Source organism: Scleropages formosus, chromosome 11, assembly GCF_900964775.1.
Source record: "Scleropages formosus chromosome 11, fSclFor1.1, whole genome shotgun sequence".
Taxonomy (NCBI): Eukaryota; Metazoa; Chordata; class Actinopteri; order Osteoglossiformes; family Osteoglossidae; genus Scleropages; species Scleropages formosus.
This window is the reverse complement of record NC_041816.1, coordinates 16,676,758-16,737,705: the sequence shown is the minus strand read 5'-3', so window position 1 is coordinate 16,737,705 and position 60,948 is coordinate 16,676,758. Positions and strand designations below refer to the sequence as shown.

General features: G+C 41.7%; 3 protein-coding genes across 3 annotated transcripts; 2 read left to right on the top strand and 1 right to left on the bottom strand.

Annotated features, from left to right (window-relative positions):
* The first annotated feature begins 1,929 nt into the window (after positions 1-1,929).
* LOC108941281 (uncharacterized) lies at positions 1,930-11,851 on the top strand. The gene is made up of 3 exons (XM_018764002.2): positions 1,930-2,409; positions 5,299-8,149; positions 10,723-11,851. The coding sequence occupies exons 2-3, from the start codon at positions 5,299-5,301 to the stop codon at positions 10,797-10,799; spliced, it is 2,928 nt and encodes a 975-aa protein (XP_018619518.1). The 5' UTR covers positions 1,930-2,409; the 3' UTR covers positions 10,800-11,851.
* Positions 11,852-15,638: 3,787 nt separating this feature from the next.
* arih1 (ariadne ubiquitin-conjugating enzyme E2 binding protein homolog 1 (Drosophila)) lies at positions 15,639-30,150 on the bottom strand. Its single transcript, XM_018763141.2, has 14 exons — positions 29,633-30,150; positions 25,663-25,730; positions 25,336-25,477; positions 23,093-23,185; positions 22,232-22,287; positions 20,950-21,016; positions 20,562-20,668; positions 19,040-19,082; positions 18,420-18,491; positions 18,191-18,321; positions 17,340-17,397; positions 16,894-17,154; positions 16,694-16,806; positions 15,639-16,421 (listed from the first exon to the last, which is right to left on the bottom strand). Exons 1-14 carry the CDS (start codon positions 29,915-29,917, stop codon positions 16,337-16,339), a joined length of 1,581 nt encoding a protein of 526 aa, XP_018618657.1. The 5' UTR covers positions 29,918-30,150; the 3' UTR covers positions 15,639-16,336.
* Positions 30,151-53,823: 23,673 nt separating this feature from the next.
* nr2e3 (nuclear receptor subfamily 2, group E, member 3) lies at positions 53,824-57,872 on the top strand. The gene is made up of 8 exons (XM_018763495.1): positions 53,824-53,914; positions 55,019-55,169; positions 55,356-55,459; positions 55,963-56,238; positions 56,343-56,524; positions 56,831-57,071; positions 57,206-57,311; positions 57,740-57,872. The coding sequence occupies exons 1-8, from the start codon at positions 53,824-53,826 to the stop codon at positions 57,870-57,872; spliced, it is 1,284 nt and encodes a 427-aa protein (XP_018619011.1).
* The last annotated feature ends 3,076 nt before the right edge of the window (positions 57,873-60,948 follow it).

Genomic DNA, 60,948 nt, shown 5'->3' with positions numbered 1-60,948 from the left:
ACACACCCGATTCGGTTACATCAAACGACACATCGTACCATTTTAAGAAATTTGATAATAAGGACACTACTGTGATAAGAAGGATTTTCTTTGTAACGAATTGTAAAAATAGCAATAAAATTATTGCCTTGTGATGAATGGTGTACTGTGACTGGTATTGCACCCTGTGCTTCCACGATAGGATCCCAGCCACTGAAGTTAACAGTGAATAATAAAGTTAGGGTAATCTTATTAATGGTCTTTTTTTTTGTAAAGTGAGCTTGTCTGGTTTGCGGAAAGAAAAATTTTTCCCATAAGTCATCCTGTAGTTTCTGTAACCAGACCCCCACCTTACAGAGGATTTTTCAGGAACAAATTTAGTTCTTATACTTTTATTCCTTTTACCCTGAAAGCTGTGGGTGTGAGTCTAACTCCGCACTACTGCATTAACTTTTCTTTAAGTGACTTCCTTATCATGGGTGACTAATGTCACATAATTAACTTTACAGGGATTGATCAATTTCTAATGCAGCATATTCTTAGTGGATCACACACACACACACACATACACACACACTTTCAGAACTGCTTGTCCCATATGGGGTCGCGGGGAACCGGAGCCTACCCGGCAACACAGGGCATAAGGCCGGAGGGGAGGGGACACACCCAGGACGGGACGCCAGTCCGTCGCAAGGCACCCCAAGCGGGACTCGAACCCCAGACCCACTGGAGAGCAGGACCTGGTCCAACCCACTGAGCGCCCGCACCCCCTCTTAGTGGTTCAATTCTTGGCAAATATCTTGCACAATGGTACTATAGCATGAGTGGTTTTCAAAGCTGGGACAGCCTTACACTTTACACTACTGGTATAGCTCATTTCAGGAGTTAGAAGTATTGTGCTGGTTTTGAGTTTGAATACACACTTGGTATATTTTCCACATGGGCCTAGAGTCTGCTGGAGGAAAGACCAGTGGCAGTGGTCTAGGCCCCACTCAGAATGAAGAAGACTACCGTTTCGAAGCGCTGACCGCCAAACAGATCCTCCAGTGTACGACGGAGCGTATCCGGGAGGTCAGCGAGGTCCTCCAGGCGAGCCGTTTCGAGGCGACTCGGCTCCGGGAAAGGCCGGGGATGCGGCACGGCCTCAAGGCCGCCGAACGCAGCAGGGATTGCGGCCCAAGCAGTTCTTTACTCTCGCCACAGCAACCGGGATAATCAATAACACAACAAATTTCTCCAAAATGTGGCCGAAGAGTAGCGGCCTTACGTAGCATGGAATAAATAAAGAAAGAGGAAGCTTCTTAACCGCTTTAGCAGGATAAGCAACATCTTTCCTGCGCCATGTTACCACACTGCAGACAGCTGCTGGAGCCCTTCTTCGAAAACAACAAATTAAATGCATAATAAGTTCAGTTCCCATCATATAATCCTCTACAATGCCTCCGTTTAGTCAGAAAAGCTTCTAGGCTAGGGGCATTATTGCATGAGCTTATTAATGCAGCGACGAAGGACAGTCATAGATAACACCGTCACATCCGATGGCCAGGCTCCCTAACACAATGATGTGCCTCTGCACTCGGTCTAAGGCAACCACAGGAACTTTCAGTAATCTTTTTGCGGTCATACACAGGCGGGACGCAACCTTTAAGTTAAACCACATTCAAGTCAGAACTCTCCCTAAAATAGCGGCCTGTCTCAATTAACGGGACACATTTCTTACACTAACCTAAGCAAGTCAAAGGTAACAACAACAACGGCTCTCTCCCGAACATCCCCTGCTCTCGTTCCGCCTCAGCAATCAGAGGACGAGAGCGGGGGGGAGAATGGAGGGAAAAGAGCCGCGCGCTGACAAACTCCGCAACCGCTGCGCGCGGGCAGCTGACGTTAGTGGGCGTTTATATGCCATGCGCTTGATTGACAGGTGGGCGTGGCCAACGGGGGGCTGGCTCTACTTTTTACAAACTCCAGCATATATATAAGAATAGATCGCTGAACTAAAAGGTATAATAGTACCTATAAAAAAAAAAGAGAGGGGGGCGGCTGAGAACGGCGATTAGAGGACCTCTGCGAGTGAAATACGGTACATTCAAGAAAAGAGACTAAGTAGTAGCCGCCGCCGCCGCCACGGAGGAGCGAGACCTTCCTTCAGTTCTCCGCAGCCGCTCTTCCTCAAACTGTCACACTTCGGTCCCACGTGTGGATGCGGTTGGACAGTGACGGCGCTCGCTCTGCCGGACGTCACCGCAGTCAGTGTTGTACGCGCTGGCGTGCTTTTACTGTAGTGCTGTCTGCAAGTCACCACGCTGCCCTGGTGTAGTACCGCGTTTCGAGCGACTCTTCCACCCCACGCGGAGTCTGGGGAGTCGCGCCGAACTCTTCCTCCTGGATTTCTATCTATTTCATGGGCACATTTTCGGAACTAACGCAAAGGTATGTTTAATACACCTTCTTACCCAGTGAGAGTTGCTTTGAGCCCGGGATTATCAATGCGATTTTTAAAAAAAAAAAAAAAAATGTGACCGTTTTGTGGTGCGCGGCTGTACAATGAGCTGCAAACTATGGGATCAGGAGTATAGATCATTAATTATACCTGCATAGCGTTTACCTAAAACCACTTTCCACACTTGTGTAGTATTAGTAGTAGTAATTATCATCATCGTCTGCGATGGCGCGTTCTGGCAGTTTTAACTCCTTTTGTTGCGCAACTCGCATGGTGACACGTGAAGATGTAAACGTGCGCTGTGGGGGGGCTGCTTCTGCCGCTTTTGCGGGTAAGATTTCGTTCTTACTCAATGCGAGGCCGAAATGAACTCGAAACAGTCCGATTATATCGGTTTAGTATGAAAACGTGTACATGTTCATTTGCCTGTCTTCATTTGCCTGCCACCCTTAACAGAGCGTTTGTGCAAATGTTGTCATGTGGTCCAGAGTGCTGGAGAACCACTATGGTTCTGAGCTGCAGGTCTGCTTGGTTCTTGCATTCGCTAACAATCTTTGCGTTTCTTCAGAGTGCTGTGAGAACTTGCCTTGTTTGTGTCCCGCTCCTGATCTGCTGAAGTGCATGAAAGAGGCTCTAGTAGACAGTTCTTCATATCAAAAATTAGGGAAAACCTATAATCTGGTCTACGCACTTCAGGAGGATAACTCTTTTAATGAATTCCATCACTTTTTCTGGTGCTTTAACATATTCTTTGAGCGCTTAAGTTAAAAATCATACATTTCCATTTATTCATTTAGCAGATGCTTTTCTCCAAAGCAACACATACAGCTCATAGAAAAAAAAACTGTGCTTTACATTAGCAGGAAGAGCCTCGGATGCATGATTCTAAAGTACAGTTAGTTACTTTCTGCCGCGTGAACCAATGTACATCACACGAGTAGCGGCATAAGACTTTATCCGAGTGTTGACTATTCCTAATCATCCTCCGAATACACAGTGTATATATATCATATTCACACTTTTGGAGTGAATCACACTGGGGTTCTTAACCTGGGGGGGGGTCCATGGACACTATGGGGTTTGTGGATGGGCTTCCAGGGGTCTGTGAAGTGCAGGCTCTCTTTAAAATTAATTTTTTTTCGAAAAGTTAAAAAAAAAATCACTGTTCTATTATCTATTGTATTGCCGCACGTTCTTCGGGAGGTGGTATTGAAATGTAACTTCTCAGTTAATAGTTATGAGATGCTAAATAAACTCTTCTTTTGAAATTTCAAGACCAGTGCTTGATTTTATTGTGCAGACCAACAGGCTATCATAAAGAAAGCGGCAATAAGCAGGGGAATTGTACATGTTAGCTCTTTGCTGATGAAATTAAGAGAACAGCTGGAATGCATTTTTGAAAATGATGAATTATGCAAAATATGACGGTCACGGGAATTTTTGTCCACCCTTTTACATTTTAGTTTCCTCTTTGCTTATATCTTGCAGAAATATGGGCGGTTTTTATTTATATACATGGGTAAAAAGTTTTTTACACAGCGGGGGGTCGTGGTGTGTTTCTCTATTTTCCATTAGTCAGACAAAAGCTCATTTAAAACCTGTGTTCCAATTTTAATTGCAGTGGGTTAAACCGCAACACTAACTATAAACCTGACATAAGTTTAGGCAGGAGAAAGGTGGCCATGCTGCAGCTGCAATAGTGTATTACCACAGCACAGCCTACTGTCTGTGTGCTGTGTAGAACCAGTAAGAACCTGCACTACTTTGCAATGAAAGTGTATGTATATTTTGAAAGTTTCATAGCTGTGCATGTAAATTAATTATGAACTTCAAGGTAAATCAGCTTTTGGGCCTTCTAAACTAAAATGTGAAAAACGCATTGATGGCTATTACATTTATTAAGCTGGCGGACGCTTTTCTGCGAAGCGACATACATCTCAGAGAAAAATACAATGTGTCCATGACATCATCATGTCTGCTTCTTTTTAAATGCCTTTTGAGCTGTGCACTGAAAAGATGTTTATTTGGACAGTAGAGCGGTCTCCCGGGCTACAAGATTTCTAAGAAAATACTACTTATCTTAGGGTCACACTGTATGCACAAGTGATCCCTGATTTACGATGGTTCAACTGATTTTTTTTTTTTTTTGGACTTTATGATGGTGAGCTGGCGACAGACATTCAGTAGAAACCGTACTTCGAATTTTGTTTTCTTTCTTTTTTTTTTTCTTTTTTAAAAAAATCCCCCCCGGGGCAAGTGATATGCGGTGCGATACACTCTCACGATGCTGGGCAGCAGCAGCGATCCGCATCTCCCATTCTGTTACGCAAAGGTGTGTATTAAATGCATTTTCGACTTACGATATTTTCAACTTCCGATGAGTTTTGCGGAACGTAACCCCCATCGTAAATCGGGGACCACCTGTACTTATACCATTATTTCTATAAAACATCTAAGAGAGTAGTTTATCCACAGTTTGTTTCTGACAAGTCGTCACTATACCAAGGAACCAAGAGGTAGTTTTTAAATCGAATGTCGACAATAGCTGGGATGCTGTCTAAAGTTCTTTTCAAATACAAGGGAGCCTTACAAAAGAATGCATGGAAAAAAAATTTGTCGAATCATGTTTTTACGAAATTTTGTGTAATTTCGGAATTATATTGTTCTCTTGTGTTACTTATTTTCTCAATTTAACATGGATCTTTGAAAATTTGTAGCATTGATTTTGAATACCGTGTATGTCTGTTATAACAAAATGGTTTTTGTTTACTTGCACAATTATTGTCTTTGGTCACAGTACTGGTGTTTTCCTTTGAGTTACACTATCAGTGTTTTTTTTTTTTTTTGTCACTAATGTTAACCTGTTTATTTTTGTCAAGATGCAGCTTGGCTTGAGTGAACCACCACAGACAGAGATGCTGAGCAGCAGAAAACGATCATGCTCCGCCGAGCCAGTGTTTCCCAAAAAACTGCCCAGGATGGAAAGACTTGTAGGAGGTCCTGGACCTCTGGGACTCAGCAAAGCAATAAGCCTGTCTCGTACGTTCCAAAAGGAACCTATAAAGTACACTGAAGCCCTGTTTTCATACCACCTCAATGGAAAAGGGACTGCCCTTCCACCCCTCCGGAGATCCCCAAAGAACAGTGTGAGTCAAATAATTCATCCCTTTAATGCGGAGAGACAATTATCACATGATATTTTGTACAGAACAGAGAATATGGCTTTCCCAGTGGAGGGTTCTCGGATCTCTGTGCCACAAGAACACTCAACCGAATCTCTTTTCAAACCTTATAAAAGAAACGTGCAGAATTGTTCACCCAGTGCTCTAGGAATCCATACTCCTACAGCTCTGAGAAAATTAACCCCACACTCCAGAAGCCCTCCTGGTCTAGTTATCCCCAAACCAATTTATGGTCATAGGCCATGCTGTATGAAGTCTGGATACACATCAGGACCATGCTATAGCATTGACCATGCCTTACCAAGGATAAATCGAAGCATCTCCAACGAAGAATGGCTGAGACAGTATGGTCCCATAGCTCTGCTGCAAAGAAAAGCTCATGAAGGATTAATAGAAGAACGTATTCGTCAGCTGGAACAGAAAGGTGCCAAATTTCCTATGAAAGAGGCAAATCCGGAATTTTACTGTCCCACAGGATCTGCAGAAAACTTGAGAATTCCCACTTTAGCGGAGCCAAAGTTCATCGCTCCTTACCTTCACCCTTCTCCCTCTTTGTTAAACTACTCCTCCACACAAATTTCCAATTTACAGCCTCTGCCTAATGTGAACCATGGCAAACCTCCATCTCTGTCAGGTTCCATTAATGAGGTGCAGGAGGTAGCCCTGTCAAACCAGGGCGTCTTCATCAGAATTAACCAAGATGATCATGGTCACCCTGTGCTGAGCTTCCCTCAGGAAAACATGCATGCTGACACTATTGCAAGTGATGTTGGAGGGAAATGCACAGAGGGAGTTTCATCTAATGTGAAAAAAGGCATCTTTAGAAAGCCTATGTGGCAGCGTGAAGACCCTCGATTCCTTTTTATGGATGTTCCAGTTCCCAGTTCACCAGCCCATCGTCCATTTCTTCGACCCTTTGAGCAGTCACCTCATCATGTGTGTAAAATCTACTCGCGTAGAGGGCAGCAGGACAGCAGTTTGTTTTCGGAGGAACCTGTCAGCCGTCTTCACGGACAGCGAGGAGACTGGCCTGCATGTGTACAAAAGGCACAGATTAGATCTTCTCCAGAACATCTATGTCAGTCTCACGGCTCGGGCGCAGTTGAACGTTTGCAGCCGTACTCTGATAATGAGTATATGTGTAATTTGGCACGGGAAAAGTGCAACGTCCTTGTAAAGAACAGATCTGACGATGACTGCAGTTCAAAAGAAGCCTTACATCACCCCACCACTGGGAAGCATCCCAAAAGGACAGACCGTAATGGGGAGAAACCTGAACATGCAGAACGTGCCTCTTCGCTTCCTTCAGAAGTATATGCTTGCAAAAAGCAAAGGTCAAGTGACTGTAACAAATCATTTGCTAATAAATTATCTTTGGAGGAACATTCAGAGGATGCAGATAGTATCCGTGCTGTTAAGACTCCCAAAACAGATGGAGAAAAAGTCCCTCAAGAAGAGGAACATGAACTGCAGGCATCTTCTTCACCTCCCATGCCTGTTATCAACAATGTCTTCAGCTTGGCGCCGTGTCAAAGTTACCTGGAAAAGCAAGAGAAAGTGCAGAAGGTTAAAGCAGAGGTAACTCTCGCGACCTGTTCATTGCAGAAGTGTGACGACAAAGGCGCGGAGGTGCATCGGCGCCTAAAGAAGACGGCCGTTAAGAAGAGTGACGCTGACGTGGTGACGGTTTCATCTTACGGTGCTGTTGACCTGTGCGTGAAAACTGAAAAACGTGGAGGTTTGCTGCGTAAAAGCCAGTTATGTACAGACGGCTTAGATCGCGTGGGAAATGTACAAAATCAGGTCCCGCAGCATAAATCCAGTGAACCCTCTTTTCTTACGCTGTCCTTCAATTCGGCACCACCGCCTCGGAGTCATGCGGAGACGACGTTTTCGTTTCAGCCCGTTCCCGGACAGTACCTCAAACTGTCGGCTTTCAAAAATGTCCTACCAGATATTTTCACAGCTGGTGGCAAAGAAGCTCACCTCTCGGCCCAACGGAGCACAAATGACTCCAAGCAGGCTCATCATCTCTTCATGAAAGTGCATCTGTCACTGTGTAGACACATCTCCAGCTCCGTCTCCTGCACCAAAGAGCAGGAGCTGAGAGCTTGGCTCGCTGAGGGGGAGATGGATCGGACGCCGAGCGTCTGCCCTCTGCTGGGGGCCTCCGTGAGGGAGATCTGGCTGAGGTGCCAGGACACTGCAGCAGCGCTCAGCCAGGTCATTTGCCAGCTGGAGAACTTTGTCTCCTGCCATCAGTGCCCGTTCCCTCATGTGATTCGCGCCGGAACCATTTTTATCCCCATGCTGGTAGTCAAGGAGGTCCTGTTCCCCGACATTCCGGGAGAACTCATTGACCAGGTTCTGCAGGAGCACCGCATTGAGCTGCGGCCCACTACGCTTTCTGAGGAGAGGCACCTGATGCAGCTGCAGAAACGAACCTGCTCGTCCAAGCAGAGGAGGCTTCTCTCACTCAGACAGCTGCCGGACATTTACCCCGACATCCTCAATCTGTTTTACCTCACCTGTGTCAAGGAACGCCTAGGTAAACTATCGCACAGTTACACGTAAAGGACACGTTCCCGCTGTTGCTACTGTGACGCTTTACCGAAACACACGGTACACTTGTCTCCCACTAACCAGTCCTCATTTGTTCCTCAAAATGGACTGAATGGCGAAAAAATGCAATGATGAAATTACTTATTTTTTTTATAGGGAAAATTCTAGTTTTTCCCAGGCTCATCTCAGGTTCACTCCAGAATCTCCCTAATGTCATAAGGAAAGATTTGTGTAATACATTAAAAGAGAATAAATTAGTTTAATTTTTTAAAAAATTTGATTGTGATCGCTGACTTTTTTAAATCATATGTGCTTGCTTATACATGCAAACATAGGGCTGTGTATAATAAGATTCCTCACCATTCTACATCTACGATTTTTTTAAAGTGTATGATTGGAATAGTTAGAATGTTTGTTTTTTATTTCATGTGGGGGGGGAGCAGTGCCGCAGCAGGTTTGACCAGGTCCTGCTCGCCGGTGGGTCTGGGGTTCGAGTCCCGCTTGGGTGTGTCCCTTCCCCCTCCAGCCTTACGCCCCGTGCTGCCGGGATGGGCTCCGGCTCCCCGCGACCCCACTGGGGACAAGTGATTTCAGACAATGTGTGTGTATATTTCATGTTTAGTTTCCTTTTTTTCTTCTAAATAAATAAATGCAGAAGTTAGATGTGTTTTATAATGTGAGACCATTTATAGGGTAACATGAAGCATTTGCAGAAATTTTATGAAGGGTCTGTATATAAGATGTATAAAAAAAAAAAAAATTGCATAAAGCCCTCTAATCCTGATCGTATTCCTCGACCGTCTTGAGGAAGACGAAGGCTGGGTGCAAGAGGTTGAATGTTCGTTCCTTCGAATGGAGGCGCTAGAGGGAGAGAGACAATATTTTAAAACAGGTTTATTATGAAAGCAACCACACACAAAGTTCTAAGAGGAAGACCCCCCCCCCCCCCCCCCCCCCCCCCGCCAAAAAAAAAAAACCATTAAGCAATCACAGCAATCTTTAAGTTTCAGCCACACAAGCTATCACAGTGTAAACTGCAGATTCTATAATTTTGTATTTTTTCGAAACAAGTTATGAACACGTTAATTATTGACAATTAATTCAATTGTCAAAACAACTTTTAAAACATGAACCTCTTGTTTTCCCCCCCCCCACACACAAAGATACTTTCACATTTCTGAAATCACAAAATATGTAACTAAGAACTCAGAGCAATAGTGCAGAAGATGACAAACTAAAGGCCACGCTTTTTGAAAACATGAAGTGTGATAATAGTTGAAAACATAAGCTTTCGGATAACCAGGCTGTTACAGCCACGTTGATATTAACTCGGTTGAGTTAAAACATGAATGTTCTTGTTGCGTTATTAATATTATCCAGCCTATTGGTTAAGTGTGCATTAAGCTGGCCACAAAAACCATTTGCCTTGACGTGAGGTATATGTGAGGCTTTAGCACCAGTCAAAAGTTTGAGTGCACTCGGGAAATGCTTGCTTGGGATGAACTGGATAGAAGAGTGAAAGTAAAGCAACCTGAAAGTGTCTTACATCTGAGAGGAGCTGCAGGACTGCTGGGAAGACACACACACACACACATTTTCAGAACCGCTCATCCTATACGGGGTCACGGGGAACCGGAGCCTACCCGGTAACACAGGGCGAAAGGCCGGAGGGGGAGGGGACACACCCAGGACGGGACGCCAGTCCATCGCAAGGCACCCCAAGCGGGACTCAAACCCCAGACCCACCAGAGAGCAGGACTGTGGTCCAACCCACTGCGCCACCACACCCCCTCGCTGGGAAGACATCAGTTCATAATCTGACTTGTTAACCAGACTCCTTGTGAAAGAAAAACTCGTTTCCAGCAACGTTGTCGAGTTCTTGACTGGTACTTGTGGTAGCTGCAAAATTAAAGGATCGCAACAGAGGGACAGAGTATCGCTCAACAAGCTTTATTTCTGCACGCTTGCCGGAGTCTAGAGAGAGAGCAACTTACAGCAGTTTCTTTCATCCTTATATACTTTGTTAGTCTCACACACACATACACACCATATGGAAAATGTTAACATCAGCATTATACGACTTAACAATCTATCGTGACCCATCGATAACCCTTTTCCCTTTAAAAGAGAACCCACCTCGTGAAAAAAGAAAGATATACTTGTCTAGGTATCGCTCGTTATTGACCCTCATTTCATCCTCTGTTAGACTTCTTATCCCAAAATAAATGGAGGTATCTGCTGCATGGGATATCCATGTCGTGCAGATGTTACAGGGTCGGCAGTTCCGTACGTTCCATAGGTTCCTGTTTATCAGACAGAAGGTCCTTTAAACAAAGCAGAGCATAAGTCATCTTCAGCCAGGGTTGATACCTTTCTTTCTCATCTCTCAGTTATAAATGTATATAAGCGTGCAAGTTTCCCACGTTACAAAACTGATTTTCTCTCACACGCTGTACATAATGCGTATATTTGTTTCCTACTATAATTTCTTGTAATTCATACTTTTCAAGGAATTGTTGCGGATGCCTTCGTTTATTTCTTTAAACATTTATTTTACAGGTTCCGCTTCACCCGATGGCAGCCAACCCAGTGCACGCGTTTCTGCCGGAGTATCAGTCGGTCCCCGAGGGTTGTAATTTTCAGCACTTCACGGCGAAACATTTAACCGAAAACTTAAAGTCAAATTTAAGCTTATTTTGAAACTTTTTTGTTATACACATGAATATACTAATTTTATACATACTATATAGGAATTACCTAAGTGAATTCATCTTGTTTTGCTTGGTTTTGAAATTGCAGTGAAGTAGAGCCACATTACATAATTATAAGAAGAACAATGTGCAGTGTGTTGTAGCAGGAAGCAGTCGGTTTTGTAACAAAAACGGCACGGGGCTTTTCCTCGGAACAATTACTGCAAATCCAGATTAACTATTCCAGGGAATCCTGCACTGTATTGACTTTGGCTGGTTTCCCTTTTGAGAGAAAAAGCAAGAACTATGTAGAACAGGTCAAAGAAAAGGTGGCCTATTTAATTCCATTGTTATTACATTCACAATGAGGTTATCTAGATGATGTGACCCTGCTGCAGTGATTTATTTCATTTGACTCTTATGTGCAGTCAAATGCTGTGAAGCAGATATCTTTTGAGTGATGACATGTTGTAAACATGACCTCTCCAATGGCAGATTGTAAAATTATTGAATGCCGTACGCGAGAACCCACCTTTGAATCCCCTGCCTAGCACACACTTGTGTTTCCAACTGAGGTGGTGTGTGTATGACCTAACAAAAGAGGGTTCAAACACACAAAAAAGTCTGAACACTTGTATAATCGCAAAAATTGGGCTGAAAGCAATTAATTGTCATATTTGTCATTTCATTATCTTTGTAATTTACAAGCTGTCACTGTAATAAAAACCCATTAATCCAAGTTATTGGGATTTCTTTCAATCTATTCAACTGGAGGGAGGTTCACAATAACCCAGATGCATGATGTCCACACAGCTTTTTATATTCTTCCAACCCACCCATATCCCACTGGGCTTACAGTACATAACCCCTGTGTCCTGTCCATATGCGACCCAGTAAAGCATAATATAGAGTAACAAAATGTTTTCATCCCAGACTTTAGGGTAGTGCTTTTCTAAATTTATGACATTTACGAGTATGACCACCTCTGCCGCCTTCTACAAATCGTACGCTGCAAATGTTAACGTAAGTGCATTACACCAACAAATGGAGGGATATAGATGCAAGTACATGATTCATACAATCAATTACTCCAGCATCACCCCTTTCTACCAGGATACATTTTTTTAAAACAGATAATCTAATGAAAGGAGAGAAGTGGATCCAAAAGACAGACTTCCTGAATGTTGAGAGGGAAGCAGAAGTTCTGAGTGAGAGCAGTAGCTCATTCCACTACACCGGAAACACAACAAATAGCCTTCAAGGTTTTGATTTTGGACCTCCTGTGTGTGGGACCCCTAAGCAGGGAGATACGTGGGAGCGCTTTGAGAGAGGAAGCTGGGAGGCCAGACCAGGAGTAGTTTCAATAGTCCAGGCACAGTATTACCATGGCCTGGACCACAAGCTGTGTATAGTTTGTGATACAATCCAAAGTGGACAAAGGTGCCTGCTGCTCCTTCAAGCCACTGCCTCCTCCACTTCCTTCTGAACAGCTATGCAAATAATTAGAATGCTGCCCCTTGACCTGCAGCACTGGCCAGCACACAAGGTGAAGTACGTTTAAACACAGGACCAGAAAATCTTCATCTGGCAGGCTAGAGGACCTGCTCTCTAGGTCAGGTGAGAGCTGAAGTATGGGTGATTTGTTGTACCCCTAGGAGATATCTAGATTAAACATAACGGCAAAACTTGCTTAGTATTACTATGCAAAAAAGGATCGATACGGAGGATAGTAAGCTCCAAGCAGAGATTAGTGCGTGTACACCTAGTGTATCTGTCCACAACATTTGCCTCTTGTTTAACATACATACTGTATTTTCCATTTAAATTAGTCTTCTAGTAAGCTGATACAATTGTAATATTGTGAATCTACCCAGTCCACTATGGAAGGTGACAGTAAAATTCCATATCTAAAATAAGATTTTCTCCAGGTTACATGTTGCAAGTCAAGGTAGTGTCACTTTAATGCTCATATTCTTCATATTATCACCATGGATGCTGTATCATGTTACAGATTGGCTATCTCTGACGGTTGAAAAGAAAATCTGTTTCTTTGCATACTAAAAGTTAAAGAATACAACCATACACAACACTTTTCAGAATGCTGTAATGCACAACAGAAAGTAACAAGGTTCTATGAACCACTTACAAGAATTAAGATTGCCTAATTTTGCAGCTACAGAAATGTCAAGGAAACTTCATGACATCTCAGTTCTTAGGGATGCCTGGAGAACCCTTGTTGCCGGCTTATGCCTCAGGAGGGATGGAAGGCATAAGAAGAATTTTGCAAGCAATTGTCCATTTTATATAGTACGGATTCTCACATCAGACAATAGGCACTGTAATGGTCTTGTAACCCCTGGAAATTCTGCAACAGCAAGGAAACATTATAAATAAGGGGGTGTACTGTAACATTTTGAATAAGGAAGGTGTTATTTACAACATGTGACCATTATAACAGTGATTTGATTTAAATCTGAATTTACTCTTTTGCTGATATAGAAAATGGAATGTAATCTCTATAATAAAATAAAATAAAAAATAAAACAAACACAGCCAGTATTGTTTTAAATGGAAAAAGTATGGTTGTAAAAGGCAACAGGTGGTTCTTAAAATGTTCAGCAAAGATGAGATCATCCAGCTTCAACCACTATCCTAACCCTTTTACATTGACTCTTGCTTACAAGACCTCTAGACAAAATTTTACACTGATATAAAGCAGCAGATGATATTTAAAGATCTCCAGCCAAGGATAGATACAGAAAAAGATTGAAAAGATATTCAAAAACATTCCTAGGTTTTTGGAATTTGGACTGCTCTAAGGGAACAGCTGAAATATCAAAAAAGGCAAAGTGGGTTTTTGAAAAAATTGCACTTTTAATTCTTTTTAAAGACCAGCTAATTTCTACAATTGCACACTACATAGATAAGAAAAAAATTATAGCTGAAAGAAAAAATATAAAGTACTGTATTAACTACTCAGGTTTTTTCCAAACAAATGCATTTAGCTGCTTATGTTACTATGCATTATACACTGAAATGTTCGTACATTAGACTGGAAAGAAGGGACCTTGTAACACCAAACTAGCCTCATGGTTAATCCCGTTAGCTGTCCTGCATGAAAAATACCAGTTAAGTTTACAATAATGTCAAATCCATTACTGTTTACATCACTTAAAGTACATATCACTTTCATTTAAACCATGACATACAGGTCATAAAAACAATGTGTTTTGGGTATATTTCCGTCCATGGTTTTGAATATGGCGATGAAGAGATATTGGTCAATATCAAAAGAATATTGATCTCTGTCCACAGTTATGATGGTCATTGTTTTGAAGAATCAATTTTTTCTTTACCTTCTCCATTAAGGGGAGGGAAGAAAGGGGAAGAAGAGAGAAAAAAAAAAAAAAAAAAACTGAACTTGTTCCTTTGTTGCTCTGACAGAAGCTTGCAAAATACAGAACAGGTACATTTTCGGATTCCTTATAGAAGTGAAAACGGTATGACAGCTAGCAATGAAACTGTACTTTGTAACCAGCCAGTCTATGCTAATGATTCACACAATACTCCCAGTAACAAAATTTGACATTTATTTAAACAGTAGTCTGCTTTCTTGTCTGTAGGAACGAATATAACATTAAAGCAACCGGGGCTGAAGTTAAATTTGTTAGAATGTCTCAAATGGAAATACAAATGTCTAAAGATATTCTCGCTTTGGTGAAAGGAGGCATCTACTTACTTCTTGTCACCAACACCAGGATTGTTTGTCCCCCACCCCCCATAGTGCTGTATTGCATTCAAAATGTATGCAGACCTGTTGCAAGATAAGCTGGACACACTGTCACGCAAGTCCTTTCCAAGGGTCTTGAGAAAAACACTGGTGGAAAGAAAACGGCCCTCCTGAACCTTCCTGTGTAAACACAGCTCATGTTAAATATAAAAGAATGTATATCACAATGTTTCTATGCACAATGTTCCTTAACTTTTCATTAGTCAATTCACAATGTTTTATTTTCAGGCTCTGAAGCACACTCAAGCCCAATTTGAGGACTTTATTCAAAGAATTGTTTAAATTTAAGGAAAAAGTACAAAAAAAAAAATCTCTGTAAAAGTTTGCACTTTAAGCCTGAATTATGTTCATTTCTAACTTTGTTCAATAGTGCTTCAGTACAAGCCAATAACCCCCTCAAATAATCCAAGGTGCATTCAAACAAGTTAAAAATATCTAACCAGGTCTATGACTGGTTTACCAATGAGTGAATGTCACTCATTCGGGTATTCAAGTGTCAGTGTCACTATTTTTTTTCCTTTTTAAACATCAAAAGCCTAAGGGCATTAGAACAGGGGGCCCACAGCTGGCAAGAAGTGTCATCGTGAGCAAAGCCTATACTACTTCACACCATTATCTGACTTAGGTCAATTCTTGCTGTAACACAAGATACCTGCCAGGAATTTGCCAGTCGGGATTAGATCATTCACTAAAATTCTACCTTTTATACTACACTGGTACAGATAACTGGAATCTTTCAAAATCTGTAAATGTTTTTCACCTAAATGCTGTGTTTTAAGGGTCCTGTTTGGGATATTTAAAACAAAGGGGAGGGAAGAAGAAAGGGGGGGGGGGGGGGGGAAAAAAAAAAAAAAAAAAAAAAAAAAAACCCCAGCTCATATTGTGGAGGACTGTTACCCTTGAATGGCAATGGAAGGAGAAAGGATGGGATTAAGACACTCTTGTCCATGATTGAATCAGTCATCTTTCCACCTTCCCCATATTTTTTATATTTAAAAAAAAAAAAAAAAAAAAAAAAGCAGGGAGAAATACTTAAACTGCACAGCAAATATACATCTTTTGAATATTTGTAAAGAATAAATATTTTTTTAAATTTAAAAATTATGCAAACACGTGCCACGCTTGCTGTTTAAACTTCCATGCATATGCGTTATTTACAAATTGAAAAATACAGATTTCCTTTTCATTTTACCAAAAAAAGAAAAAAAAAAAAAAAGTTTAGCCCCTTACAATCATCCAATCAACATTCAGCAACCCAAAAACAAGGATCTTGCCATGTACAGCAAACATGGTTCAGACACTTTTAAAGCCGTGTTGGAAGAGTTCATTTTACAACCAAGAATACATAAAATAAAGTCAAAATGGAACAAAAGCCAGCCACAAAAAAAGGAGAGTGGGTATTCAAGGAGGATGTTACAATACAAGCCAGGGAAGGTCTAGAAGTGGTTGGGGGGGGTGGGTCATCTTTTCACACTCCACTCTGCTGCTAGCAATACTGTTGTACAATTAATATTTTAATATTCTGCCTTTTATTCAATATAATTTAAGTTTCCAATAAACAAAACTTGAGGAGGGGGGATGCAATATTGGATAGATGACCAGAGGTGACTTTAGACAATGCTGCCCAGTTGAATTGCGTCAGCACTCTAGTCAGTAGAGTAACTTCTCAGAGTCTATGATGTAGAGTTCATCCTCAATCCTCTATGTACTCCCACAGGTCTTTCTCATAGCCTTCGTGGACATGTTGTAGCAGCACTCTTCGTCGGCTCTCACAGTATCTAGAAGAGATTACGTGTTCAGTAGAACTATAGCCACAATGTGACATTTGCTTTAACTTCATGAAGATATTCATTTTGTTAAAATTGTATAATCTGTAAATGCATCATACATATAATTTAAAACATTAAAGAAATCTCAGAAGATATAGGCTTTTTACTTTACATGTACAAACTAAATACATCTTAATAAAACATGGACCAGCAGCTAATTTATTTAAAAAAAAAAAAAAAAACCCCAATCAGAATTAAACTAAACTAAACTCTTTCCTGACCTGTATTTATCCTGTACTTTTTGTTTGATGTCCTGCAAGGAATCTTGGGAAATATCCCGCTCCAGGTATCCAGACAAAACTTCGGTGGCATTTTCCAGGTCTGCTTGATTATTCTGAAATACAAAAAGGTCTGCGCATGTAAAAACCAAGGACATTCATAGATGCTGAAAAAGGGATGTTCCAACCAAATCCAGTCTGACCTCAAAGATGATGGACTGATTGTTCTTTTTGAGGTAGAAAGCAAAAACGTAGGTGAACATCAGTGTGGAGCGGCACTGGCAGAGGACATCCACAGCCTTCTTCAGGAACTGCACCTCAATCCATGACATGTTGTGTTGTTGCATTTCCTCCATCTTCTGCTTAACCTGTGCATACAGCTTGTGCTCAAAGCGCAGGCTCTGCATGTGGTTCATATAACGGTTGCAGTAGAAGAGGTACCTTTGCAAAGCTGCCCTGGAGCGCTGTAAGGCATACACCAATCTTAGCTACAAGACAGACAGCATACTGCAGTCCTAAAGCACATTTAGGAAATGCTATGATTTTCCATTACACATAAAGGAATGACAAACACTATGTATATTTTACCACACATTATTCTGTGCACATAAAATAGTTCTATGTGTTGTCCTGGAGTTTGTCACATTACCTCTTGTGCATCCCTTGCAGCCTTTGCATCATCTTCATTGTAGCGGTTGCAGTTGTACCTATAAAATATTAATTTTAGTATGATTACTGTGTTTTACTAACTTTAGAGATCCATAACATTTAAGGTCAAGGTTTGTCATAAGTACTGTGTACAAGTACCATGAAATTCTTGTTTGAGTGCTTCCCCACAGACTATGGAGAGAGGAAAAAAAAACTGTTCTACAGAAAGGTTACCTTATAAAACAAGCCAATGCTAAAGCACTTCACAATCACCCCAACTCAAAATAAAAGGATCAAAATTTTAGAAAATTGTTAATATAAGCCACATAATTCTTCATTCCTCCAGAATGTCTTGATGCATCCCTGTGTTTCTAGAAGTGCAAACATACACAAGAACTAACATGAAAGGCAACTTATAAAAACATGTTCCACCCAGGGGAAGTGATACAATCAGTATTAACTGATGGCTGCATAATATTGCATCCAAACAGCAATCAATGGCTCCCTTGGCCAGACTACAAAATTGTCATAATTTAAGTATAAAAGTTGTGCCTGGAGGTAATAAAAACGCAATGAAATGCAATGCAAGAAACCAAGATGGACAGTGGTACAATGAAGTAGAATTGTCACCATTTAGTGGTTTGGATGGTCTGGTTCTCATTCAGAGAGCATTACGTAGCTGTAAAAATGTCCACACAGCCCAACAAAATCTCAAATACACTGCCATCACAGATAGGAATCAGCATTTCAAGCTTGGGTTAGAAGACTGATTTACACTTAAAAACAACAGTAAGAAGCATACTAAAAGTTATTTAAAGAATACAACAATAGTAAGAAGTATAAGAGACTCACCAAGCAGATCCATGGGGTTCCCAAGGGCCCAGACAAACCCAACAGAACTCTGCTTTACAGTTCTGGTTACGGCACACCATGTGGTTACAGCCACCATCCTTTTCAATGGTCACATGGCATTTGGGACATTCCTAATAATACAAAGAGGGTTATTCTCCAGACCCTGTCAGCGCCTTTAAAATATTTTTTAAAAAAAGAAAGAAAGATCGCAAGTCCTTGTGGCACTTACCTTTGTGTTTGCGGCAATCCAGTTAGAGGTCTCACTGTCATCATCACACTTTTTAATCCACTTCCTCAACCACTGCATAAAACAGGAGCAGAGAAGTGATATTATGCTATTCCCCATTTAAAAAAAAAAAAAAAAAAAAAAAAAAAAAAAAAAAAAAAAAAAAAAAAAAAAAAAAAAAAAAACCCCAATCTGGGCAAAAACATAAAATTGTCAAGCCTTACTTGTTCCAAGGATGGAATTTACACCTTAGTTTATTTCCTCTGTTAACTATAAAGCTGTTAATTCAGGTTGACAATTTTCTGAGAATGTGCCTTTAAATCAAGAGAATTCCAGTGTCTAGAGTATGACATTTTAGACCAAATAAATGGGTGAAATTACATAAAACAATTTTCCAGTGACAGATTTGAATCGTTTTCAATCATCGTTAAATATGCACAGTTTAAGTGTTATCCTTCACACGCATAAATGTGGTTACAGCGTGTGTTAAAAATCAAAAACAGTATGACCCAAATATATAATTTAGGCCTGAAATATTCAGCCTAGTTGAGTTCTGTAACTGACAAAATGACAGATTACAAAAATACAAGTACCCTCTGAAATACCACTAACATTTTACATACCTTGCACTTGACAGGATCATGCCAATTCTCTCCACAGTTGAAGCTGAAAGAGTTTTCACAGTTGAACATCCATGCAAAATAACGTACCAAGATCAATATTAAAAGTATGATCCTCATGACAGATTAAAGACATGCAAAGATGTTGGATATTATTTTGCAACATATTTGTCAATCTATAACTTTTACTGGACTGTCACCATGTTACATTGACATTTTTGTCTTGAGAAACTTGCAACACCACGTAGTAGCATCAGCCGACACCTTTTACACCCATGATGACTTATGCTACGTACAATGAGTCACTCATCTAGTATTTCATCTACCCACCAGTGAAACACATTCTCTCCCACACACAGGCATTTTAGAGTCATCAGTTCAGTTGAAACCATGACTGAACTGTGGGAGGAAACAGAAGTACTAGAGGAAACACACGCAAACAAGAAGGAGCTGAATTAAGCTATAAGAAGTTAAATTTGAGACCATACACGCTACACATGGAGTAAAGGTTCCGATATAAGCCTACTGCATGTGATGAAATCAGCCACATTTTTCCCCACATTTCTTACAAACCCATAAGGCTAATGTCTGTCAGTAACATGGGATGGATACTCTAGACAAACAGCAAGCAAAATGTAGCCTAAAGTTTTTTTTTTTTTTTTTTTTTTAAAAAAAACATCAATGCAGCAGTCAATGCAATGAAATGCATATCATCCATAAAGTCAACACTGCACATTAATGGTACCACAACTCTTAGGCTTCTTCATAGATTAAGGGATTGGTTCCTTTGTTGTGTTTTGTTTTACTGAAACTACAAAATATTGTTACATTAAACCCAGCATCTAACCTGCAAACCACAGTTTCAAAAATATTTAAGGCAACTCCAATGTGGTGGAAAGACCTCCCCTCTCATGCAGAACTGCTGAATTTCTGTCCACATTTTACAAAAAAGGGTCTTAACTCGCCTCTTCCCACTCACTTCTCTCATGACTGCTTAAGCTCATGTAATGGGTAACTGTTCATGCTCTATAACTCAGACCATAACTGCTGAACTGATAAACCTTCAGGCAGCTACTTGTGTAATGTAAATGTTTAAAAAAAATAGGAATGTGATTAGAAATTGTCAATATTCAGATATACTTTTATGCAGCTACTCATCTGACATACATTAGCTCATATGGTGGAAAGTAACTATTTTAGAATTACACATCTGCATCCAAGTCTCTTCCTGTTAAGGTAATGCACACATTATTTTCTATGAGATGCAAGTCGCTTTGGAGAAAGTGTCTGCTAAATAAACTCAGTGTGCACATACTCAGACAGGGAGCCCAGACAAAGTTATGAGTTCAACTATTTGGTAACACTTGCTGGTTTTAAATTGTTAAAGTTAAGTAGCCAGTAACAAAAAAAAGTGTTTATACTCATCCCTAATGGGAAGAGGGACACTATACTCAAGGTACTATGGCCATTTTATTGCTTTAGAGGCTACAGCGAAGTATTCAAACTTGTTTCGGCCAAGTCTTACCAGAACTGCCGTCCACATTTGCACCTCACAGGTTTGGCATCAGGGTACTGCACTTTGACAACATGGTGGCAGTCAGGTGCAGGACACCATTTTAACAGTCGATTGCACTGGGTGGAGAAGCGTTGAGAGGAGCAAGAGATGAAAATTAGACTGAATGCTGAAAGGATTTCTTAAACACTGGTCACAGTTAAAAATTGCTACTATAAACCAGTTAAAGCAACACAGGCAAATTTTCATCAACACAATTTACCGATGCATTTTTTAAAGTAGTACAACAGAAAATTATACCGTTACTGTCATTGGGCCCAAAAATTAAGCTCATGTAGATAATAAGTAAGTTACGTAGCCTTTGATTAAATTTCACTGCAAAACAAAAACAGAACCTTACCTCTACAAAACTATTGGTAATCAAATGTTGGTACTTCAACTTCACCTTGGAATCTGTTATCAGTCGCCTAAAAAGAAATTTTAAAAATGGACACATTTTGTTACATAATGCTACAGTAAATTTAACCAAGTGAAATAAAACTCCTGTTGTACCACTGAAAAACTTATGCATAAAAAATTGTAAAATTTGCCTTTGTTGAAATTAAATTTTCTACACTGAATGAAAAGTCTGCTTTAATATGAAAATCTGTTAGAACATAAAACTTTTCAGATGAATAGAAAGGAAGAAGAAGTTTGACCACTCTGTATAACATTTTTCCTTAAAGTGCTTCTCCTTCCTGTCCCTGTTAAATCACAAAAAGAAAACCCCAATTCCCATTTTTGGACTCCCACTTTCAATTATTGTTGCCAATTTTAACTATGGTGACGTCATCACCTAATATGACCCGCAAAACACCAAGACTATATTATAGCAACAATGTCATCTCAATTCTAAAGAGCCAAGTGTGGCCACATCATGGGAAACAGAGAAAAACTGTTACTGAATTCTAGTCTGAACAGTGGTTACATAATGTATGGTTAAAACTGTGGTTTATTTCCCCATTTCAAGATTATGGTTTCCCTGTGCGCACACTAATTCAATTACCCACAGTTTCATTTTTTGCCTCAGTAAGCATAATATGGAATCGTGCCATAGCACTTTGACAGCATAACCCATTTCTCAGCTAACCTCAGTAGAGCTAGACTTAAATGAGTATTCAGTTACTGACACTCCCCCCAATTTCTAACAAAATATAAGACCTTGAAATAAATAAATAAATAAATAAATAAATAAAATAAAAATAAATAGGGCTGGACAGGGAATGACACAGCTTTCTTTTCCTTATCAGTTCAGCTGAACTGAAGCCAAAACGGTAGTCTTCCCACATGGAGTCAAGACCAGAAACACAACCACTGGTATTAACAACACTAGCTCAATGGTAGAATGACTGGTGAGAAAGGATATTAAAGAGGCAGATAATAATCAAGAATAAAGGGAAAAACACTAACTAGTTTAAGTAGTAGAATCCATTAATGTTTTGTAATTTACACCATACCAAATGACAAAAATGCACAACATTAAAACCTAGGCCTTCCTTCATTAGAACAATTTTCAATGCCAAGGCTGTAAGTTTCATTTCCCAAAGTAATTTTGCCTGTGTTACAAAAAAGTTACTACTAGGTCACAAAACATTTTAAAATGGGGAAGTTTTGATTTTTTGCACAAATGTTTAAATACTTACATAACTGTGTTGTCATCCACCAATATATCACAGCTGTGAGCAGGACAGGAAATGGTCTTCAAAAAAGAAAAATTTAAATAAGAACCTGCTAAGTGAACCTAAAATGTGTTAAACAGCATTTTAAAAACAAATTTAAGCTTTAATCAAATTTTCCATTTTCCTAAAATTTAAACTTTCATGCAAAGTTTAAAAAAAACCCACTTGTGTCATATGAGCACATACAGGGAAATCATTTGTATCAAATGCCACATTTAAAGAATCCAAATAAATCTGACATGAGCATTATGTTAAATCATGATTTTGTGATAAGAGAATGCTTATCATTGTGAAATGCAATTTGGAGATGTACATACACGTACATGTTAGAATTAAATTTCCCTTGATCATCATAAATAAGTTTCTCAACATTGCAGCAATAAACGAACATTGTTTAAAACTAAATTATGTAGTTTTACACAATAGATCTGTTTCTACATATGAAATACAAAAGTGTGTATGTCTCAAGTTATGGCCAAGCCATGTCTACCTTTCTCCCTGCCATCTAGCTGGATGTGGTTACTGCTTGACAGTTTAGCTTCAATTAAAACTTCCTGCAACTTTTTGTGCCTGCTTTGCCACTGTGGTATGAAAGTGCCACACCACCCACTCACATAAATGGAGAATGTGTTTTTGCAACAATTATATCTTAACTTTGTATTTTGACTCATTTCCCCATCAAAAACCTTAGAAGGGGGCTGCCCTGAAGGTAAGAAAGTATCGAACCAGAAAACAAACCTTTTGTGTGTCTGATATATTGTATAACTACCATTTCAGTTACTATACTAAAATGCAAAACCATTGCATTTACAGGGCATTTCTCACCTGTCCCATTCCCTCCTCAATGATTTTGGTTGTTAAGTAGTCACCCCAGCACTGCATACAGAACTTGTGGCCACACTCTAAGCCAGTGAAGTACTATGGGGGAACAAAAAAAGAAAAACCAAACCAAAAACACTTTACAAATGGTTGTCTAACATATAGACTTTACAATGCAAATGAGCTATGAGCGCAAAAATGATTCCTGATTGCAATGAGACTAGAGGGAACAGAATAAGTTCCATTATCATGGACAACATCATTTGTGCACATTATAAAAAGTAGAGCACTGCCAAAGAACATTTCGGACTACCCGAAATACACATTAAAACCATCTAAGGAAAATTTAACTTTCAAGACGTAGTTAACTTGAACCCTAAAACTATTTAAATGCTTTAAATCATGCCGTAACATCTTCTTGGGGGCCATCTAATTTAGACTGAATTTGCTGATTTTGACTTTCATACTGAAAAGGAAACAAAACTACAGTATCACAAAACTTTGAAATATTCCAACTTGCCAGTGTTTTCATACCAGGAATGAAAATACAATGAATGCAATATATGAAAGTTTACCAGTACATCGGGTTAAGGGAATGAAGTTACCTTTTATATATGTTGCAGAAACATTGAGAAAGTTTACTCAAAATTCTTTGATAAATAAAAGGATTCAGCACAAATTAAAAATGTGAATTGACTTAACTGTTGTAACTCGTATGCAAGCAGGTGTGCCAAAATTATGATTTAACTGTCCAATAATCTCAACATAGGAAACAAGTATTTTCAAATAATATTTGGCACAGATAAAATTTGGGCTGAAAATTAATTTCTTGGGCATTAATCTGGGCCCATGAAAAAAGCAAATCGTTTTAAAATCCTAAACATATAACAAATGTCAGTTGAGTTAGGTAGGGCACTTTTCCCTAAAATCACTACTTTCTAATCTTATGATCATTTTAAAGCAACAGCACCACCTTTGGCCCAAATGACACTCAAAGACCAAGGTACATTAACCTCAATTAGTCATACTCTGAGACAAACCCATTTGAGTTATGAGAATATGACTTTACAAGGAGTGTCATTTAATACCCTGTACTTTGGTTACAAGGAATTTTGTTGCATTTACAAAGACAGAATCTGGATTTTGTGTACCTCCCGAGAGCAGAGCTGTACAAGATTTATTTAGCAGCTTTTCTTCAAAGTGACTCACAATGAATATGTAATATTTGGCTACCACCTTTATCCATGGTGGCTTATAGCATTGGATACATACACTTAAACCCCCTAAAATCATTCACATTTATACAACTAAGCAATGTAACAGAGCTACAAACAGATTATAGGCCCTTTAAAGTCACAAGTTCACCTGAAATACCTATGTCTCTGGACTGTGAAAGGAAAGATTTACATGTATTCATTTAGCAGATGCTTTTGTCAGAAGTGACATACATCTCAGAGGAAAAAAAAATGAGTGCATTACAACAACTCGTGCAAACACAGGGAGAACATGCAAACACCACACAAACTAAGCAGGGATCAAACCCTTGTTAAATAGCACAGCCCAGGCAGTATGAGATACCATGTCAACCTGTTTAGCAAAGTGCAAATTCATTTGCATTACTTCCATTTTTCATCTTTACTGTTTTTTTTTTGCATTCAAAGTTGAATTAACACAAAGACAAAAAATCAAATGCATGCATGTTTTGTTTGCAAGAGACTACAATATTTAATAACTACAAAAGATCTGAAGGAGAACAGGTAGACAGCTGTGTAGTATTATACAGTAATGAATGGAAAACTTAAGATAAATGACATAAAACTACTGAAGAAATTGTGTCCATTTTAACAGGATTTAATATTTTAGCACAAGTGGGAGTCAATTTACATGCATGAACACTACATTTGTAAATATAGCGTTTTGCTATATTTACAAATTTTACATGTTTTTCATGCTAAATATTATATTTTCACAGAATATAAGTACAAACATTGACTGAGACCCAAACTAATAATAAATGTAGTGCCTTCTGGTAGCACAGCCAGCTGACATTATCATATGGCAGATGGAACGGTTGTCATTAGATGTTATAGCTAAATGTCAGGACTCAAAAATAATAAGTTAATGGGGAAAGCTGCCGTAAATCACAAACATAACTGAAAGTTTACATCACAAATTAAAGTTCTTAAGCACAGTTTCTCACCTAATGACTGTTCCATTAAAATGTACTTATAACTGAGGGTTATACTCACTGAATTGGGGTAGTTCAAGTAGCAAATTTGACAGGGCATGTCTTGTGCTGAGGATCTTGTGTTCAAACGTGTTCGAGACTTCTTACTAGGGTTTATAACGTGACATTCTGAAAACAGCTTGTCCAGATTTCCATCAAAATATCTGTAGAGAAGAAATACAGGTTAATCTGCAGGAAGTTATCAATAAAAGAAATACAAAACTGCACCATGCATTTCTGCAGAAAACTAGATTGTGAGCAGAATAACTGAATAAATTAACATCTACAGTCCACAACAGTGCACTGAAGCACACTTGTATCATCATACGAACACAAAAGCTAAATTTACCTTTCCATCAGTTTCTCTTTATCCCAGTTGAAATGGCTAAGTAGTATTCTGGTTATAGTTGCTGGATTCTAGGAAACATGAAGAAAAATTTTGTGTGATGAGTTAAGCTTAGTGTTGAACAATAGATATTTACCAAAATTTTTGAGTGAACAACAGATATAAACCCTTTTATTACTAACACTTTCAGATTACAGCTATCAAAATATACAAGACAATGAAGTACACCTTTCAGAGAACCATGTTACAAAATTACAACAGGCAATAAAATGTGCACAAATGCCATAAGTTGTCTAAAGAATCACATCCTTTCATTTTTAAAATAAAGAACCCTGTAAAGTGTTTAAAACATGCACAAAATATACAGAGCAACAGGAAGACCAGTCTAGTCACTAAGGAAACAGACCATATAACATGAAAGCTAGAGGCTCAAACCCCAAAAGGGCTCCAAAGCTTATAACGTTATTTATATGAAGACATCAAGTTAATCATGATGAAACTATCACACAGAACACACTTAAATCTAGATGTTTAGAGTGAACTTAATGTAACCAGATAGGCCTGTAAACATCTTAAAAGAACACTGCATTTTCCAGGATGTCCTCCCATGTTTACTAGTAAGAGTGTAAGTATCTATGTATGCATGCAAGCAAGCAAGCAATAGAAAAGTAAATGTAAGAACTGCACAAGCATGAGGGATAAGGATTTAAAGGCACATTGATGTAAAGAAGCAATGTATCTGTCATGGTCTAATTCAGTCCCAATACATTAATGTCCCATTTATACACAGTTTACATTTATTCATTTAGCAGACACTTTTGTCCAAAGCGACATACAGCTCAGCAAAATGTACAAATTTATACATTACATTGAGATGAGGAGACATGAAAAGTCTGAAGCAAACCTAGTTTGCTCCCTACAACTTGCTGCACCGAGGTTTATTTTGAGCAGGTGCATAAGACACAGGATGGACAAAACTTAATTTTCACCAGTTTTCAAGAGAGAAAATAAAAATAAAGCATCTTCACACATGACTATGATACACTGTCAGTACTGGAACAGCTCTCCTACGCTGCCAGGATAGACTCAAGGCACCTTAAAATTTGTAGCAATCATTTCATACATTAAAAAAAAAAAAAAAAAAAAATTCTTTACAAGACTTTCTCCAATCTCAAAGCAGGACATAACACACAGTTGCCAAGCAACACAGAAATAACTGCAACAGAGCTGAACTAGCCAGTTAAGAGCAAGAGCATTCAAGTATGATCAAAAAGCTGATCCAGCTCAAGCCATTCTTTATTTTTAAATGGTTATTTCTTGGTATAATTAGGACATTTCCATGTTCCATGTGTAATGAGAACATTTAATAAAAATTATGACTCAATTATACAAAAGAAACAACATTTTATTGTTAAGACATCTTTGAAACATTTGCCCACCTTGGATGAAAAAAAATTTGGACCTGTGGGAGATGGTAGTCATTGCCTTTTATGTCCCAACAAGGGTAATCTAATCTGGAGGGGAGTTTTTCCTTATTATAAGGCATGACAGAACTTTATAAACCCGCATAAATTAAAAGCTTGTTGAAAAACTCAGGATACTGTTGTATAATTTTTCACAATTTGGAAGTCCACTTTGACTATTCCCCCTACATGTACCCTGTCAGAACCACTCAACAGCTGTATTGTCTCATGTGTTATGTAAAATTGTACTTTTGAAATTTAAGAGAAAGCATTGCATTGTTGCCTTGTGTATTGATAGTGTATTCCAACATTAACAGCCCCAAACTTTACACAGTTGATTTTAAATGTGCAACTTTTTCTTGATGCCAATTGCTGTCAGCCACATCCATGTATGTCACTTCATATTTACTGTTATTTCAGTGCTCTTTTCCTTACCTACATTAAAGTTAACATTCAAATTTTTTTTTGGGGGGGGCGACAAAAATTGGAAATTTGATTTTAAATTCATCCTACTCTCTCTCACTCAATACCAATACACTTCTCTTTGTATTGATAGGATATGAATTGAAACTGTCACAGCTTTTACACTGGTTAGATAAAGATTTAAATGGTTTCAGAACTTTCACCATTAAAATGGATACACAGGATAAAAAAAGCTACTGAAGTCTTTATTTGGCATGTTTATCTGAATGCTGAAGCCATGATCACATTGCCTATTACACAGGTCCAGTTTAAGTTATCCCCATGAAGCTGGGGGGGGGGGGCAGCTTTGTTATGTTGCATGACTTAATGATAAACTATTAAAGTCAGCAGTCATGTATGCCTCAGTGACATGTTCAATTGTATTCCTTGACTTGCACATGCTTACAGCCTCATGTGTTTATATCCCCCAGCAGAGAAATCAAAAGCCAAAGATCCAACTGAAAGATCCTTCTGAACAAAAGGATCGACTTGCCTTTGATTTTGTTTTTTTTGCGATGACAAATGCACATTATCCAAAATATCATGACATTCATTTTTGCAAGTACCAACAGTGATTAACTGGAGTTACATTTTTTTTTTTTTTTTTTTTAAAAACCACACAAAGCCTCAAGTACTGAGCCTCACAGCCACTCATATCTGTCGATGCTGAAATAGAGCGTTGAGCAGCATTTACTTTTACACCCCAGAGTAACTTGGTGCAACTGAGAAGGTGTTAGGGCCGGGGAATGGCGTGACGCGTGTGCCGGTCTCTTCTAGAACACAAAAGCCTGGACAGCGTGGGATTAGCCCCAACACAAGCAGGCCATAGACAGTAGAGAATGGAGAGGTGCTGCTAGCTACTTTAGCATGTTGCCGGCGATGGCTGGATGGTTCCACAACCACCCGGTCGGACCGGACGGCCGTTCAGAAAACAGGCCCACGTAGCACACAAGGCCACCAAGTTCGGAATGGGTGCTGGGGGGGGATTAACGTGTCTCACGTCAGTAAGTCTACACTTTGTGTTGAAACTTGATAGAAATACCACGGCAACGTGATGTAAAGAAGAAACGACCGGTTTTAAGCCAGATGACAGTGCGTCTTCGACACAAGTCGACCATTTTATGGGCTTAACCGCTCCCTGGCAAGAGTGTCGCCGCCGTAAACACGGTCATGACCGTCCGCGGCCCCGATTGCCTAAAAAGGTGCGAGGAGCGTAGCGCAGCACCTCGCTGCGAGCGGAGCGTTTTCGCAGCCAATTCCCATTTCGCTGACCACCACTATTGTCAACAACACCACGAACAACGTCCCCGAACGTGAGAAAAGTGCGTTTATGACATGTATACCGACAATTCCGTCCGTTACTGGATCAGCAACACCGAGAACACTTCCGCCATGTTGTTGTTCGGCCTGATCGTCAGTCCCCACATATAACATTACAGCTGATTAAATCGAGAGCCGCCATTCGCAGTGGCCCAAAAAGTGAGCGGTTATTGACATGAAACTAACTAAAACCACTCGTTCTCATACTAGTTAAACAGTTAAGTATTGCGCTGAGGGGAGAAAAAAAAAGAAAAAAAAAAACACCAATACACCGTGCTAAACTAGGTACTAATGCGGATTAGCGAGCAACCCGCAAAACGACGTTCGCCAGTTTACCAAAACTAACACTACGTCCGAACAAACCAACTAAACTAAAGCACCTTCGGACGCAGAGCTCAGACTAAAAATCCTTCGCTAACCGGCTAAGTGAGCTAGTTTACCTGAAGCACAAATACTCGTTCGCTAGTAGCCTGGGTAACTACAACAGAGGAAAACTAAACACTCCTCGGAAATGACAGTAGTTATCCAGCTAGCCGTGCTCCTCGTTAGTAACTTGGGACTAGTTGACAGTACCAGTGGTTACCGCAACGTCCCGCTTTTGTTGACATTTATTTGTGTCTCCAGCCCTTTGCTTTGGACGAGGCCACAATCCCTACTGCATTCGCGGCCTAGAGGCTGTCCCACATCCCCGGTCTTTCCTGGAGTCGGGTCGCCTCGAAACAGCTCACCTGGATGACCTCGTTGACCTCCCGGATACACTCCACCATATGCTGGAGGATCTGTTCGGCGGTGAGAACTTCAAAGCGATAGTCTTCTTCATCCTGACCGGGGCCTAAGCCACTGCCACCGGTCTCGCCGCACTCGTCCCGTTCACCTCCGGCCACGACCGGATCCACGAGTTCCACCTCGCCCAGCTCCAGAGTGTCATCTTCGGCCTCCTCTTCAACGCTGTCTTCGCTGCATTCCTCCTCCTCGTCGTCGAACTCATAGTTGTAACCCTCGTCTGAGTCCATCCTATAGTGTTTAGCGTACGGTTTCGGCGCAGACCGATTTACGGCGACGTGTCTAGACAAAGAAGAAAGCACACAGACGAACCCAAAACAAAAACAAAACACAAAAAAAAAAAAAAACAGGAACGGCAGTTGAAAATTGGAGCCGCAGAGAAATAACAAGAGAAGCGCCGCCACTGCTGAGCCAACAAAGGGACACGGCGTCACGAGCCGACGGCTGACGGCGGACGGCGACGTGCGTCACGCGGAAGGGTGAGCAGGAAACTCACTCATAGTGCCATTAAATAGTCCAGTAGCGCTGCTGCTGTACCGTCGTCTCACACACTGCCCGCATTTTACGTCCGGAGAATTGTGGTGGTCGGGCGGGGTGCTGCGTGGAAAGAACGAGCGTGAACCAAATACATAACTGCGGTGTCCTTTTTTTTTTTATTATTAATTTAAAGACGACTTTCCGATTGTTTCAGCCTTAGTATTTTTTTTATTGTACTCTTACGTTCTCTTTCACAGAAACGTCTTTCAAACGCGGCATTTTTCTTCAAAATAAATAGTAACACAACTTCGCATCAAAAACTTTACGAAAACTCCCTAAAACAGTTAAACGAGCCCCTTTACCTTCGTTCTTACTTTTTCCCAAAGTAATAACGCGAAGTAAATTGTGCTTCTCTCAGACGTAGGCTATCGCCCTTCCTTACTCAAGTATTGATGTTAATTAATTCCAGCTGACAGCTGCATTTATCGACTTCTTTTTAAACACCTTTTTTTTTTCTCTTCCCCCCCCCCCTTCTCTGAAAGTCTGAGCTCGGATGGCTTGAGCAGATAAGACTAGAAATTTCCGCGAAGTTATCGTTGGCGTCTTTATTATTCTTATTTCGCCGAGGACTTTGTGCGGGGCGACTTAGGAGCTGCACTCTAAGCGAGGCGGCCCTGTTCCGCCAACCGGAGTCGCTGCGCTCTCGCACAGGCTGAAAGCGACCCGTTTAGCAGCCTGCCGGACACGAGTAACTGAAACGGTCTCTCGAAGCGAGTCGCTTGAACTAGGCGAGCACACCTATTATTTTACCATGTTACCACGATTCTGTGTGATATAGATGCTATCAGGTGGGTGAGCGGTAGCAGTGGTTAAGTTGCTATCGTTGGACTCAAAGGTCGCAGGTTCGACTGCCGCCAAGGTACTTGGCCCCCCGGAATTGCTCCAGTAATATTATCCAGCTGTATAAATGAATAAATAATTATAAGTTGCTTTGGAAGAAAACGTCAGCTAAATTAAAGTGCCACTTTTCTCCATGTAAACTGGGAGATATGGCACCTTTGTGGCGAAAGACTAGTACTGCAGATGGATGACTCTCCCACCCTGCGCGTATGTGACTGGAATGAAGATACTGGACTTCGCTGGCCCTGTTCCTACCCTTCGCCGCTTATATTTATACATTTACATTTATTCATTTAGCAGACGCTTTTGTCCAAAGCCACGTACATCTCAGCAAAAGTACAATTTTATGCATTAAGAGAAAGAGCTGCAGACATGTGACTCAAGTAAACCAAGTTTAACTTCCACTCATTCACTTAGCAGACACTTTTCTCCAAAGCGACTTCCGATGGATACTATATAGTGTTATGAGCCCACACACCTTATTCACCGAGGTGACTTACACTGCTAGATACACTACTTACAATGGATCACTCATCCATACATCAGTGGAACACACACATGCTATGGGTGAACCTGAACAGCATGTCTTTGGACTGTGGGAGGAAACCAGAGCACCTAGAAGAAACCCACACAGACCTGGGAGAACATGCAAACTCCACACAGACTGAATGGGATCAAACCCACACCCTCTCACACCACCCAGGTGCTGTGAGACTGCAGCACGACTCGCTGTGCCACCATGCTTCCCACAGTATTTCTTTATTCTCTTTAAACTGAGATCAACAAAACTGTGCTAGTTATTTGATCCTCACATGTTTGCATTGTTATGTACTTATTTTGAGTTAAACAACTTTAATAACTAGTTTAAATATTATCTTTCACTTCACAAATGAAATTTCAAACATCTACATTTACTCATTTAACACGCTTTTCTCTAAAGTGACGCACATCTCAGAGAAATACAATTTGTGCATTGCAGTAAGAGAAAGAGACATAGTTGCAGACGTGTGATTCTTAAATTTAGTTTCTTTCTACTTTATGCACCGATGTTTATCGCACGAGCAAATTTCATTTGATATGTTACCTGTATCTGATGGGTTTGTTTCACAGATGCCTTTACAGAATTTGCTGTCTACATAAGCATGTATACTTTCACAGCATTCGTAGATGTGGCAAGATATGTAAAGGTAAAAAAAAAGCATCATAGTAACTAAAGAGTAGGCTGCTGTCTCACAGTGCCTGGGTGGTGCGAGAGGACGTGGGTTCAATCCCCACTCAGTCTGTGTGGAGTTTGCGTGTTCTCCCCATGTCTGTGTGGGTTTCCTCTGGGTGCTCTGGTTTCCTCCCACAGTCCAAAGACGTGCTGTTCAGGTTCCCCCATAGTGTGTGAGTGACAGAGAGAGAGTGTGTGTGTGTTCCACTGGTGGATGGATGGATGAGTGACCCAGTGTAAGTAGTGTATCTAGCAGTGTAAGTCACCACAGTGAATAAGGTGTGTGGGCTGATAACACTACATAGTTCATTGGAAGTCTCTTTGGAGAAGAGTCTGCTAGATAAATAAATAAATAAATGTAAAGAATAAGAACAAGAGCACTGGAACGGTCGTGGAGGAAAGCACTAGAATGCGCTCTTGGTGAAGTGCTGCCCTCTACTGGCTACTGGTGGCATCGTGCACATGGCGAATGAGGTCAAAGTAGTCAATATTGAAAAGCTGCCCATCTTCCATATGTAGACTTATAGAGAAATATATAATTTGCATCATCATATTATTAAAATGCTAATATTTTTGCCTCCGAACAGAAATATCTTTGCCAAAACCCTACTTGGTTTTGTGCTTCTCAAGTATTTGTAATGTTAACATGGCAGTGGAAGTAAATATTTCTATTTACTTCAAAGTAGTTAATGAATTCCTTTTCAGCGGATACCACTGTCCCTGATTTAATATATACGTATGGTTTATTTATATAGCTTATTCATGCCGATGGTGTAGAATGTCAGTCTCTACTCAGCTACAGCAATGTGACTAAATCATGTGAATACTGAGTACAGCATAATGAATTAGCTAACACCTTAACTTCTTTACTGTATACGCATGATATGAACTTCTTTTATCACCATCAAACACGAACACTACCAGTCTTCTATACCATTTCTTCCTGCTTTTATACACAATGACCTTGCATTGAACAGGCAGTTAATGATAACGGATGCACGGGCTATTTTTATTTTTCTTCACTGGAAATCAAGAAAATGCTATTCCACATCATGGTAACGATCATATTTCAAAGTGGTGATCCTACTGTAAAAATATTTCATACAAAGAAGCAAATTAAAGCAATTGCTTTTGTGCCGGAGGTCCTGTACTTTGCTGAGTAATTAAGAGGTGAAGTTTTGATAGCTTTGAGTGAATATCAGCGAAAATAGAAGTGCGGACACATTCATTACAGCACCAATTTTAGATTCGGGAGAATCTGGCAGTGGAAAAAAACTGAAGCTGGCACAGAAGTTGCATTAAAAAAGAAAAAATAAACATTTCAACAAACTGTGGAGAAAGTGTCCACTGTGCGGATGGCCTGGAGTCCAAGGACAGCTTATCTGGAGAAGGGAACAAAACAGCCATTGTCTGGTAGCATTCATTTCGGCAGCGCAGGGGCCTTCGTGTGCAGCCGCAGGCTCTTAATCTCAGCCGTTGTTGCCTTTTTGACGAGCCTTCGGTTCCTTACGAATTCCTGACTGTTGTCTTCAGTTCGCAGAGGACCTCTGTGTGTGTGTGTGTGTGTGTGTGTGTGTGTGTGTGTGTGTGTGTGTGTGTGTGTGTGCACGCTCAGTGCACAACACCGCACTCATAAGGTGTTCTAGGTAACGCACAGCACTCGGCACATGTCCGGCTTCCTAATTAGTGCCTCCTGAAATTGTTATGCCTCTAATTCTATGCACTGCCCAGATTGCATTCAATCCCTCATAGAGGAAAATGTTTTTCAGGGCTGGAATTAGTTTTGTTTCATCTGAACTTCCCACAGTGGATGTTCATGTTCACCACAAGAAGGCAGTACAGTCCCAACCAGCCTGAAAAAGCCCCTCTGCTTTCCAGCCAAACATCACCTTTGTTCTGTATGGTCAGATGATCACACGCGTGGCAAATCACTGCTTATGGGATAATGTGACGGAGCTATATATAGACTAATAGGATCAAATATTCTTCCAGGTAGACAATAAGACCTCAGCCACCTGTAATCGTAAAAAGAATGCTGAATATCCGCAGACTGAATATGTGTTGGTTCACTGTGTATTTTATTTTAATTTATAGATGCGTTCTTGTAACTCATGCTTACATCTTTCCAGTGTAAAGCTAAGAGACATGTTTGACCGTTCGGTACTTAAAAACAGCATCCTTTTCCAAATCTTAACAGTTTGCGATGATTCTCTGTACTCTGATCTGCAGTGTCGAGTCTCAAAATGAAAATATTCTGCACAAAACTGGTATTAAATAGCTTAATATTTCTTATGCTCTGTACATAAGTGTCGCACATTTTTTAATGTGGGGCTAAGACCCCCCCCCCCCCAAAAAAAAAAAAAAAAAAAACAAAAACATGAAATTTTGGAAGTTTTTTTGAGCAATTTCAAGTTTGGTTGGGTCCAAATGTCATCCAGATGCCTTCCTGTTTGCACATGTGTTTGTTACCCCATATGCGCTGCCGTGTGCCTCTCTGTGTGCAGAAATCACACACAAGGTGCGTTCCTGAGAGGCACCAGGTGAGGTTACAGTACCGCTCAGCGGAGGGACCTGCGTGGTCGCAGCACATTACTTTACGCTTTTCTCACCCTACTGATGTGGTAACGAGGCAGGTTATTAAACATGGATATGCTGAAATGCGGTTCTACAAATGACCTTAGATGACTGCTTATGGTGTTAGTGAAATATCACCCAGCTGTTACTGAAGGCTGTACCCCACTCATCGGTGGTGTTGGTGAGTTTATGGAAGTACCGGAGATGAATGCTGAGCGTGTCCCGGCCCGTTCCTTACGCCGTCTAGCCGAGTTCCGCTGCAACGCAATGTCTGAGCTGAGATCACAGAGAATATTTTATGCGTACAATCTGTTGTATTAATGGTATAACACAGATGGCAAAAGCAGAGGAGGAATCCACACAGATCAGTACGGCACTGCTGTGTTGGAATGACACGTATTAATGTTGTGTGAGTTTCATTGTGACCAAAATTATGTTTGTTGTGTTTTTTTTTTTTATAGGAACAGCAAGTAGCACAGTGGTCAAAGCCTTTGCCTTTGGACTTGCAGGGCACAGGTCTGGATCAAACCTCCACCTGTACTACTCCTGGGCAAGGTGGTTACTCTGAATTGTTTTGGTAAAAAAAGATAATTTTCCTGCTCTATAAATAGGTAAATAAGTAGTGTTATAAGTTGTATTGGAAAAGTCAACTAAATGAATAAATATAAGATGTGTTGCATGAAAGGTAAAGTACGGAGGTTCTCGGTTCTGGCTCCCTTGCGGTGGAACGACCTTCCCCCCCTCCCACTCAGAACTGCAGAAACTCTATCTAAATTCAAGAAGGGTCTGAAAACTCACCTTTTCCAGACTCATTTCGCCCAAGATCACTCCAGCTCATGTACGGTGTAAATGTTCATGCACCGTAACTTAATGAGCATCCCCAAATAAGCCTCTATTCAGCCACTACTCCGGCATTGTATTTGCTTGTTTGTGTATCTAATAATATTTAAAAAAAAAAAAAAAAAAATTGGTAGGAGGGTATCAGGATTTCTCTATCCTGTGTTTTATGCACTTACTTGAACGATGAACATCAGTGCAACAAGTGGTAGGTAACAAACTAGGTTTACCTGAGAGTCACATGTCTGCAGCTGTGTCTCCTTCTCTTAATGTAATATATAAATTGTACTTTTGCTGAGATGTACATCGCTGTGGACAAAAGCATCTGCTAAATGAATAAATGTAAACATGAGATGTGTTTTATACCAAGTAATTAAGCTCTCCAATATTGAGATTAGATGACTGCTTATGGTGTTAGTGAAATGTCACCCAGCTGGAATTTAATGGCAAAGTCATGGTGTTTCTAGACATTTAGACTTGAAAGTAAATTGAAAAACAGTAGCAGAATAACTATATTATGAGTTATTACTATAATAACCCTTTTCTTGCAATGAACACTTTTCTTTTAAAAAGCTAATCAATAGCAAGCAATTCAGTGCTTCCACATAGTTTTCTTGTAATTGTTTTTGACACTTTTATTGTACGGTCTTAATGTTTAGTATTATCTTCAACTTTTCCCTTTTAATTTACCAGAGCTATTAGAGATACTATGACCAAAAGCAGTGATGCGGCGTAACTGGGAAGCTGGTGAGAGTAAAGTGGGAAACAGTCACATTAAAGAGTAATTTTTTTTTTTTTTTTTTACTGTACAAAAAACATGTGGTTTAATATCTTTGTGTAATTCAGAAAAGAACAAATTGGTTAAAAGCAATAATCCAAATACCACAATAGTGCATTTTTAACAGGGCCCACGGTAATGTTTTATATCTGTGACTTTCCAGACAGCCTGTCACTGTATCTGAGAGGCAGGGGGGCAACGGCTGGGGGTCAGAATGGGAGGTGGGCTGCGGTGCCCAATTACAGCCCCTCTTGAGCAGGACGACTGGGGTACAATGCTGCTGTTAACACTCCTGCCCGGGACCTTTGGGCCCTTTGAAAGTTTAATGTGACTGCGGGAGCAGCCTCCGGTATGAGGTCAGAGATGAGCTGGGCTGACAGTGGTCCGGCCTTGTGGCGCATCTTCACCTTGGTAACCAAAAGCTGAAGCGGGGGCATCAGGTGCCGGACAGCTTTGTTTGCTGGGTACAGCTAATGAGCCATCTGTCTTTGAGGGGGGTACGGAGAGACACGGCTGAATGGCGCACTTGATAATGCACACAGGTTACCCATCTGATTTGTACGAGGAGAGGCAGTGACCTGATCTCAAGTCGTGGAGTTCCATTTTAATGATTTATTCATCTCCGTGGCCTGATAAAGAGCTCCCCCCCCCCCAACCCCCAACCCCCGTGTTTCTGCCACTATCTAATGGACACCGCTGGTGTCGCCTTCCCCGGCTGTCCGTCAGTGTATCGTGTCTATTGGAAGAAGCAGAAGTGTCATCAGAAGAAGCGAATGGCAGCGGATCCGACAATTAAAATGGAAACGAAAATCCTTTCACCTTTCATGCAGTTCTCTGTAGATGTTTGCAAGTAAGAGCCAGTGAAATATTAGTGCAGCCATTCCACTTTTTTTAAATTCCCCTTTACAATTGCTGTGTGACATCAGCATTAGGTAATGGAGTTTGGATAATGATATTACCAAGCGGTAAAATATCAATTTTAGTCAGTGATTGCAGCTCAGTCTTTTTGTCAATTTAGGACTGAGGTATTCAGGAACAAGAGGATTTTTCCTTTTGAGGAAAATATTTAAATTTATTGCCTTTTTTTAAACAGATTTATAATGTGAATTTTGAAGAAGCAAAGCACATTTTAAATTACGATATACTTTCAACCCGCTGTCAACGTTATGTGGAATAATGTATATGCTGTGTAAACTGTTGTGATTATTTTTATCTTTTTTGCATCATTTCTATCTGTCTGTCCAACCATCAATTATCAATAGCCCCTTGTCCAGTGTAGGGTTGTGACGGTCCAGAGCCACATGCTAGAAGCGTACAGCATGGACAATGGGTATGCCCCGCCAGGGTGCTGGTCCATTTCACGCACGCAGTCTCTCTCACGCACGCAACGCAGGCAATTTAGAGTCACCATCTCATCTGGTACACGTCACCTGGTTGTGGAAGAAAACCGAGGCACTTGGAGGAAACCCATGTGAACGTGAGGAGAAGAGACTGAGCAAACTGTGCAGAGCCTGAGCCAGAATCGAAATGAAATCCAGCAAGAAAAACCAGGCAGTAGCGGCACCCTTTGTGCCTCTGCGCTACCCTACCATTGCATAGGAGATGTGATGTTGACATTACTGACACTATAGAGAGTTGTAACCATGCGTGACCATGTTGCACTGTCTATGGGATAGACGGGCTGAGTCTGGTACTTTGGTTCGAGTGGCTGCCCACCTCTGTTTGGCTGACCTTGCTGCACTCGGTCCCAAAGTGGAAAGCCGATCTCTGCGGGTTTTGTGTTGGGTTAATCAGACAGAGGCATCGTGAATCGGGAGGGAGAATTTAGAGTCACAATGGTGCGTAAAATAATGAGCGGGCTGTTGAGAATAGCGTTGGGTTACCACCCTGCCGGCTACCAGTTGGTCTGAGCCCTGGAAAGGAAGCCTATGCACAGTGTGGCGATGAGCCATTGTTCAGTAATTGCTTAAGTGGTGGGTGTATCTGGAAAAATGTGCTAGTTATCCCATATTTCCTACAAATAACTGAGTGCTGGCCTATGCTATAAATCACAAAGTGTAAAAGTAACTGACAAAGTCTAAGAAGTAATTGACAGAACTGTGATCATAAATTGATATCAACAAATGATGAAAACAGCTGAATTACTCTTGCCAGTTTTTCTGTATCTATCGATATCTTAATTAAAAACAACTTAAGAATTTTTTTTCTTCATTTAGCTCACACTTTTCTCCAGGGTAACTTACAATGTTAGGTTTTTACACTAAGCTACTGATGTGAGCGTATCAGGCAGCCGGTGTCATGTTCCCCCAGGTCACGTGAGCGTTCGGTCATTCAGGCGAGGGTGTCTGGCTGCTCGTATCGTGTTTCCGCAGGCGATGTGACTTAGTACTCTTCAGGTTTGTGCAGGAGGAAGCTGGAGAGTCTTTGATCAACCCAGTAAGTGCATCAGGTGGCTGGGGTCCTGTCCCACAGGTGATGTGATCTGTAGACTTGAAGCTGCATTCCCTTCAGGTCATGTGACTTTTGTATTTCTTGGATGTGTGTCCAGTGGCCTGGGTGGTACAAATGCAGGTCTTACGACACCCCTGCTATTGGGCTGAGGTGCCGGGCAGCTGTCGTCGTGTCCCCGCGGGTGATGGTGCACCGCCTTGTCCGGCAGCAAGAAATATGTGCTGGTGAACTTTACTTAATAAGCTCCCCTTTTCCTACACCTGACCAGCTCATTGTCACACTCACACTCTCCCTCACACCTGAGCCATCCGCACTCGCACTAACACGTGCTGCCAGTCGTTAATCCTCTCCTAATACTTACCTTACTTAGTCCCATTGGGCTCAGGAAGAAGCCAATGAGATACACTTGTTTCAGTATCAATGTAACTCTACTGCATGTACTATACAGTACTACTATATGAATGTGAAGGCTACTCTAACAACTCATCCACTTGAACCCTGGTTCAGGACCAAAGATACTACATGTATGGTTATTCTTGTTTTGTCTTTTTAACTCAAGGGATATTTTTTTTTCTTTTAAAAAAATAATTTCTCAAACCCAAATGCCTTTTAGAACTAGCATATCATAATGGTACTGCAATATAGTATTAAAATACAGAAATAGTATTCTGTTTAATAATGGCAATATATTACAAGGCCGCTTTCTAAAAACACATTTACTTTGGTAAGAAGACACTGTCTAAAGCAGATTATGAAGGTTAATTACTTGGCTCCATTTTTGATGTAATGGGCTCACTTTACATTAAATAATGCGCTCTGACTTCTTGAAAGAAAGAACAAACTACTTGAAATTTTCCGTATAGAGTATATTTATGGTTGGAATGTGATAGCGGTAAAAAAAAAGGGTGTGGTGATTTGTATATTCATTAAAGTATGATAATTAGTAGTCTTACATGACACAAGTCTTCATATACCTTTCAAAGGGTAAAAAAAAAAAGTATTCTTGGAAAAGTAATTCTCATAATTCAACATACTTTTCATAAATTAGGTTCAATGGTAATAAATTTTGTGCATGCCTGAGCTTGAAAAACTGACCCCTGTTTATGCAGTTACTTCACTATTTAACATTATTATGCTAATAAGGGTACACAGTACACCTAACAAAATACAGGTTTCTTCTAGATTCCCCAGTCTACTCCACAGTCCAAAGACATGTTTCCGGTGGATTTGTGTCCATAGATTACCTACCGTGTGTGAATCTGTGTGTTACATTTCTTCGCAGCTGACACAGCACATAAAGCCAAAAATTGTGTCTAAGCCTGTCATCATATAAACCTTATGAGGTGTTTTACAAAAAACTTTTGCTTACACAAACATTAGTGAAAGATACAATTAAAAATGTTTCTAAAAATATTTTGTAACTACTTACATGAGGTGATACAGCAAAAAAAAAAAAAAAACAATACAAACAATAAATTTACACATAGATGCCTCCCTACTAATAAATTTGCCATGTGTCTCCTTGTGTTCATGTTTCCGTAATTGCTCTGGTTTCCTCTCAAAGTCGATGTGTTTCAGGAGAACGGGTACCTGTCAATTGCTCTTTGTGTGCATGTGTGTATTATACTGCTCAGTTTTGTAGTTTATGAATGTCTGTAGGAAGCTTAGTGCAGAGTATCTAACATGGTAAGTCACCTTGGAAGAAGGCATCAACTAAATAATTGTTAAAAATCATCGTAGTATGTTGCCTTCTGACCCTGCTCAGCAGTTGGGAGATATGCAAAATCCAAATTTGGTCGTTAGAAACGCAAATAAATACATAAAAAATCTCAGATTATACTCAGACATAAGGAGCTGTACACAAAGGATATCAGGTCACCCAGGAAGCATCCCCAAGGTGTTGGACAACCCAGAAAGCAGCTCATGGGGTTTGATTCAATGGCTGTAGTACTGGGATTCACCGAAGATCTACCCACTGCCAGTGGATTAGTCCTATTGTTTTGGCTGGCATTACTCCCGTCTGACACATAATTGGCGTGCTGGCAAGGCCTCTCTTGAGCTCTCTGTTCAACAGGTCTTCACTATTCTGATCCCATTAACCTTTACCCTGCAGCTAGTTAATTCACCTACAAATTTGTTCATTAGCGCATCTACAAATTCATCAAAACAACGGCAACAACAAGGCAGCAAGATGTTTATTTTCATTTTTACTGTGAGCTTCCAATACACATTTTTCCTTACATTTTGAGAGCTAGATGATACTTCTGTCTTCCATGGACGAAGGGTTCACATATGGTAAATTAATTTTTTACTCTCAACATTGATAATATGTACAAAATTGTTATGGATCATTAAATTAATGTTAGGGTTAAACCCACAACAATTATTTTTATGTTTTAATATTGCAACTATGGCACTGTCTTGTCCTTCAGTAAATGTATTGTATTTATCTTCCACACAGAATCTGAAAAAAAGGTTAAAAAAAAAGAACTCCACACAGTATTATGCAGTTTTCCTGCTCCATGTTCAGCACTACCATATTGTAAAAGTTAAGTCTCCCTAATGATTAATTTACTTGGCAAAATAAGCTTACATGCCTGTGATATTTACTTAGGCAATTGATTTTCTCATTTCAATGATTATGGCAGCAGATGGTCAAGGCTGGTTAATCCCGGTTGTCCATGGTTTTTATACCCCCCCACCATCCCTATCCCTCTGGTCGAAGAGCCATGTACTGGATATGTGTGAATCCTCCAGGCTCTAAGCCTGTCTCAAGTCAGCAGCGAGAGAAAACCCCATGGCATGTGGCTGCGGGGGGCTTCCTGCTGCTCTTTTCACTCATTGTGGTTGGGATCAGATGAACAAATGACAGGGGTTTCTGCAGGTGGTGGACCATTGCTGAAGCCAGCTTGCTTCGACCCACAGCAACGGTGGGTCTTGTGAGTATTTGTATTCCATTTGCCTTCCACAAAACCCTCCAGTTGTCAGATACAGAAGTGTAGTTAAATGCACTCGATGTACTCTACACAGGCACACATGCGGTGGTTTCAGAAGTACACGCACGCATTGACTGAACCCGCTCGACCCCGGCAGGGTCGCGACAAGCCGGAGCCTAACCCGGCAACACAGGACGCAATGCTGGAGGGCGAGGGGACACACCCAGGACGGGACGCCAGTCCATCGCAAGGCACCCCAAGCGGGACTCAAACCCCAGACCCACCAGAGAGCAGGACCCAGCCAAGCCCACTGCGCTCCCTGTTTTGGAAGTATATGACAACAAATAGGATTTTTATACATGAATATTTTCAGGGATGATGCAGGGTAGTACGATGGTATAACACCTCTGAGCTCCAGGGCTGTGGGTTTGAATCTAGCTCTAGCTTTGTGTGTGTGATGTCTACATGTCTGTGTGCTCACCTGGGTTTTCTTGTACGGTCAAGGGGTCAAGGAGAGTTGGGGACTTTAAACTGGCTTCGATTTGTGTGTTGTATGGGTGAGAGACAGTGCCCTGTGACGCGCTGGTGCCGTTTCCAGGATGCACACCTTGTGCCCTGTGCTTCCTGAGATTGGTTCCAAATTGCTATGGCCAGTAGGTCTTAAATATTGTATTTAAATTGTTCTCTAAAGTCTCCGAGTGACTTAGTTAGCAAGTTCGGTAAAAATAACAGTTTCAGTAATCACACAATGTTAATTATGGCATTCAAGGTGACAGAAACCATACGCACATACAGAACACATGAACATTCCTGTTTCTTAATACTGACATATAAACTTGGAATAAACTTAGAAAATACTGTCAAGTGACAGTTAATGTTTTAACTTTTAACAGTCGGTTCTAAGTTTATTTTTTGTCCTACTTAGAAACATGAATGCAGCAGTATTGGATTAACAAATCCCAAACTGGGGGGTAGCTGGTAGTGTAGTAGTTAGTGTGACTGCCTTCAGACCCAAAGGTCATAGGTTCAAGTCTCACCTCCAGCTGTAGTACCCTTGAGCAAGGTATCTACCCTGAATTGCCCTGGTAAAATGACCTGGCTGTATAAATGGGTAAATAATTATAACCTTTGGGAAAAAGCAACAGCTAAATGAATAAATGTCAACTGAACCTTTACTAGAGAAGTCTTAGGGAAGCCACTAGAGTAAGGGTTAAAGGCCTGAACTTGTAAACAACATCTAGTGTACTTCAGTTGGAATTGCATATCTTACACCAGTGTAAAACTGTAATAATAGAGGGGAAATCCCTGTGTATCAGCTAAGCAACTAAATAATGCCATAAGTACAAACCAAATGCAACTAATCAGTATTATGCATATGTAAGGAGCAAAATGCGCGAACATCTGACAGTTGTTTCAGCATCCTATTAAGGGAGAAGAGCTAACCAACCATTTGGAAAACGGTTACTGTTTATTGGCTTACTTTAGATGTAACTGAAATTTGGAAACCACGGCTTTCATAAAGCCCTTACTCGGCACATCATTTGCTTGCTTCCTACATATTCTGAGAATTAATCTGCCCAATCCCTGGCAACTGTGTGAAGGAAAATGATGTCTTATCATGCAAATCCCGTGGCTGCCATCTGCCATTGTAATTAGTTTGTTTGACTGGGCCACCTCATGTATTGCGTTTTGAGAGGACATCGCTGGGGCGCGTGCCTCACACAGGCAAAAGATGCTGGAAACACTGGAGGTGTCACGAATGACACTGCAGGGAACGACACTTGGCGGGAAATGCCAGTAAGCAATATCAGTGTAATTTATAGACCGGACCATGCTGGTGTTCAGCAGAAATGTAAACATGAGGCTCTGCATGTTCACAACTCTGGAAAAACATCCTTCAACCTTTAACTGTGACTGAGAAGTACTTTAGTTGCAGTCCCTCACAAACATTTTAAATTGAGCATGCACCAAAAAATTCTTCAGATATATTTTCCATTATTCATTGTGATGGCAGATTGACTGATAGAGGTTTTTTTACTGCTAATGGGACGCAAGCTGTAATTAGCATTGATGATATACAAAGTGTTAACTATAATAATTAACAGTTAATTAGCTATAATAATCAATGCTGCCTTTGTGAATGTCACATGAAAAATGTTCCTGGAGTTAATAGAGTTTTAAAATGATTTCCCATCTATATACGCCAGTGTTATAGCTACCAGTGCCATGCTGTGAATAATGGTGCATCCAGAAAAATGCATTTATGCATATCAAGGTAAAGTCTTGTCACCGTTTCCCAGCAGTTTATGGTTTTACTGCAATATCACTTGGAACCACACAACACTAATGCATAATCCTTTCTATCTAATTTACCTTGTCCTGGGATCTGTGTACAATCCTGCAGACTAGGTGTTGTACATGTAAATGACTTGAAGCAACACAAAGACTTAGCAGGTTAACAAATCCTATTCCTACTACTTCTCTTAGGTAACAGGAGACCTAATGACCGAAAAGCAACCCATCACTTTGCCATGTTCTCATGTAACCCTTGTGTGAAGTTTATTCATGAAGCAAATTTCTGTGTTGCCTCAAGAATTGTACACGTACCTGCGCAGATACCAATATAAAAAAAAAAAAAAAACAAATGAGTGTAATGCCGTAAAAGTCAATTCTATTCTTTGATGACAGTTAACATTCAAAAGGATTATATTTAAAGCTGCTTAGGTAGCTTGTAGAAGGAAGAAGCATTGTGTTACGAACTTAAGTCAATGTTCCACCAAGGGCGTTACGTCCTTTGCGAGGATTCGCCGACCGTCTTGTCTATTTTCAAAGAGCCGCTATCTCAAGACTAATTTCGCAAAAGACTCTATGGACATCTAACTTTTTTTCTTTACTTCAATTTTACCTTGTTATGTGGTCCACAGCAAAGGCAAACAGTCTACCACCACTATATGGCTTTTATCAGAGCCAAATAAACTCTCAGAGCTGTAGACTCATAGAGGTTTTCCTTTTGAGCATCATTAAATAAAATAAATAGGTCCTTTATATTCCAAATGAACACTGGAGAAGTCAAAAAAAAATTTACAATTAACACTGACAAAGAAAAAATAATCTTTATGGAAATAATCAAGACACAAGTGTATATAAGAGGCAGAGGTATTGTTAAAACTTAAAGAGGCAGCGATGGTGGAGCTCATGGTCGTATAAATACAATCAGACCACACTGCAGAAATGCTGCTTATATGATGGAAATATGGAATTATTAATTTCATTCTATAACCGTATGTTTTGCCAGATTCAACAATCTGCCCTAATCACAAACGGCAACAGTTGGTCGTTTAAATTCTGCTGGATCTTTGCAACAATCTAAGGGAGACTGAGCCCCATCAAAGGGATCAGGAGAGGAGCAATCTGACACTTATCTCCCTCAGTCCTAACCCCACCTCGCTATTCTGCTGATGGCAGCATAAGGTCGCTTTGGGCGGCAGCTGTTTACTGTCAGAGATCTAGGTCAGGACTGAGTGTCAGGGCAGAACATAGCGGGTTCTGGTCTGGGCCGGAAAGAAGAGTCCGCACCTCCTCCCTGGGAGTCCCCACCTCCCCTCTACCTACTGCATCCACCGCTTAACCTGTCCCCAACTTCTTCGTCTACATGAACCATCCTCCCTCTCACAACTCTCTTCTGTACCATACCAATGCCCTGTTTACCCCCTCTGAATGTGGTGCACTCTCGGAAGGGTGTTCCATGTGGATACATCCGTTTGCTAAATAAATAAATGTAAATGTAAATTAAGTTTTAAAAAAGGAGAGTGCAAAAGGGAATACAGAAATAGTTATGATTTAGAGGTCAAGTTCATGTCATCACATCTGTCTGTACTGAGCACCATGAAGCTAAACATTACATCAAGGAACCAATCTAACACATTTATTTATTTAGCAGATGCTTTTCGCCAAAGCAACTTCCAATGAACTCTATGTAGTGTTATGAGCCCACACACCTTATTCACCGCGGTGACTTACACTGCTAGATACACTACTTACAATGGGTCACTCATCCATACATCAGTGAAACACACTTTCTCTGTGTCACTCACACACTGTGGGGGAACCTGAACAGCAGGTCTTTGGACTGTGTGAGGAAACCAGAGCACCCAGAGGAAACCCACACAGACACGGGGAGAACATGCAAACTCTACACAGACTGAGCAGGAATCGAACCCACATTCTCTCGCACCACCCAGGCGCTGTGAGACAGCAGCGCTACGCACTGTGCCACCCATTTGCAACAAATATGTAATTAATGTAATAGATATAAAAATAAATAATACAAACATAAAATTATATGTACATTTTGCAGATAAGTTAAGGACACCCCTGAGCAAAATAAACACTGAACTCTTTTACTTGGGCAGTCAAAGGAGCAGTGAAGACAAAGTCATGGAAGTCAATGGAAACAGCAGGCGGTGTAAGTGGCGGCTTGAGCTCTGCACTCATGGATGGTGTGTGTGTGTGTGTGTGTGTGTGTGTGTGTGTGTGTGTGTGTGTGTGTGTGTGTGTGGCTGACACGCATGGCTTTCCTGTGACGCGCAGGTACGATTCTAATCCACACAACTGAAATCCCACACACAGGTGTACCGGGGAGATAGGCTTTGTGCCTCGATTATATAACACTGCAGGGTGTGGACTGCAGCATCTGGCGGAGTTACACTGTCAGCACTGCACAGATCAGACCTAAATGCCCCGCTACTCCAGCCACCCGCTAAACTAACATCCCCTTTATGTAAGCGTAATTAATGAGCTGCGGGGAGTTTGTGCGCACGAGCTGTGGTGAGAGGGGCTGCGACAGAGCAAAAACCACACGTTGCGTTTTACTACGCGGACACAACGCTTTTCAAAAGCCCATCTTACGCATGTGGGCTGTGGTTTAAACGTTTCAACCGTCCCACCTACAGCTAATGGAAGATATATGTTCAATAACGCTTAATATGAACTATTAAAATACAATAAATTAATTTTCAGAAATATTTGAACCAAATGTCAGGAACATATTTCAGTATTAATATCTATTACATTTTCAAACGTATTTTACCTTTTTAATTAATTTTTATTGATTTTATTACATGAAATATGTAACTCGTGTAATTAATTTTTCACCAGGAGCAGCTGTTTGCGTGATGGTAGTGCTGTCACATTACATTCAGAGATTCTCGGTTTCAGTCCCGCTCCTACTGTAATACCATTGAGCAAGATAATTACCATGACCTGAGTAAAAGTACAGTAAAAGTAACCTGCTGTATAAATGGGTAAATAATTTTAAGTGGCTTAGTATACAAACCAAACATTGTAAGTCGCTGTGGAGAAAAGCATAATCTTAATGAATTAATAAAAACAACTTATGTATAGGATGGAGGGGGCACGGTGGTGCAGCGGGTTTGGCTGGGTCCTGCTCTCTGGTGGGTCTGGGGTTCAAGTCCCGCTTGGGGTGCCTTGCGACGGACTGGCGTCCTGTCCTGGGTGTTCCCCCTCCCCCTCCAGCGTTTTACCCTGTGTTACCGGGTTAGGCTCTGGTTCGCCGTGACCCTGCTTGGGACAAGTGATTTCATATAGTGTGTGTGTGTGTGTGTGTGTGTATAGAGTGATGCAGGGACCTCATAGTACCTGTACTGTACATTGTGGCGTAGGTTCAATCGCAGTCTGTGGGGAGTTTGTTCTCCTCTATGTCTGTTGGCTTACTTTACTTCCAGAGTTCAAAGACATATTTCAGGTGGACTGGTTATTCTAAATTGCCTGTAGTTGAGTGTGTGTGAGGGGGGTGCGGTGGCGCAGTGGGTTGGACCGCAGTCCTGCTCTTCGGTGGGTCTGGGGTTCAAGTCCCGCTTGGGGTGCCTTGCGGCGGACTGGTGTCCTGTCCTGGGTGTGTCCCCTTCCCCCTCCGGCCTTACGCCCTGTGTTGCCGGGTAGGCTCCGGTTCCCCGTGACCCCGTAAGAGACAAGCGGTTCTGTAAATGTGTGTGTGTGTGTGTGTGTGTGTGTGTGTGTGTGTGTGTGTGTGTGTGTGGTTTCCCTGTCCAGAATATTCATTGTCTAATGCCCTACTCTTCCAGGATTTGGTCCAGACTGCTGTGACCCTGCCTAAGACAAATGGTTAACTATATAAACTATACAAATATATAATATTTAAAATACATTAAATGTTTTAAATATAGGGGGGCACGGTAGCACAGCAGGTTTGGCTGGGTCCTGCACTCTGGTGGGTTTGGGGTTTGAGTCCTGCTTGGGGTGCCTTGGGCAGACTGGCGTCCCATCCTGGGTGTGACCGCCCCCCCCCCCCAGCCTTGCGACCTGTGTTGCTGGGTTAGGCTCCGGTTCGCCGCAACCCCGCTTGGGACAAGCGGTTGTAGACATTGTGTGTGTGTTTTAAATATACTGTGCATATACACATTACTATGAATATTATTCACATCATGTATAGAAATAAGTATTTATATTTATTCATTCAGCTGAGGCTTTTCTCATAAATGACTTATAATGTGAAGATACTTATAATTATTTGCTCATTAATTTAGCTGGGTAATTTTACTGGAGCAATTTAGGCCAAGTACCTTGCTCAAGAACAGTGCAATTGGAGGTGGGAGTTGAATTTGCAAACTCTTGGTCCAAAGCGGCAGCTCTAATCCCAATGCTTCCATTTGCCTCCTTATATACATATTATATTTCTTACTTAATAATATAAATATATATTTATTTTTTTAATATACCCATATACCATTTTGTGATGCAATGCTGGCATGTTCTGTCGTGTTTAATAAAACTTGTGATATATTAAATGAAGATTGTGTTACTATACACACACACACAGGACACCATAAATTAGTAAGTGCGACGTAATGTAAACTTTTGAATCATTGGAGGGACAGACCAGGCAGACAGTGCTCCAAGTGCTATCAGTGTGCACGAAGGACAAGGCATGAATTTGTCAGTCATTAATATTATTACATAACGTGTATCTACTAATCGGTCTTTGAATTCTTATTTTAGGATGTCTCCTAATCTCTTTGTTTTACTGTAATCTCTGGCCTGCCCATCTAAGCAAGTCCTTTCCAAAATGAGCACGGGAAACTTTAAACTCTGGTTGGTGAGCCGCATGCTGATTGCCAGGTGCTAGTTATATAAACTCATATAATACTCATCTGATCTGATTGCCAGAGGTTCAAACCATTGTGAGCCACGGGAAGGGAGTGTCACGGGGAGATTATTATCTGAGGAGTCTAGGCTGTCTTAAGGTCATAGCTAGTGAAACGGTTTATTCAAGATGACATCCTGAGTGGCATGCTGGGGAAAATACAACATCAGCATTACCTGCTGGAGGGGCTATCCATGCGTAACAGTCATCCAAAGCCAGGTGTATTCTGCACAGGTATTATGATGTAACTCTGTCTGAGAAATCTCAGATCAGTGAACATATCCATATCAAGCTATAAACCATTTGTGGCCAATACTATTTAATATCTGCCTTAATAATGATTAATTATTCAAATGATCTATTTGTCTAAAAATACACTTATCCTTTATATAATGGGGTCTCATAAAATTAAAAATCTTTTCAAAGGCTTATGAAAATGTACATGCTTGAACCTCCTCTTAGGAACACAACTGAGACCAGAAGTCTGTTTGCAACTCAGAATTGTTCATTAGTCAAGCCACTACATCACAATAGATAAAATCTTAAAATACAGCTTAATCTATTGATTTATTCATAAGTTAGGTTCTGTTAGAAACATAAGATAATGTTATAATGAATTTACATTTACATTTATTCATTTAGCAGATGCTTTTCTCCAAAGCGACGTACATCTCATAAAAATAGAATGTGTGCATTACATTAGGAGAAAAGGAGATATAGTTGCAGATATGTGACTCTTAAGTAAACTTAGTTTCTTTCCACCTTTATGAACCGATGTTCATCGCACGAGTAGGTGCATAAGGTGGAAAACTCAGAATAGATGATTCCTGATCACCATTCTACAATTTTTTTTAAGGTACACAAACACTTATACAAGAATTAAAAAAATTCTTATTATTATATTTGTTACAATAAAATTTGAAGGGCTTGTCAAAGATAACAATACCAATTTTTTCCCATAATAATTAGCAGCAATTCAAAGTCCTTGCAATCAGAAGTCACCAAACGGGGTATATCAGGGGACAAATCAACCCTGTTATGTGAGGGATGAGTGTACTTAGAATGGTCTGTGATGGACTGGTCTCTAATCCAGGGGGTATCCTGTCTTGTGCCTGGTACTTCAGGGATAAACAAGAGCCCTGCATTGGACAAGGACAATGAATTAAATAATTAGTGATACAGTGTGTCATAGCATCATGTAAAAATAATAAAGTAAGATACCTCAAGCTTAAATTTTTCAATACATCCAGCCAATTGATACTAATTACTGAATGAATTTTATACCATTGTGTCATTAGTAACGAAGTGCAAAAACGGTGAAATAACACAAATAACAGTCTAAACCAAAGACACACACTGGAAAACTGAAAATAACAAGCAAGCTGTTTGCACTCAATTAATAATCCAGCACAGTTATATGGCAGCATTTAAGCATTGTTAAAGAGTTATGGGGTTATATATAGTTAATCTGCACAGGGTTGATGTAAAACCAGTTTTGAGCCTCTGTTTGCCTTCTGTGGCCGTGGAGTGTGTGGCGACGATCTTGGAGGTCTGTCCTGAGGGTTCGGTGCTCGGTTCTGGCTATGGTGCCAGCAATCCTGGCTGCAGGACAGACGCATAAAACGGCGGCTAAGAATGCAACCAGGCCCTGCTGGTCTGCTGACCAAGGACAAGCCCACGCCTAATCTAGATCCCTAATCTTTTTACACACTTGTTTGTGCCCCACAGAGAGGGCTCTGTTCCCAGACCCTGCACAGGATGCCCCACCTCACATGAGCAGTTGACTTTACTGCTTTTGCGGTGTTATCCCCCATGCAAAAAAGAAAAAAAAAAAAAAACAGTGACAGCTTGTGCCCTGTTGATATATCTGTTTCATAGAAACTATGAAGGGAAAACAGAGTTTTTCGACATATGCTCAGATGCCAGGTGGACTACTTGGATAGATCTGCAATGGGTTCAGAAACAAACAGAAAGCTGAAACCACTATCTGATAATCTCATTAACCCCAGATTCAAACAATCCACAAAAGATGTACTAACGGGCAAAAATGGATTTGCATTCTGCACAAGCAGGACCAATACCTTGGAGCAGTGCAAATCCTTGTCCCGTGCCAAGAGCAAATGATTAAATTGGAATAACCGCGGGCAGGTCGACAGGCAGAGCGGGGTGTAATAGCTGTCGATACCCCACTCTGATGAGGTTACATCATCTCGAAGGGTCCGTGGCTCAACAGGGGAGGCATGTGCTGCTGTCTGGCTTCTCTCTGTGACCCCGCATAGAGTAAGTCCTTAATAAGATAATTCCACAAATCAAAGAAAAAAGCAAATCACTGACTCCAGAACGATAAGCACTGGTAAATCATGCAAGAGTCACTAATTAGGCAGACAGGGGTGCAGAGAGCAGCCACCATATGGCAGGACAATGACCACATAGACTGAGTCCTTACTGCTCTTTTAATCTTATTGCTAATTGTTTTTCCAAGATCCTCCTTGCAGCCTTTGTTCACCTCACTGTTAGTCACCGAGTCGGTTTTCAGTTTTCATATCCCTAAGATACGTACGTACCACCTGATGTTAAGGATATTTTAAAGTCATTTTGTAGATTTTATGTATTGGGGGGGGGGGGCTATTTTATTCTCTCAGGCCGGAAAATGTCCATTTCAGAAATCTAAATGCCTTGAGTTTCGCATTTAAAATGCTTCCAATGAGAAATTTAGTTAGTAATACACAATATTTAATTCCTCACTGTCACAACTGAGTGCTGTAATATATGGGGCTATTAAAGTTTAAAAATGCTGGTAATATTCGGGTTTAAATCTTAAACATCATCACCCGTTTAAATGCAATCAGAACAGAGCGTGAAAGAGGTTTCAGTATCTCAGACACATGGTGGTTACAGGTATACTAATGCAAGTACGGAAGCAGTCAGGTGTTCTAGTTTCCAGTCAAGAGGAGACACGTAAAGGTACGGAAAATTGTTTTTAAGAAAAATGACCAATGTGATCTGAGGTGAGAAACTTATCCCGGTTACCATCTCCAACGACATGGTCAAACATTACTCCTACTGGACACCGACCTCCTTTTCCTTCAACAAAGAGGCACAAAAGTAGGTTTAAGTTTGCCTCTTCAGACGTGTGAATCCTACCAACTGACGCTCACATTTTATCACACGTTAAATTCCCTTTGTGGACACTGACAATGATACCGAGGAAGAGAAAGGCAGCAGCGCCGTTGTTGAGTACCCAGTATGAGGTCATCGACGAGGACTATTGTGAAGCTGGGATTAGGAAATGATGAAACGGTAAGAAATGTGCGATTACCTGCTCCCTGCAATGGAAAACAAAATGATTCATAAATAATGTAAACAAGCAGAAAAATATAAATGACAGACTGGCCACGTGCCGATTTGCCCGCGCTCACGTCTGTCGTTTCTCGTTAGTCGCCGTGTTCTCGGATTGTTTCTGAGGCACGCCGGGCTGTCGAAAGGTGACTGATAAAGAGCCGCCTTCCTTCATAACAGCCTCTAATGACGCTACGCAGAGTTGCTCGTCGCTCGGTGATGATCTCGCCACCTCTGAAAAGTCAGCAAAATTAATCCCCATGAAAACTACATCCATTTAAAATTCTATTATTCCGCCAGAAGCCCCCCCACCAGCAGAGCCATTGAAAAGAGTGATGTCTGTACCGTCGAAAAGAGAGAGAAATGGACATTAATAGGCAGCTGGGCACCTTGGCAAACAGTGGAAGTCTTTCAGGATGGAGGGCAATCACACAGATCAAATTTACAAGGGGAAATTGAGCTGGAATGTGGAGGCACGGGAAGCAGAGGGCAATACAAATTGAAGGGCAGCAAACATAATAATGCGAAGCCCATGTAATCATCCTTTTACATGCAGACATGGCAGAGGACCGTTGACTGATCGCTGCCCTTAGAGACAGACGCGCGCGTGAGGGATGGGAAATGGGCAAGTCTACGGTTACAGCACCCCTGCTGTGGAACTGAACCCCTTTCTCTTCAGTGCAGTCTTTCTTTCTTCCATTTAATTTTTTGGACTTGCTGAAGATTGAGCACCTTTGTAATTCTTCGCAGTGTGACTGATTGATCCACCTCTAGATGGACAGTAAAGATTAAGAGGATGACAAATAAGCAAGTGCTTACACAGCGCTTGGGACTAATCCTCCCCCCAGCCTCCCTTTAGAAGACCCGGAGAGACGAAGGACCCACAGACACCATCCAACACGTCCAAGGGAACGAGAGGAGAGGTGGACGGAGCGGACTGTCGTCGTCACTGCTTCGGTGGCATCCCGACAACACCAGAGCCAGGAGCCCCCATCATCTCAGCACCTCCCTCAGGAGTGGAAGAGTTGACACTCAGCACCTGGACACAGCTTCTTGTCACTCCAGCAATCATTGTGAAGGGAGGAAGAAGATCAGCCACCGGGCTAATGCTCAGGACCAGCCGTCCGGCCAGACTGCTCCAGAAGACAGCGAGGTCTCTGCCCTCTCCTGACTGTGGCAACATCTAAGACTGAAGGGAAAAACCCAGAGAGGTGGTGAAGCAGTTTTCAGTCTCAACTGCTCTCCAAGTCTCGACTGGCCCTCAGCAGAGACTTACTGCTAATAGCTGCTGAAGAAGAATCACGCAGAATACACTGCTGGAATATACTTCCAAACTTGAAAACGACATTAATTTAGAGTTTTTATTTGTTTTCTGAAGAACAAACAAAGGGTTCTTTTGGTTACCGTTCACATAATTGTGTTTTGGGAGTTCTCCTCCTGAGATGATGATGGACGATCACCTCTCCAAGATCTCCATGCTGCCTTCCTCTTCTCCCAGCGAATCCTCAGGGAGCAGCAGTGCTGATGACAGCCGGGGAGGTAAGCCTCCATCAGAGACCTCTACCCGTCAACTGAAGCTCCCCAAAGAGACGTGAGCTCTTTTCTAGTTGGGGAGCTTGCTGCAGGCTTCTAGAAAGTCAAACATTAACTTCTGTAACTTTTGGCAAAGCTCAATGAGGCCCACATCTTTGCGACCGTGAATTTTAATTGTATTGAAATTCATCGGAATTACACCAAAGTACAAAGAACAGAAAAAAAAAAACAGAATTAATACCAAATAACTCTAAAGGAAGCAAATAAGCAGTGTTAGGTGATAGTCAATTTTTAAAAATCTTAAATGAGCAAATAAGCAGAATTAATTATATTCAATTTTAAAACGTGCGTAGTTTTCAGCGAATAATAATATGTTTACTCAAAAGAAACAATTACTTCTCTTTAAAAGTATAAATGCTCACTTTAAAAATTTAAACGTGTACAATTTAAAAATTTAAATGTGTTACCCAAACTTTACCCCTGTAGTATTTAATGTTATGCAATATGACAAAACAGGATGGTGATAAATGTTTCACTGACTACTTCTATAACTCAATTAATTGTTCGCAGACTAATTTTTTTATATTTACTACCCTTTATTCCATTTATGCATGACAAATTATACCTCTGCTACCTTTGCCAGTTTGCAAGGATATTGCCCTTTATGGGTTCGTTCACGACGTTGCTATTAATGATGTCGATACTAATTCGGAACTGGCTTTAGGTGAATCGTACGTTGTTTTGCGGATGGCAGAAGGTGATATTGAGGTTTGAGTCGCTGCTTTTGGAGCTGGAGGTCATAGGTTCAAATCCCACCTCCTACTGCAGTGCCCTTGTGCAAGGTATTTACCCTGAATTGCTCCAGTGGTATATAAACAGGGAAATAACTATAGTTAGCTGACTGCTGTAAGTCCTTTTGGAGAAAGGCATCAGCCAAATGAATAAAGGTTTGATCTGCTGATGAGGCTGAGCTCTGGTTGTGCATTGACTACTGACTGTGGAGAGTTGACCTGCGTTGCCTACAGTGTGCCCAGACTTAGACACCCAGGGGCAGACCTTCGGGGTCTTAGGTAGCTCATGGAGAAACATCTTTCTCTATGCTCCTGACAGCTAAAAGCCCAGCACCAGGAAAAGCCCTCAGTCCCTCCCTGCTCTGCAAGGTGTGTGGGGACACCAGCAGCGGCAAGCATTACGGCATCTATGCCTGCAACGGCTGCAGTGGCTTCTTCAAGCGCAGTGTCCGGAGGAGGCTCATCTACAGGTGAGGAGGAGCTGCAGCCTCTCTCATGACCCCCCTGGGGAGCGCAAAGGGGCCAGTGGGCCTGATTAATGCTCTGTGTTTCTGTGAACGGACTGGGACGTTTGCCCGGTAAACATGGTATTAAAAGCCTCTGACAAAAACGTGTTCGATTCAAGAGAGCTGACAGCAGTTTCTTCTACCCTGCAGATGCCAGGCTGGTACAGGCATGTGCCCTGTGGATAAGGCCCACCGCAACCAGTGCCAAGCTTGCCGGCTTAAGAAATGCCTGCAAGCTGGCATGAACAAAGATGGTGAGCCTTGCACAAGTGTCACTGCAGTACACAAGGAGTGTGTCAAAGTCCACCTTCACGAGCACTCAGACACAATGTCAGCTCGTCACGGGGCCGACGCTTGTATCCGAAGGAGCTTACAGCATTTCACGCATTTCTGCAGAGAGGGGCTCGAACCAACAAACTTCGAGCCGTGCATCCATGTCCTTGTTCGTTACACTTCCTCGTACACCATTGCACGATTGATAAAAGCAAAAAATGGAAACAGTTGTTTAGGCATATATATTTAGAGAGTCTGTATTTTTTTACATCTGAAGGAAAAGCCAAAGAGCACAATGATGTAACAGATAATGTACAGTGTATTTTTACCTTACATGAACGATAGAATGACGGTGTTGAAACCGATAATGAGATCTCGTCACTGAGCTGTCAGAACTGAGCGAGCTGCTGATCAGTCAGTGTAGAGCAGTGACCCCCCGTGACCCCCTGTGACCCCCTGTGACCCCCTGTGACCCCCACCACAGCGGTGCAGAATGAGAGGCAGCCCCGCAGCACCGCTCAGGTGCGCCTGGACGCTATCGACGTGGACACGGACAAGGAGCACTTGGCCACTACGCGGGAGGCCACGTCCTCTTCGTGCGCCTCTTCCTCCACCTGCTCCGTCATCGCTCGACCCCGCATCAGCACCGCCATCACCTCTTCGGCACCCTCGCAACGCTGCGCCAGCCCTCAGAACAACCATCGCTTCATGGCCAGCCTGATGACCGCCGAGACCTGCGCCAAGCTGGAGCCTGAGGATGGTGAGTCCCAGGGGACGAGAGCTCAGACATGCAGATACACATCAAATTCTCGGTCTTGTGCTGTTTCCGGATCCTTTACCAAAGTAACCCTTTGTGTGCCACAGTGGATGAGAACATCGATGTGACAAGTAACGAGCCGGAGAGGGCCTCTTCAGAGTACCACATGTCACTGTACCCCCCCAGCAGCCCCGAGAATGTGTACGAAACGTCTGCCCGCCTGCTCTTCGTGTCCGTCAAGTGGGCTAAGAACCTGCCCGTCTTCTCCAACCTGCCCTTTCGAGACCAGGTGGAGCTTTAAACACTCTCATTGTATGAAAATCTGTGCAGAGAGCTCTAAATGCATTATAAGTGAAGCATAATAAGCCTTTTCAGGGACCCTGTACTTCCTTACTGTTTAACAGAGTGTGGGCTTATCAGAAAGGCGCGTATAAATCCGATGTGTTGCTGTATTTCAGTCATTTTCTCATCACTCAAAGACTGAACCACTAAAATGAATTTTAAAAAAAGAATTTTTACATTAATGTCTGTCAGTTCTGTGCGAAGCAAGATGAGAAAATGCAATGCCTGATTGAATTTTTCCCCTTATCCCCAGGTGATCCTCCTGGAGGAGGCGTGGAGCGAGCTGTTCCTGCTCTGTGCCATCCAGTGGTCCCTGCCCCTGGACAGCTGCCCTCTGCTCTCCCTGCCCGAGCTCTCGCCCACCCTGCAGAGCAAAACCAGCCCCTCTGGGGCCGACCTGCGCCTGCTGCAGGAGATGTTCGGCCGCTTCAAGGCCCTCACCGTGGACCCCACTGAATTTGCCTGTCTGAAGGCCATTGTCCTCTTCAAACCAGGTGAGTCCTCAGCTCCCAGAGCACTCTCCAAGAGCTCGGCATACAACGTCTCCGCTGAAACGCAGCCACCTGTACTGTACTCTTCTGTAACCGGGATATTGACTACTTCCCTTCCTTCACGGCCGTCCGAACAGAGACCAGGGGTCTGAAGGACCCAGAGCAAGTGGAGAACTTACAAGACCAGTCTCAGATGATGCTGGGTCAGCACATCCGCGCGCATTACTCCAGTCAGCCTTCCAGGTAAGCACATCGAGAAGTGCGTGCAGCACCGCACCACCCCTCTTTAATGCCAAACATTAGCAGGTGGCACAACGGTCACAGCTTGTAAACTCAGTGGCCCTCGTTCAAATCCCCCCTTCCTGCTATGGTACCCCTGAAGAAGGTGCCTACCCTGAAACACTACGGTTTATATACCCGATGGTATAAATTAATAAAATAATTTTTAAACTTGATAAACTAACTGTAAGCAACTTTGGACAACAGTGTCAGTCTGAACAAGGGTTAATAATTACATCACCCTGAATGGAAATGTAGAAATTTAAAAGGTCGCATGTATTTTGATGCACTTTCAAAATGTGATGCTACCCCCTCACTAACCATGTGACAAAGAGCCAGCGCAACGCTCCCGTTCCCATCATGCCTCGCTGACACTGCGTTTTACTGATCAGGTTCGGGAAGCTGCTGCTGATGCTGCCCTCGTTGCGCTTTGTGGGATCTGAACGCATCGAGCTGCTGTTCTTCCACCGGACCATCGGAAACACACCCATGGAAAAGTTGCTGTGTGATATGTTCAAGAACTAGGCAGGCCTTACCTGGCTTGCCATGGCTGTTGCGACGCAGTCCCACAGCTCAGCCCAACAGCCCTCCCCTAGAGTGTGCACCTAAAGCCCACCCCCTAGAATCCACCTCCTAGGGCTGGTTTGGTCACTGAGACGCAGTGATGTTAGAAGCAAGGAGGTCTGTTTGCTTTCAGTATGAATCAGTGCTCTGCAGTCTATATCAGCAAAGCACCTGTGCAAATAGAAGGTAAATTGTTTGAAGCAGTTTAATATGCACCCGGGGTGGTTTTGACATGAAGCAAAGATGCAAAAACTTACATACTGATGTATCCAGGTGCAGAGTGGGCCACACGTACTGTACAACTGAGCCTGGGTGAGAATACGGGGAATCTGAAAGAAATGGCACTCAGATTCAGTCGCACTAAGCACAGAAAAATTATTTATCTGCTTTTCAACTGGACCGACTGGACTGGGCTCCACGGTGAGGTCTTAGATTAGGTTGTTTTTGTTTTTTCATGTATGTGTTTTTATTATTTCCATAACCTCACCTATGTTCCTCTGAGTTGGTTTAGTTACACCTTATTTCTGTTTCGTCCTTGTGGTGTCGGGTATAATTATATCTATATTGGAAATCCACGCTACTTTGTTGTTGCTGTTTCAGACAAGAGAAAGAAATTGTTTATGATGTTATAATGCCTCGAGAAAACACTGCTTCTGTCTTTTTCAAAGTTCTTTCAATGCAATATGTATGCCCATGAGCAACGGACATTACACGGTGCACTGCTTTTCTATCAATAAATTAAGTGATAAACATTAAAATGCATTTTAATAAAATAATACCTTTGTGTCTCCATTAATTTCACAGGGACCACTGTTCACATGTAATGTTTTTTATTTCAGTTTGACATTAACTATGATGTTCAGAGAAAAAAAGACAAGTCAGTGATTAAAATACACACACACACACACACACACACACACTGGCTGAAACCGCTTGTCCAGAGCGGGGTCGTGACGAACCAGAGCCTAACCCGGCAAGACAGGGCATAAGACTGAAGGGGGAGGGGAAACACCCAGGACGGGACGCCAGTCCATCGCAAGGCACCCCAAGCGGGACTCAAACTCCAGACCCACCAGAGAGCGGGACTCGGCTAAGACCGCTGCACCACCGCGGCCTCCCGTGATTAAAATATCCATTTCAAAATACAGAAGAATACTCGTTTCACATATTGCCGGATGCTGTGTGCTCATCTCGCGAACTCCCAAGAGGTCCAGTGTTGTGAGCAAGGAAGAGGTGGTAAACATCTCCATCAGGACAGAACCTCGAAGGGCAACAGACACAGAATAAAGACCTTATAACAGGATGTATTCCTGGTCCATTTATCCTGCAGTCACTGCATCAGTGGCCGTCCCAGTGGATTCCCCACACGATGTTCTTATCTCTGAGTATCTCTCTTTCTGTCGTATATCGGTGACAATCTCTGCTATTAGAAACTTAAAACCAATGGAGGTCATGGACCATTCAGCAGAAAAGAGGAATCAGCTGATTGCACAGGCATTAATGAACACGACTAGTTATAATGATAATTGATTTATTGCCGTTTTTACACTTACATGTGTCCCAGCGTTTCCTTATTAATAGGTGCTATAATGCATTGCAGCAGTCACTATGTTAAAAAGCACACTTGTCTCACAGCTCAGGTGATCCTGGAGCTGGATGTGGAAGGACACCCAAAGTGTGTAGAAGCTCAGACAGCTATGAATACAGCATACTGTGTGCACCATGTGTAATATGTGCATCCTCTCTGTTTTCTTTAACCCAACGAGGCTATTACCGAGCACTCTGTCTTCAAGCCGTCGTTTCATGTTTTAAGTTTTAAAGCAGAAAAAGCTCATCAAGGACCAACAGAAAGAATGTGTGCAAGTATTTAAAGGCATACACAGAGTCTGAAACCGCTTGTCCCACATGGGGTTGCAGCAAACCAGAGCATAACCCAAAAACACAGGGCACAAGGCTGGAGGGGACACACCCAGGACAGGATGCCTGTCCGTCACGAGGCACCCTGATCAGGGCTCGAACTCCAGACCTGCTAGAGGACAGGCCCTGGCCAAACCTGCTGCACCCAGGCCAGAGCTATATTAGACGGAAAGAATAGGGGCGCAGTGGCACAGCGAGTAGCGCTGCTGTCTCACAGCCCCTGGATGGTGTGAGAGAACGTGGATTTGATCCCCGCACAGTCTGTGTGAAGTTTGCATGTTCTCCTTGCGTGTGTGTCGGTTTCCTCTTGGAGTCCAAAGGCATGCTGTTCAGGTTCCCCCATAGTGTGTGAGTGACGCAGAGGGTGTGTTCCAATGATGGATGGATGAGTGACCCATTGTAAGTAGTCTATCTAGCAGTGTAAGTCACTGCGGTGAATAAGGTGTGGGGGCTGATAACACCACATAGAGTTCATTGGAAGTTGCTTTGGAGAAAAGTGTCTGCTAAATAAATAAATGTAATGTAAAGAAGGGGAAGGCTTCAAAAAGATGTCTGTGAGTAAACTAGGGAATACTGCATATCACCATCCAGGCAAAAAAAAAGAGAGGTGTGTAAAATTCATTCAGTTATTTTTGGGGCCTGCTCTGTGGCGGGTCTGGGGTTCGAGTCCCGCTTGGGGTGCCTTGTGATGGACTGACGTCCCGTCTGGGGTGTGTCCCCTTCCCTCCAGCCTTAAGCCCTGTGCTGCTGGATTAGGCTCCGCCTCACCGCGCCCCCGTTTGGGACAAGCGGTTGTAGATATTGTGTGCGTGTATGTTATTTTTGGATGACAATAACACATTGCATCACAAGTGGTGCCCCATTATGGTTCATTCCCGTCAATATGAGTGTGGCGGCAGTGTGTCGGTGAACCTGGGGCTTTGGCGGCTCTATGCCATTCCACACAGCACTGGAGACCCATCTGGTGAGATGTGACTCGGCCGAGCCCTAATGTCCAGCCTTGTCATCATCATCATCCAGCAGCGTTACGAAGGCATAAAAAACCTCTGCTTACTGCCACACCTTCCATAAGTGAGTGCGATCTCAAATTGATTAGAACCGGGTTAAACTTAAACATGTA

Excerpts from the sequence above, each read along its gene's own strand:
- LOC108941281 (XM_018764002.2), top strand. The coding sequence starts at position 5,299 with ATGCAGCTTGGCTTGAGTGAACCACCACAGACAGAGATGCTGAGCAGC. Across the intron at positions 8,150-10,722 it reads CTGTGTCAAGGAACGCCTAG|GTTCCGCTTCACCCGATGGC; the intron begins GTAAACTATCGC and ends TTTATTTTACAG.
- arih1 (XM_018763141.2), bottom strand. The coding sequence starts at position 29,917 with ATGGACTCAGACGAGGGTTACAACTATGAGTTCGACGACGAGGAGGAG. Across the intron at positions 23,186-25,335 it reads ACTTGAACTACCCCAATTCA|TACTTCACTGGCTTAGAGTG; the intron begins GTGAGTATAACC and ends GTTCCCCCATAG. Across the intron at positions 20,669-20,949 it reads TTACCAATAGTTTTGTAGAG|TGCAATCGACTGTTAAAATG; the intron begins GTAAGGTTCTGT and ends TTCTCCACCCAG.
- nr2e3 (XM_018763495.1), top strand. The coding sequence starts at position 53,824 with ATGGACGATCACCTCTCCAAGATCTCCATGCTGCCTTCCTCTTCTCCC. Across the intron at positions 55,460-55,962 it reads AGCTGGCATGAACAAAGATG|CGGTGCAGAATGAGAGGCAG; the intron begins GTGAGCCTTGCA and ends CCCCCACCACAG. Across the intron at positions 57,312-57,739 it reads TACTCCAGTCAGCCTTCCAG|GTTCGGGAAGCTGCTGCTGA; the intron begins GTAAGCACATCG and ends TTTACTGATCAG.